The 72089-nt window shown below is 35.9% G+C and overlaps 5 protein-coding genes and 1 long non-coding RNA gene across 8 annotated transcripts; 4 read left to right on the top strand and 2 right to left on the bottom strand.

Annotated features, from left to right (window-relative positions):
• The first annotated feature begins 21 nt into the window (after nucleotides 1-21).
• LOC147488656 (uncharacterized) lies at nucleotides 22-435 on the top strand. Its single transcript, XM_086574448.1, has one exon. It carries the CDS (start codon nucleotides 22-24, stop codon nucleotides 433-435), a length of 414 nt encoding a protein of 137 aa, XP_086430574.1.
• An 18643-nt stretch (nucleotides 436-19078) lies between these two features.
• On the top strand, nucleotides 19079-21978 carry LOC147488655 (Voltage-gated chloride channel family protein). The gene is made up of 2 exons (XM_086570577.1): nucleotides 19079-19485; nucleotides 19579-21978. Exons 1-2 carry the CDS (start codon nucleotides 19151-19153, stop codon nucleotides 21563-21565), a joined length of 2322 nt encoding a protein of 773 aa, XP_086426703.1. The 5' UTR covers nucleotides 19079-19150; the 3' UTR covers nucleotides 21566-21978.
• A 317-nt stretch (nucleotides 21979-22295) lies between these two features.
• Nucleotides 22296-32740, top strand: LOC147488654 (uncharacterized). Its single transcript, XR_015201009.1, has 2 exons — nucleotides 22296-23875; nucleotides 31663-32740. It is a non-coding gene; the product is annotated as an uncharacterized LOC147488654 (long non-coding RNA).
• A 2435-nt stretch (nucleotides 32741-35175) lies between these two features.
• Nucleotides 35176-43929, top strand: LOC147488652 (Protein-tyrosine phosphatase-like, PTPLA). 3 transcript variants are annotated; one of them, XR_015200969.1, is made up of 11 exons: nucleotides 35177-35333; nucleotides 35410-35495; nucleotides 35580-35627; nucleotides 35752-35840; nucleotides 36411-36464; nucleotides 37944-38011; nucleotides 38134-38183; nucleotides 38686-38783; nucleotides 38933-39039; nucleotides 42622-43290; nucleotides 43363-43929. XR_015200969.1 is itself a non-coding variant. In XM_086570476.1 (10 exons), exons 1-9 carry the CDS (start codon nucleotides 35275-35277, stop codon nucleotides 39035-39037), a joined length of 657 nt encoding a protein of 218 aa, XP_086426602.1. In that variant the 5' UTR covers nucleotides 35176-35274; the 3' UTR covers nucleotides 39038-39039; nucleotides 39767-39785. The 3 variants fall into 3 exon arrangements, 2 of the variants coding, with proteins under 2 accessions (XP_086426602.1, XP_086426601.1); XM_086570476.1 differs by lacking the exons at nucleotides 42622-43290; nucleotides 43363-43929 and adding an exon at nucleotides 39767-39785 and having other exon boundaries at nucleotides 35176-35333; XM_086570475.1 differs by lacking the exons at nucleotides 42622-43290; nucleotides 43363-43929 and having other exon boundaries at nucleotides 38933-39163.
• Nucleotides 42562-43862, bottom strand: LOC147488653 (aquaporin TIP1-2-like). The gene is made up of 3 exons (XM_086570474.1): nucleotides 43728-43862; nucleotides 43371-43621; nucleotides 42562-43164 (listed from the first exon to the last, which is right to left on the bottom strand). Exons 1-3 carry the CDS (start codon nucleotides 43858-43860, stop codon nucleotides 42790-42792), a joined length of 759 nt encoding a protein of 252 aa, XP_086426600.1. The 5' UTR covers nucleotides 43861-43862; the 3' UTR covers nucleotides 42562-42789.
• Nucleotides 43930-61322: 17393 nt separating the features above from the next.
• LOC147488651 (uncharacterized) lies at nucleotides 61323-65010 on the bottom strand. The gene is made up of 4 exons (XM_086574447.1): nucleotides 64435-65010; nucleotides 61969-62793; nucleotides 61694-61872; nucleotides 61323-61605 (listed from the first exon to the last, which is right to left on the bottom strand). The coding sequence occupies exons 1-4, from the start codon at nucleotides 65008-65010 to the stop codon at nucleotides 61323-61325; spliced, it is 1863 nt and encodes a 620-aa protein (XP_086430573.1).
• Nucleotides 65011-72089: the final 7079 nt, after the last annotated feature.

Genomic DNA, 72089 nt, shown 5'->3' with positions numbered 1-72089 from the left:
CTCATCCAGGGAAATCCAGAAATGGGGGTGGGGATTATATTTCGCGATCACCATGGTCAAGTTATGGGGGTCATGGTTTCTGGGCTAGGAGTTACCACCAGTTTCGATGCTGAATGTGAAGCTATTGTTATGGCGGTGGAGTCAGCAGTAGCAAAAGGTTGGAGAAGTTTATGGATTGAAGCAGATTCACAACCTGCCATCATAGCATTTAGCAAGGGGAACATTCCGTGGGCTGTTAAGGCAAGATGGCTACGAGCAACTCAGAAGATGGATTCTTGGAAACTCTCTCATATTTATCGTGAAGCTAACTTTGGAGCTGACGCGGCATCAAAGAAGGGCTCATCAATGCAAAGAGGCACATACTGTTGGAGCTGCACCAAGCCAGACTACATCAGATGCTTGGAAGATCCTCATAGAACCTACTACCGGTTTTAATTAGCTATGATCATGTAGCTCCCTAAGTTTTAAGACCTTTATCTCCTGTAACTAATTTATTATATCAATAAAATATCCTTACTTGTGTGCAAAAAAAAGAGTGGCCCAGATGCAATTCCTCACTCTCTCTCCTGATGCACACTAAATTTACTCTTTTTTTAATCACTCTCAAGCAATGCCTAAAATATCGCCGATATATCCGATATATATCATTTTTTTGGTACACCGACATCGATATGTCTGATATATATTCACCGAATATTAAACCCTTTTTTCCTGATATATATTGGAATTTTCGATATAACGATATATATCGACTGATATATACGATATATCTGATATAAATTGTTGATTTTGACCAAATATTGTTAACTTTGACCGATATATTGACGATATTTCCGATATAATCGACGATATTTCTGATATATCGACATACAAAACAAAATTTCAACTGGTCAACAAAAAAAGAGATATTTCCGATATATATCGGTTTTTGGGTACACCGAAATATTCACCGAATTCGATATTTTGGGCCTTGCTCTCAAGGACAATTTTTGAGTGAAAAATAACCCTGAAAACTAATTTCCCATATTGGAAATAAATATTTTTTGATTTTACCATTTTATGTCATTTTTCTACAAATAATGAATGTATATAAACAATGATCTAAATAGGTGAACATACCTCATACAATATATTAATGTATAAACAATGATTGTTCATAGCTAGGGGTGTCAAAATGGCTCTCAAACTCTCAGCTCGCCCGCCCCGACCCAGCCCATGGGCCGAAAAAGCCCTCAAAATAAGGCTCTCACACATTCATGGGCTGGGCCTACCCAGCCCTCAAACCTTTGAGGGGAGGGTAAGGGCCTAGACTTTGAAAATTAAGCCCTCTATTAAGCCCGACCCTCAACATTTATTACATACATTTAATAAATATTTTTACAATATATTTCATTTTAGCATTAATATGCTAAAAATCACTTAAAAGAACGTTTATCTATTAAGTTTGCCAATCTTATAATTTTATTATAATATTTTATGAAATAAATTTAGCTGATCTTAATTGACTAATACAACTTTAACAAGTTTTTTTAGTAATTTGAAGGTTTAATTGTGAAGTGCATTCGATTTTATTATTTTTAACTAATGTTTCTAAATTTATTTTGTAAATCAAATATATAACATAGTATTCGGCCCTCATGTTTGGCTCTCAAGCTCGGCCCTTCAAGCCCTTTCGAGAGGGTTGGGGGCGGGTAAAGGCTTCGAGATTTAAGCATTGGCCCGACCCGACCCTCAAAACATGAGGGCTTTATTGTTTGAGGGCTGGGCCAGTCCGGCCTAGCCCATTTGACACCACTATTCATAGCTCATATTAAGATATAAAAAATAATTGTTCATATTTTAATAGGTGTTTTTATTGATCATACATTATGTTGAGATATTAACAGTGATTGTATATTTGTTCATACTATAATACTAGCTTTCGAACCCGTCCTACGAACGGGTGTCATTATATTAAATTATTCTAAAAAATATTAGCAATTATTTATAGCTATGAGATATGGAAATTATATTAATCACTTATTTAAATTTCTTGCACCACTCTATATCAAAAGAAAGTACCAAATCTTGGTAAAACTCATCGATTTATTTTTGTTGTTATGTTTAATAATAGAAGTTTGATTGAAATTTTGTGAGAATGCTCAATGTGGTGAAGATGATATTGAAGTTACTTAAATAGCAAGACATTCTCAATCATAATAAAATAATTATAATAAACACTATTTAAAATGCAAAACTATATTTGTCGAGATATTATATTCTCCCTATATATAATACAACTATGTTTCGAGGTTAGTTCAATACATTTGTATAAAATTTCAAATTTTACGTTAATTATTCTTTGAGGCTAGTTCAATGTATGTAGTTGAATCTAGTTTTCGATTTCTCATTAATTGTTCTTTGAGGTTAATTCAATGTAGTTGTATCAAGTTTTTGATTTCCCGTTAATTATTATTTGAGGTTAGTTTAGTGCAGTTGCACCAAATTTACGATTTCCCGTTAGTTATTCATTAAAGTTAATTCAGTGCAGTTCCATTTTCAATATTTCGTTAATTACTCTTTGAGATTAGTTAATTGCATTTGCATCAAGGTTCCAATTTTCCGTTAATTACTCTTTGAGGTTAGTTTAATACATCTACATCCAGTTTCTGATTTCCCGTTAATTATTTTTCGAAGTTAGTTCGCATCTAGCTTCCAATCAATTTCCGGTTATTTATGCTTTGAGGGTAGTTCGATGTAGTTACATCCGGTTTCCGATTTCTAGTTAACTATTCTTTAAGGTTATTTCAATGCATTTGCATCCAGTTTCTAATTTTTCGTTAAATATTCATCAAGGATATTGCATCAAATTTCTGATTTCCCGGCGTGTTAGTTAATATATGATTTTAGTTTAATGCGGTTACATCTAGTTTTCGATTTTCCGTTAATTATTCTTTGAGGTTAGTTCAATGCAGTTGCATCCAATTTCTGATTTTTCATTAATTGTTTTTTTAGGTTAGTTTAATGCATTTGCAGCAAGTTTTTGATTTCCCGTTAATTATTTTTTGAGGTTTGTTCAATGCAGTTGCATCAAATTTATGATTTCCCGTTAATTATTCATTGAGGTTAGTTCAGTGCATTTGCATCCATTTTTTTATGTTTATATATTCGTTAATTAGTCTTTAGATTAGTTCATTACATTTGCATCCAGTTTTTAATTTTTCATTAATAACTCTTTAAGGTTAGTTCAATACATCTACATCTAGTTTATGATTTATGATTATTTATGCTTTGAGGTTTTAATTAGTTCGATGTAATTTCATCCGATTTTTTATTTCCCGTTAACTATTCTTTGAGGTTATTTTAATGCATTTGTATGTAGTTTATGATTTCCCGTCAATTATTCTATGAGGTTAGTTCAATGCAGTTGCATTTGGTTTTTGATTTCCTGTTAATTATATTTTGAGGTTAGGTCAATGTATTTGCATCCAGTTTCTGATTCATCGTTAATTATTATTTGAGGTTTGTTTGATGCATTTTTGCATATCGTTTCCGATTTACCGTTAAATATTTTTCAAGGATTTGCATCCAATCTCTGACGTTAGTTTAATACAGTTGCATCCAGTTTCCAATTTCTAGTTAATTACTTTTTGAGTTTAGTTTATTGCATTTGCATAAAATTTTTGATTTCCTGTTAATTACTCTTTGAGCTCAGTTCAATGTATTTGAATCCAGTTTTCGATTTCCTTTTAATTATCCAATGTGGTGTGTAATACCAACTTTCTACTTATCCATCTGTAGTGCCCTTGCAAACAAGACATAAAAATAAATTATGCTTGATTTACTATATTGGATCATCAAAGATTATCCAGTTTCCGATTTTCCGTTAATTATTCTTTAAATTATATACCTGACTCACTATGTGGGATCTTCAAAGATTATCTACGAACGGGTCCTGTCATATTAATTATTCTGAAAAATATATGCAACTATATATGCATAACTATTATATACAGATATTATATTGCTCACTCATCCAAATTTCTTATAACATGAAAACCTCACGTACTCTCTATTAAAAAAAAAAAACTCACTATTGATAAAACCCTTCAACTTCTTTTGTTGTTTAATAATAGAAGTTTGATTGAAGTTTTGTGAAATTGTCTAATAAGATGAAGTTCATATTGAAACTACTTGAATAGCAAGATGTTCCCAATTATACAAAAAAAGATAAGATAAACACCGTTTTAAATGCAAAACTATACTTATCGAGATATTCCCACAACATATAACACGACTATATTTTGAGATTAGTTCAATGCATTTGCATCCAGTTTCTGATTTTCTGTTATTTATTTTTTGAGGTTAGTTCAATGCAGTTGCATCTAGTTTCCGATTTCTTATTAATTCTTCTTTGCTGTAGTTTAATGCATTTACATCCAATTTCCAATTATGCTAATTATTCTTCGAGCTCAGTTCAATCCATTTGCATCCAGTTTCCGATTTCCCGTTAATCATTTTTTGAGATAAGTTTAATACATTTGCATCCGGCCAGTTTCCGATTTCTCGTTTATTATTCGATGAGGTTGTATTTGTATCTAGTTTCTGATTTCCCGTTAATTATTGTTTGAGGTTAGTTCAATGAATTTGCATCCAATTTCCTATTTTTCGTTAATTATTTCTTGAGGTTAGTTCAATGCATTTGTATCAAATTTATTTTTTGAAATTAGTTCAGTGTAGTTGCATCCGGTTTTCGATTTCCCGTTAATTATTTATAAAGATTAGTTTTACGCATTTGCATCATGTTTCCAATTTATAGTTATTTTTTTTAAGTTAGTTCAATACAGTTGCATCCAGTTTCATATTTTCCGGTAATTTAATCTCTGAGAGTTAGTTCAATGCATTTGCATCCATTTTCCGATTTCCCGACAATTATTTGTTGGTGTTAGTTTGATGTATTTGCATTCAAGTTTTGATTTCCCATTAATTATTCTTTGAAGTTAGTTTAATGCAGTTGTATCAATATTATGATTGTCCATTAACTAATTTTTAAGATTAGTTTAATGTTTGCATGTGCATCCAATTTCCGATTTTCCTTTAAATATTATTTGAGGTTAGTTCGATGTATTTGCATCTAGTTTTCTGTTTCTCGTTAATTGTTCTTTGACGTTAGTTTCATGCAGTATTATATATATTTGAAAATATTTGTTATTATTGGGGGTTTTTTTTTCAATTGCTATTATATATTTTGTGATGTTATTTTTTGTATAATTTAATTTTCCACATGTAATTTGTTTTGGTTTGATATATAATTTATTTAATCCCAACGTCTATTTTAACTAAATCAATAGTTATATAATTTATTTAAGCCAACGTCAGTTTTAACTGAATCTCGTTATTCCGCTAAAATTGGAAATTATAAAATTCATAAATTTAATTAGAATATGTCGTAATTATTGTGGCCTGTGGTTTTTGAAATCCTTAACTATGACTAATTTTTACATCTCAAATTGATTCAACTTTATTTGTTATGCCCATATATATAGTGCATACAATACAATTTTATTTGTTTTTGGTGTACACTATTACTTATTTTATGATTAGTTTACTCTTTTTTTTTTCCCTTTTCCAAGTCACATGTGTGGTTAATAAATGCATAAAGTAAATGTTCAAGCAACTGAATTCATTTTTTCCTTTGTTCTTTCATAGTTTTATTATCATTTTATAGAAAGAAACTTTGTTATGTTAAACTTCGTCTGAGATTAGTGTGGAAACTATTCTTTGTGGCGTAAGGGTTTTAGGAAAATCGTTTTTGGTTGAAAATATTGTTTTTTACAATTTAGTTTTTTTTCCCCTGTAATTAGCTATATTGTTTAGGAAAAGTTGGACACTCTGTGAAACTCTAGATGAGATTGTTTATTTATTTATATCTTACTTTTTCATAATTAGTAATAGAGTTTAGAAAAAATTGGAGTCTCTGGAGTGCTCCAAAAAATAGATTGGTGAGAGTATAACTATAATCAAAGACCATGAATACTGAGTAGTTGAGAATGCTCCCAGTGAAACACGTCAGCCCCCTTTCTTTCTCTGAGGTGAACACGTCAGCTTCGGCAGAAAAAAAGGCAAATCTACGCCCTTTTCAAATTGTTCGGACGTCTGCGATGGAAAAATAAACCAAAAAATAGAAAGTCCAAAAATAAAAACCTCTGTGCGCCCTCCTAACATCTCTATTCCTCTTATCTCCATGTCAACAGAAACCCATTCTCTTCCAACTTCAATTTGATGAAAAAAGAAAACAAATCCCTTCTCTAACAAAACAAGAGAAACCCAGTACTGAAAAAAAATTTGGAACAATTCCATCGAGATTTAAGGTATGTCCATCTTCTTCTTCTTAATCCTTAACAATATCTCTCTTTGTGATTTTATCAAAATACTCATATGGAAAAAAAAACCCTGCATCAGTTCAATCTTCTTCTACTGCCCGTGTGCCAATAATTCGAAATGTTCATGGTAAAAGGCAAATGTATCGTGTGGGACTTTCGTATCTATGTTCCTATTCTTGATTTCAGTTCTGATTGGGATCACATGATGTTAGTATACTCAAGGGTGGCGATGAAGAAAATATATAATCACCATCGGATTCACTGTACACGAAAATTATGAAAGATCATGTTCTACCATCAGAACTGGTAGTCTTTATGGAGTTCAAGGTACTATTTATGATTATCTTGCTACTCATGTTGAAGATTTTAAGTTGCGACATGAATACCACGACAAAGCTGTTGATTCAGCAAGAATGGCAGTTTCTTTGTTGCCAAATTCCATCCATTTTTTCTCGCACTTGGGATCCTACCGGTTTTGTTGAGAATAAGAGGATCAATGATGAATGATGAATGTAAGCGAGGACTCGCAATTGAACAACACACACTTGATTCAGTTGACAATGTTTTCCACAACAGTAGTGTAAAGCATATTTTGTCCTATGTAGATGAGAGTGGAAAAATAATTTCTTCTCCTACAAAAATAATTGCTTATGCCAGAAAAAAAAACTTATTTCATTGAAAGGAATTATTAGTTCCATTGTTGGGGAAGGGGTGATAACGAAGAGGGGGAGAAGTTGCAGAAGATTTCAGATGAGCCATCAGAGGGTAATATCAATAAAGCAACTAAGGCGGAAACAGAAATGCCGAAGAAGAATACTGGAGAAGCTTCTTTTTGCTTGCAGCAAAAGGAGGAAAGGTTAACAGATTACTGGAACTCAAATATGAGTGAAGATAAAAAGCAAAATTTCCTTACTTTGAATGTTAAGGAGCTTTTGGCTTATTTCAATACACTAAAGGAAAAGTTGGCACACCAGGTTCTTTCACAAGCTATCTCTTTTGCTGAGGATCATCATAACTGGATATTTTGGATATGCTGCGAATGTGACGAGGCATTTTCTGATTCTGGATTGCATTTTCAACATGTTGTGGAAAATCATGTGCAAGGACTATCGTTGCAACAGAGTTCAGTGTTACCTTACGAAAATGACCAAGATTGGATTTCAATGATTAAGAGTGGAACGTGGAAACCGATAAATATGTCTAAAGCTGAGATTATACTTCAAAATCGCTGGGAAGAAGTCTCTAACTTGAAATTAAGCAAAAATGAGTCCAGGCATTGGGCACGTTCACCGATTTGGCCACTATCAGATGATTCTGACCGAGTAGAGTCCCTGGAACACATTCAAGTGCTTCTAAAAAAATATACATTTTGCCAAAGAACATTTGAGCTTGGTGATAAAATTCACGATGAAACAGTTACAAGATAATCATCCTGGTTTGAGGCTTTATGAAGTTGGCTTGAATGAAACACATTTTTGCATCTGCATGTTGGGGCATCTGAACTTGAGAGAATATGTACATTTTTTGGGGAGCTACATGAATTGTCCAAGACACATAATAGTGGCATTCTTGAAATAGTCACACCTAGACCTATTAAATAAATCAAAGAGAGGATGATCCTTGATGGTGACTCACTATGTCTCCTTCTGGATGAACAGTCACTTCAAGGCGAAAGGAGTTCTGTAACATATTTTCTTGATAGTGATTGGAGAGATAGGGGACGACCTAGTAGCGATGCTTTGTTATCATGGATTTTTTCAGGTCCATCCGTTGAGGAAGAACTGGAATCATGGGTTCAGATCGAAGAAGATAACAGATGTTGTGGAAAGAAACTTCTTCAGACGCTTCTTCAAACATATCAAAGTTTAGAAAAAATATGTGCAGCAAAACATGAGAAGTTGAGCTACAGGCCGGGAAGCTTTGAAGGCTATTGGGAGGTGTTAATTTCTTTTATTGTTGCTATATAGTTGTTGTTCTCTCTTCTTTGATATACCGGATTGTAATCCCAATGCCAAGAAAAGCCCTCTTTATCTAAGCCCTTAACCAAACATGATGCCGTCCTTATATATTTCAGTGTATAGCTAATAGTTAACACTTTGGCTGTTTGAACTTATTGTGGGGTTTATCTTAACGTTAATGAATACACTAATATATTTTGCTTCCTCCTTCTGTAGACCAATGAGGACTCCAATTGATCAGAAACATATATGTCCCAGAAAATCAAAGGGTCAGAGGGCATATATGACTACAAATGACCCATCTCTTTTGGGCCCTGGACAAAATCACTATGCCAAGTCAAACAACACTTCCAGGAGAGGAGTATGAGAAGAAAGCCGAGCTAAAGTCCTAAATTCAACCTCTCATTTGCAGGGACCAAAGCCACAGAGTTCTCAACCATCTGCTACATACATTGGCATTAAACAATTTTGTAGTTGGGCTGTATTCGTCATCTTCTGATCATGTTCATGTGCGATCTAATTCCAGGTGATCAGGTATTGTTGGTGCTATTGGTATACAACTCATTGAAATATGTTTAGAATTGACAATCTCATAATTTAAGCACTAATTCATCGTTAAGTGCACTATTTAGCACGAGGTTCAAGTTTGGTTGGTAAATAGAGACAATAGTCTTTCTACCATACGCCAATATTTATATTTTTTTTCATGACCACAGTGCAATCCAATTTTAGGTTGTCATTAAACGATCAATTGGGGGTTATCTTCATACTAAAGTCTTTATAATATAGAAAAGGGATGCTAAATGACATATTGAATAGTGCCATTCAGACATTTTTTGTAATTTCCTAATATTCTTTTCTCCATGTTTTTTCCCCAATTTTGACACGATAAGCAAAAGGCTGGCAATCTACATACTGGTGGCGGAATCTGGAGTCTTGCAGAAAGAAGAATAACGACTGCATAAAATATTGAATTTGCTTTCCCTGTTTTGTTTATTTTGGAGAACATGAGAAAATTCTTAGTGGAATGAGTAAAACAACCCACTATCGAGTTTCAACCTGTAAGAGTCCCTCAAACAATACACCATTCGATGAACCTGCTATGGTTTTCAAACATGAAAGAGAAAACACAAGTGATTAATTTCCAGGTATGAACAGTTAATGTCTCACTAAGTTTTCAATTGAAATTAGTCCTTTTGCTTTTCATCTTCATAGGAGAGGTCTGTGCTTACAAATAAGGATAACCAAGTTGAGAATATTGATTGTGTGTAGAGAACTGAAAATCAGGAGATGCACCTAAAAGTTTGAGAGCTTGAAGGACATTACACTTCTAAGGATCAGAATTAAGGATCATATTGCAGTTTATATTGTGATGGAATCGTGCAAAGGAGGGGAGTTGTTTGATCAGGTATGGTTATGTTCATGTATGTGTTTATACTTTACCTGAAATTATGAAATTATTAGGTTATATTTTATCATATCTTGGATAATTTAGTATGTTTTTATTTTTTTGATTGCTATTATCATTTCATTATTTCAGTGAGTGTGTGTCACACTTAATTTGACCGTTTTTGCACTATTAAAATATTAGCAACTAGAGACTCTATAGTAATAAATTCGGAGCAAGCTGTGTTAGGATTTTCCCATTGATAATTATAAGTTTTGCTTACGACTACTTAACTGAGGTTGGGTTTTGTTTTCTTTAAGTGGAAGTAGCCTTTTGTAGTTTTTATATTAAAGAATGCTCGCCTCACTGGGCAGCAAAGTAGGGGATTACTTTCAGACTAATAAGCTAGGATAGCCACTTGGCTTTCTTCTGCTCCCAAGATCGCGAGTATTGATAGATATTGGGTCTATCAAATGGCATTTTCTAATAGAACACTCAATCAATCCACTTTCATATTGATTTTCATTAACGAGCTGGGAAGAAAGCTACAAGAGAATCTTACTTACTTATATTGTACACTTGAAGGAGAACCTTATTAAAGAAAACTCACCTCACTCGGTAGCAAAGTAGGGGCTTACTTTTAGACTAATAAGCTAGGATAGCCACTTGGTTCTCTTCTGCTGGATTGAAACCTATTTTTAAAGGTGGACCGAGCTGCACTACCCTTACTCAACTACCAGTAGTTACATTAGATTGACAAGAAGGAAGAAGAGCTACCATCTAGCTGCTAGGATAGGGAAGGGTAACTACTCAGACTAGAAAACACTAAAGAAGCAATCAACTGAGTTCTGAACCAGCTCCCTAATTTGCACACCAACTTCTAAAAGAAGAGCTAATACCATTTAGCTACTAGGATAAGGAAGGGAAACTACTCAGACTAGAAAACACTAGGGAAAGCAATCAACTGAGTTCTGAACCAGCTCCCTAATTTGCACACCAACTTCTAAAAGTATCATTCATTTTGATCTTAGCTTGAGTTACGTTAGACTGACAAGAAAGAAGAAGAGTTACCATCTAGCTGCTAGGATAGGGAAGGGTAATTACTCAAAATAGTGAATAAGTTGTAGCTTTGAGGGCATGCTATCGATTCATTAATTAAACTATGATGGCTAATTATCAGTCATTAATTTAATTTGATTATGGCTATTAGATGGTTCAAAACAGTTTGAATTTTTTTCCCAAGTAAAAGATCATACTCGCTAGCATGGTGTTGGATGAGCTTTTCTTTGACTTATTTTTATTACATTACATGATTAACCGATACATTTTCCTTTGACTTTACTATGATAATATTTTAATTTAATAGATAATATTTTCTTTGGCTTTTCTTTGTTGAGGGTTTATTTATGTATCCCGAGGGGTTGATAGATAATAAAAGATGTGAGTTCTTCCACCTCAGCCCCCTTTTTTCTCTGAGGTGGACACCTCATCTTTTACAATGATTCGGCAGGAAAAAAAAAAAAAACAAACAAACAAACAAACTCACACCCAGTTTTGGGAACTGTTCGCGTAACAACCTTAATAACCAATGAAAGAAAAGAAAAAGATAAATAAACCTTTCGTCAAAACTGAAAACCCCACCCCAACCTATACCAAAAAAAAAAGAAAAACCTAGAATGAAGCTCTAACTTTTGCCTCAACCAAAAAAAAAATGGCTTCGTTGATATTTCGAGCAGCTTTTATAACCAAAACAAACAAAACTCAACAAGCCCAAAGTTGTTTTGCCCATTCTTCAAATGTCATCTCTTTCAGTTTCTCTTCTCATTCGATATCCAAGCTTTGTTTCTCACCAAAGGTAACTTCATCACATCGCCCTACACAAAATTCAATCCAGATTATCCTTTTTCTCATTTTCTCTTTATTTTTTTTGTTCCAATTGTTCACAAAGAATATTGATATGAAGCTTTCATTAATTATCTGAAAAAATCCAAATAATATATAAGGGTTTTTAATGGAAGATCCATTTTATCGTCAGTCAGATTATTAGTAAAAACTTCAACCAAGGGTTGGTTCAAATCTCAAAATTTCATCGAATTGAAGGTTCGTCGTGTTTAATCTGTTACCATTGTCATCACAAAACAACAACAACACAATCATGAAAAGGGCAGGAGAACGGAAATCTAGGAAAAAGAAGATGCCCAGAGGTTTAATCAAACTTCTTGAAAAGTACAACTTTGATCTTTTTGTTGTTTCTTTTTATGATTTAGTTAGAATTACTATTTGGGTATTTATTTTAGTTATGTATTTGATCTGGGATTTGTTTTATTTCCTTTACATGTTTGAGTTACTAGCTAAATTCTTTGATGATATGCAATCGTGTATCGGTTGTTAAAGCTCAAGGGCACGTTACAGAACTTCACTAACACTTGCCCTGGTGTTGAATCCACTTTAACATGTTAATCCACATCTTCCCCTCCTCTCAAATCCAAGTATTCGATCCCACAATATTGTTGAATCATTTGCACTCCCTGTTTAATTATACATCTCAAAAGGAAGAAGATTTTATCCCCAGAGGATCACCGTCAACCTCCTGAAGGACAAAAGCCACAACATAATAGGTATTTGAGTCTGAGACTTGCTATTATCTGAAGCATTGATATTTTCAGGATATACCTAGAACACAAAGTGATCCAAGGTTTCGCCTCCTTAGAAAACTTTGTCTCTCATTATATTCAATGATGAGATTTACACCTTAGTTATAATACATGGTTTTATTGCATTTTTGATAATTGTTTCTCCTTCAATTTAGTGAGATTTGAATGCATGTGCTCGACTTAAATAAAATACTTCGTTCTTTCATTTATTATGGATTTATTAATGCTATCATTATATAGATATTTCTACTGAAGCTGGTGAAGCTTCATAACAATATTGGCTTCATCCTTGGAAAGATGAAAAGAGAAATTATAGTCGGCAACAATAATAAGAGAAAAGATCTATCACAAGAGTTGCACCAGAAAGGCTTCACACCATTCCCTATAAATATTAAGAATGTTAAAGTGGTACTTACCAGGGTAACTGAAGATGGAAAGGAAATTGAAGACAACTTAGGGGTAGGCTGGACGCTAGGAACAGATGAGGTTATTAAAGTGATCATGAATATCTATTGTGATTGGCACTTGGCACATTGACAGTGGAGAAGGTTCAAGAGCTAATTGTCAGTAAGGATAGACTGGGTAAATATTTTGAGCAATTGAAAAGAAGGATCTCCAAAGTACCTGTGGTTGAAATTTCTAGATTCACTTGAGACAGACTTGATGTATGAACAGTTCAAATTCCATTTTTTTTTCTCCCCCCCCCCACCCCCCAAAAAAAACACCCAAGCTTAAAGTTTATTGTCTGATTGTTTTGTAATTCTCCAGATCAAGCTAAGGCCAATGCAGAAGGAGAGTTGTAAGTGAGTAGTTGAAAGGCGAGGTGAAAAACGAAGGTGGCATGAAGGGCTTCAAAACTACCAACGCGGAATCCAATAAAGTACATTTCAATGAAGACCAACCATTTCTGTTACTGAAAATGGAGCAAATTATGTTAATTAGCTCTACAACTGAAACAGGTTTAATACTCAGCCAAGTAACAACTTATTCTATGATGGTTATAAATATTAACGTGTTTAACATTGGACTTGGTGTGTTGTTAACCTAGGGAATGTTGTCGTCTTGATACTTTTCCGGATTAGTCGACAGGTATTGTCATCTTAACATTGTCAGCTTTCTCAATGTTCTACTGCTAATTGTGAGCTATGTATTAAACTTATATCTAGCTTTGTGTTATTCTTTCCACGGCCATGGAAACCAAGAGACCATCCCAAAAGAGACAATGGTAGAAAAGCGGATGAAGACAAAGAATTTGTAGCCGCCCCAAAAGGAGAATAGGAGGTAAGAAACCTGCTACAACTGCTAAAACAGCTAAGCCTGCAACAACTAGAAGGAATAGAGGTCAAACCCGTTTAAAGCCAAAGTTAATACCTGATGTACTGAAACCACAAAGGGCCAGCTGTCGAGAGGGAAAGTATGTATTGAGTGAAAGTGAATCTGAGGACACTACGGATGATTCTTAGTATGATGTCATAGAGGTAGATTGTCACAGCCCGAATTTCTAAATAATACAAAGTGAATATTTGAAATATAAATATCTCAAACATCACTATGTTCAATTGTTTAAAAACCCAGACTATGACGAGGGATATTACACATACAAAACCTTAACAGCCATATCATAAAAGAAACAACTTAAACTGCACAATCCCCATAATTATCCGCCATTACTTTATTAAGATATCATCCCGTCCAAACAAACATCACACAGACTCTCTGAATAAAAGTCCTTACTACCATGTTCTCATGTCATGCTGAAAGTAAACTACATTATTACATCATTTCAGTAAGAATCAGACCTAATAAAAGAACTAACTGACCGCTCCAGGCAAGAATTCAAATCACATGCCGTGGTTCCACTGCCTTCCACCTATGTTCCCAAGAACATACCCACGTTGCCAAAACAAAGCAAACATGGGTCAGCAAAATGGAATTTGCTCGTATAAGTAGACTAACCACATATAAACATTTCCAAACTTTACTTATCCAACTAACACTTTAACTCTATCATAACCTAATTATTCTCAGCTTGGAAGACAGGTAGTTCCGTCATCTCAACCGGCATAGTTTCTTCCCAAGCAAAACTTCCATTATATTAACTCATTCTAATAACTCGTTTTAATATCTAAATAATTGAATTACAACTTACCGATATCCATCTTTGTATAAGGGGTAGGACCGGCGTCCCCTGACAAAATATTATTAAGTCCTACCCTCCTGCAAAAGAAAGTTAGAACTTGTATATAACATATGTAGATATCCTATATGTATTCAAAAGTAAGCCCAAACACACTCGCATAATCAAATCAATTTCTCTTATCAATTACTCAATTACTTTTCTTATACACCCACCCTTTAGTACCTACTCCACAATTTGCACTCCACACATTTGCCAAATCACAAATTCCTGTGTGCCTCTCTCCCACCGAATACCACCATATCATAGCCACCTCTGGGCTTTCATACACATATTTCACAGCCTTTTTGGCATAAAACTCAGGTCATTCATGACACATTCAATGAATACCTTAGGTCATTCCCGTCACATTCAAGGAATACCCATCATATTACTAACGGGCCATTCATGGCACATTCAATGAATGCCCTGGGTCATTCCCGCCACATTCAAGGAATACCCAACCCTACATTCCCGTACACTCAAGGAATACAAATAACCCGCAAAGCGAATACCTTAGTTCCTTTTTAGGGCAGTCTAAACAATCTGGTCATTCATGGCACATTCAATGAATACCCGGGTCATTCACGGCACATTCAATGAATACCCCTATATAACGCTAACGGGCCATTTATGGCACATTCAATAAATGCACACCTAATATATGACATCAGCAGTCATAAAACTCAATTCCAAAACTTGAGGCGTGGAGAGTTCTAAAAGGGTGCGGTAAATTTGTTTACACATTATTGAACTTTATTGCATATATTATTTTAGAGAACGAAGGAGTATCTTGATTCATGTATTTTTTGTTTACACGTTATTAATTTCATGGATGTATAAGTGTCATAACGTTGTGTATCATAAAAGACTGAACTATCACATAGTAGTAAATACATGTGCACAAGTATATTTAGAAAGGTCTTAGCCTAAAGTCAAGTATACTAATAGTCCTAGACCTATCCTAATAGACCGAATCATAATCCGAGGTAAAAGTCAAATTTGGGTCAACTTGTCAAAGTCAACCCTGGTCAACAGTCAAAGTCAACTCGCTAATGGTCCACATGATCAACCAGCCAGTCAACAATGATCAACTAGACCTAAACTCCTCTAACCCCAAAAGCCCAAAGCCTAAGGCCCATAGTCTAAACTTAAGTCTAAAAATAAAAATCTAAAATTTAAAATCCATAAGCCCACCCACGATTTGGCCCAAGCCCAAATCGAACTTTACTGTTCATCTCCTTCCTCACAACACCTTCACCAGCGCCTCCACCTCCAGCCACCACCAATCAGCCACTCGCCACCACTAGTTAACCCAGCAGTTTGGCTCCTTTTGCAAACCCTTACCTATCTATACTAACAAATCGCGATTCCCTTATACAGGGTAAATCGAGATCATCGATGCCATTAATGGCTCCTCTGGAGCTTCAACAGCCCCAACCACAACAAAATCAACTCTCCAACTAACCAAAATTAACCTACAACAAAACCCCTACTACTTTAATTCATACCATAAACCCAATTTATTGATTCCCCAACTTCCTCCCTCAAACTGGATCTATATTTTTTACCACCATTAACGCCCTATTCCCAAGCTTCCACTTCACTCTCCAGCGCACAATCAAACACCAACAATCAAATACTAACTAACAGTATAACATCACAACCAAAATTTCTAACAAAACTATCAGTCAAACACCACAAAGAATAAGACGTCTTGGGTTCTGAGGTTGACGCTAGTAACAACCAGCGTCAAGGCTTCGACAGTTTAAATTCTCCAATTCATCAGAGTTTTACATACTGTAGTAATGCTAAATTTTGTATATAATAGCCGGCACCATTTCAGAGTTTACAAAATCTCAAATATGTAAAACAGTATTACTGGTATGTTTAGCAAAAACAATAATTAAACAAAATAAACATCGTCAGACTACTCACAGTTTATAAACCGAACAGCGAGAAAAATCCTGAAAGACCGAAGTCGACTTTTGCGCGAAAGGACGATCTTCCTCGTTCAAAACTTTTTCTTCTTTCAGTAAAACTCCATTTTTTTTTCTAAAACTCTCGCTGTCTTTCCCTCAAAAACTCTACGTGAGAATACTCTTTTTTTTTCAAGTTTTTTTAAAACCTCTCCGAAAAACAAGGGTTGAAACTTATCTACTTACTTACGGGACTTTTATCCCTAAGCTGATAGTTATCATCTATCCATTTTATCTATTTCATTATTATTATTATTATTATTAATACTACTATTATTATAGGAAAAGCAATTAAAATACGGGGTGTTATATAGATGCTAATGAAGATTAAAGATGACACATTTTATTGTCACACTATGGAAAGGGTTGTTCTCTTCTGATTGTTAGATGGGTTTGTTCTCATTAGTGTCATTGTACTGCTAAAATCATTATTTTCTGTTTAGTTAATCAAATTGTATAACAAATCGCTTTTTCCCTAAATCTTCAACCCTGGGCTTTTATTTTTTCAGATTCTTATTCTTTGTGGTTTTTGTTTTTTCTAAGAATGGATCTTAAAGGTTTCTGAAAGATTGAACCTATGCGATTCTGAACTTGCTACATGTTTCAATTTCTTAAATGCAGCATGGGTTTAACTACAATGGGTCCTTAACTCCTTATCATTACAAGGCATTCATCATGAGTTTGAACACAGAATTTTAGTCTCTATAGGACCACTATCTCCCTTTATTTTTGTTACTGATTGCGTCTATTCATGTTAAGGTTTTGTTATTAGTGAATCGACAAAGCTTCAGCAGTTACTGATTTCTCGATTGGTAGGAGTAACCTTAGTAAATGTAGTTATGAAGGAAGCGTGTAATTTATTATGTAAACTAACCGTGTATTTATTTCTATTAAATCGTGTATTTATTTCATGTGAACTGTGTACACAATTGATATTTGGCTATCATACTCTAATCTTGGTCTAGAAGGAAACTCTAGCTTAATCTTATGATTAAGGGTGCCCAGGAAAATATTTCACCTTAGTTTATTTGTTTATGTCAAGATATTGTAATTTGTGTTGTCTGCAAGATTCTCTCATATTACCATGAATGTGTATAAGTAGATGTGGCTGTACATCCAATTGTAATTCTTCATTAGACATGGTAGTGGATCGGAGTGGGTTCTACGTTGATTAGGAGTTATAACTATAGATTATTTAGGGTCTGTTTAATTGTACAAAGGTACCCGGCCTGCTTGGTCTACTAAATGAATGTTTTAGTATAAAATCTTCGAGAATTAGAAATGTTCACCAACGTCAAGAATTTTTGAGGATCCCAATAGAAGTTTATACACGTACTATCCAATGTAAAAGTTTTTATCAAAATGTTACATGATTATAGCAGTTCATTGAGCTGCTGGAGTGTATCATTTAAAAACGTTGTTCAAGCATTTACTCTGACGTATATGTGTTTTGGGAGTTGGGACAGTCTTATTTACTAAGTAGTTTAAAAAGCTTCTATGTTTCTCCTTGAGATGGAAAGTTACGCAATATTTTTAAGTTTTACCACTGCGAAATATTTCATAATCATTAAAGAAGTGTAGTATTTCTAGGCAATCATGCATAGATTGAACCTAGTAGATGGTTTATATGTGTTTCGCCGATTGGAAACGGTGGATGCATAAATCAATTAAGTCCTATGCCATTTATAATGTTGTATATGACTCAAGTATGTTCAATCGATTATCCTACTCATATCAAGACTCAAGCAATGGCTTGATGTTTTGCTCGCAATGTACGTGATGGGTTCCAGTGACACCCAAGCAATGGCCTGATGCTTTGCTTGCAATGTTGATGGCTTCTCAGTGAGACCTCAAGCAATGGCTTGAGCTTTTCTATTATAGGTTAAATTTCAATATTTACTCATTGATGTTTTGGATATAAAATTTCTATCTATCTCAATATTCGCTTATTGACTCATAGTTAGATATGATATAGGTTATGTGCAACTCAACAACAAGATGATCATTGTCCGCAATGAATATAATTTGGTTATCGCTTAAACATATGGTATGTTTTGAGTGTTCTATTATTTAATTGTTGCGTTATATTTTGATAGTTTATATAAGTGAGGATGATAAAAAATGTTATTTAGGACAATAATAACCCAAAAATAGAATCAAAACCTTTCAAAAAAAAAATTAGAATAACATAAACCCTTCAAACAAAGTATATATATATTATAAGCAATGAATCATTAGTTATCAATATACATATATTATTTATTCAAGTGGACTTTAGGCTTTTGAACTATTAGCTATCTATGTAACAAGTCCGGCTATAGGTCGGGCCAAATGGCTAGTATATATCTAAAGATTTGGATTTTTTTTTTTTTTTTTCGTAATTAGTATTAGAATTTAGAAAAAGTTTGAGACTCTGTGAAGCCTTGAAAAATAGAGTCAATAGAATAACTATAATATATATCTATTTATTATATCGTGCTAGGGGTATATTTGACTTTTCGTCTAGCCGAGCCGTTCAAATACGTACTACTAACCATTACTCACTAGTGTATAAATAAGAGTACGTAAAAGAATCTAGTTTTATTGATAAATAGTAAAAAAAAAGTAATAATTGAGAAATGAAACCAAACAAGCATGGCTGTGACAGACGAAGAAGAAAATGTAACGGAGCCGCTACTACTCCTACGAAGATCAGCAGCAAACAGAACATCACAAGTCGCAATTGTCGGGGCAAAAATATGTCCAATCGAGAGTTTAGATTACGAAATAGCAGAGAATGATTTGATCAAACAACAAGATTGGAGAAGTGAATCCCAGATTTATATATTTCAATACATAGCTTTGAAATGGACATTGTGTCTTTTACTTGGCCTTTTTGTTGGCTTAGTTGGTTTCTTTAATAATCTTGCTGTTGAGAATATTGCTGGTATGAAATTTGTTGTCACTTCTAATATGATGCTTGCCAGAAGGTATAATATTTCTTCATTACTACCAACTGATACTGTAACTTTTTCTCCTCGATTACTAATAATTTTACAATTGTATTGTATATGTTTTTGTAGGTTTGGAACTGCTTTTGGGGTATTTACTACTTCAAATTTGCTTCTCACTTTATTTTCCTCAATTATTACGGCATTCGTATCGCCTACGGCTGCCGGCTCTGGTATACCTGAAGTTAAGGCTTACTTGAATGGTGTGGATGTCCCTGGGATATTTTCTTTCAGGACTCTTGTCATTAAGATTATTGGTAACATTGCTGCTGTGTCATCGTCTCTAGTTGTGGGCAAAGCTGGACCTATGGTGCATACGGGCGCATGCATTGCGGCATTACTAGCTCAGGGTGGTTCTAGAAAATATGGGTTGACTTGGAGATGGTTACGCTTTTTCAAGAATGACAGAGATAGGCGTGATCTAGTAACATGTGGGTCTGCTTCTGGGATTACTGCTGCATTTCGTTCACCAGTTGGGGGTGTTCTTTTTGCTCTGGAAGAAATGGCATCGTGGTGGAGAAGTGCCCTTCTTTGGAGAACATTCTTCACAACTGCCGTGGTGGCTATTGTACTCCGTGCTTTAATTGATGTTTGTAATAGTGGTAAATGTGGGTTGTTTGGGAAGGGTGGCCTGATAATGTTTAATGTGACTTCGGAATATACTACATATCACCTTTCTGATGTACCTGTGGTGCTCGTTCTTGGAGTTATTGGGGGAGTATTGGGTAGTTTTTACAATTTTATATTGGAGAAGGTTCTCCGCATCTACAATCTTATTAACGAGAAAGGTCGTGCTCACAAAATAATTCTTGCTTGTTCAATCTCCATTTTTACATCCTGTCTTCTATTTGGGCTCCCATGGTTCGCACCTTGCCGGCCTTGTCCAGCTGATGCATCTGAAGCTTGTCCAACTATTGGAAGGTCTGGTAACTACAAGAAGTATCAATGTCCTCCTGGACACTACAATGATCTTGCCAGCCTTTTTTTCAATACTAATGATGACGCTATTAAGAACCTTTTCAGTTTCAACACTGATGGCGAGTTCCACCATTTATCAGTCTTAATATTCTTCGTTACTAGCTATTTTCTTGGTATATTGAGCTATGGGATCGTAGCTCCTGTGGGCCTATTTGTCCCTGTTATCGTGGCAGGAGCAAGTTATGGACGTTATGTTGGACTTCTGCTGGGATCCTATACGAATCTCAACCATGGTCTCTTTGCTGTGCTGGGGTCTGCTTCTCTTCTTGGCGGATCTATGCGAATGACAGTGTCCTTATGTGTAATTCTCTTGGAACTTACTAACAATTTACTCTTGCTTCCCCTAATGATGCTTGTTCTACTCGTATCCAAGACTGTTGCTGACACTTTCAATGGCAATATATATGACATTATTATGAAAATGAAGGGGTTTCCCTACCTTAAATCTCATGTAGAGCCATACATGAGGCAGTTGGCAGTTTGTGATGTTGTCAAAGGCCCGCTCGAGTTTTTTAATGGCATCGAGAAGGTCCGAAATATAGTACATATCCTTCAAACTACAGGGCACAATGGGTTCCCTGTGATAGATGAACACCCTGTTTTGGATGCTCCAGTATTGTATGGCCTAGTCCTTCGGGATCACCTCACTGTATTGCTAAGACAGAAAGCTTTCTTACCTACTCCTGTGATTACTGGCGTTTATGCTTCGAAACAGTTCACTGCCAATGACTTCTCGAAGCGGAGTTCAGGCAAAGGTGATAGGATAGAAGACATAGAAGTCTCGGAGGAAGAGATGGAAATGTTTATAGACTTACATCCATTTACAAACACTTCTCCATATACCGTTGTGGAAACGATGTCTTTGGCAAAGGCTCTCACGCTCTTCCGGGAAAGTGGTTTAAGGCACCTCTTGGTGATTCCCAAGATCTCTTGCAGGTCACCGGTAGTGGGTATATTGACGAGGCATGACTTCATGCCTGAGCATATACTAGGGCTGCATCCACTTCTTGAGAAGAGCAGGTGGAAGAGACTGAGGTTCCGGCTCCCAGGTTTTCTTAGATTTTCAAAGCATCCCTTATGACAACTGGGTGTTCTAGTTTGAGATATACAACAAGGAAAGACAAAGCTAATAGAGCTGGTGAAGCAGAAGTACTTGCAGCTGAACTTGGGATCATCAAAGGAATGCAGACAGGTTGGACAAATATTACCATTGAAGATGATGCAGCTGAAGTCACAAAAGCGTTATTCGAGGAGGAACCACAAGAAGCAGATTGGATCTATTTGTGTAGCCTTAAGGAGAAAATTTCGTATTTTAACGGTCATTTATATAGAAATACTCCAAGGAGATGTAATATAATAGCTTAAAACTTAGCCAAGTGGGCATGAATTTATTGTGCTGTGGTCATGATAATCCTACCTCTTTTGTTTCTTCTTTTGCTCAAGACTATATTTAATTGGTCATTATCAAAAAGAAACTTATATGTTAAGTGTTAATTGAGTTTCGTGATTAGGTAGAAGACAGTTATTCATTCAGTATTTTTTTATTTTGTTTTTGTTTTATATATAAAGAATCTACATGGCAGAGAATATCAAGGTCACAAAAAGAAGTTAAGTATTTTATCTCTCGTTCTTTTTGTTTGCAAAAACTCCATTTCGAGCTAACATCTAATTCCATCTTTTTTTGTGTTGTGTCATGAAGGTGCATTCGGTAGCTTGGAATTGCACGCGCACGAAAGTATGAAACCACTTCCGGTTCTGTTGATCAAAGTGCTCAAATTTCGCACTTTGTGCCCCATGGACATGTAAGCCAGTTAATTTGAGCTTTAATTTGTACAGTTTTGTATCGGAAGTGTCCTTGGAAGCTTTAAAAATTGATTTGACTAGAAATTTGTAAAATTTGATACTCGTCCTTCAAATTTAATCGAAATGTTGTAATGAGTTGTTTCAGAATTTTATGAGAATGCAAATAGATCGAGAATGGGGCGGAATAGAATGTGTTAAAAGCTTATGTCATGGAACTTAAGAATTTTTTATGGGCTAGGGAGGGTGGAGTAGAGATGGTGGTGCTGATCTAAGAAACAAAGACAACGCTTATGAACAACAGACTAGTGATACAATTAGTTTGTGGACGGATTTTCGACTTCGAATTCGTTCCACCAGTTGAGTGTCCGATTGCCATATGAGACCCTATTAGGAGAAAGAGGCCCTACTGGGAGCTTCCATTGGCCCATTGGTAAAGCCTTTGATGGTTTGAGCCTCATAGTCCTGGATCAATTTCCAGCTTCACCTGGGAAGGGGAGCGTTAAGGGTTTAGGTGTTGAGATTAGTTAGTTAGATCAATCATAAGAAAAAATTGTGGGGTGAAGAATTTGAATGGATGCTTTCGTATGAATATGGCTCGTAAATCATTTACCTGAACTAGCAATATTGGAAGGAGTGAGGTGATTCAAGTAGATGGAGTAATCTAGGGTACTTAATGTCTTCCCGGATGAGAAAGAATAATGAGGAAATGTACAAATGACTATGAGCATATTGACTTTTATATATAGATACACAATCAGTTAAGCAGTCTGAGTGGGTCTTACTCTGTTTACGAGCATGAAATTGGGGAGTGTCGGATCATTGCCTTATCTTTCTTGACATTGATCGGTAAAACATGTACCGATTAACCTTACTTGATGCGATTCCCAAATCAGCGCTGAGCCACTGTCCTTCATTTCTTGGCAATGCGGGTATGCAACTGAAGTGTAGACACACCCAATTCGAACTTATGAACTTCAAGAAAAAAACATTATAAGTCATCTTGTGACTTGTTGGCATGCTCATTTCTTCATCCATTCTCCTCATAGCTTACCCTCCCCGTGATGGTCTGATTACTCATACTCTTTTTTCTCCAAACAAAAAGAAAAGAAATAAAAAGAAAAAGAAAAACTTGTCCTCTTTGGTTATTTTGTTCGAATAATTTGTCACTATCTTCAAATGCTTCAAATGCTTGATATGATTCTTTGTTCCAATTACCTCTCTTTTACTTTTGATCCTTACTAAACTTCAATGTAGTTTTTTGAAAATTTACAGTAATCCCACCTCAGCACAATGAAAATGGACCTAGGTCCTTCGATATTTGCCTTCCCAGATAGCACCCATTTTTCTTCCTCTACCTGGTAGTCTATAATACAGCTCATATACTCCTTTTTTCTGGGCTAATTTTATTTGTGTCTGTGTCCTTTCATAGTAACCTAACCCATTTTATCTCTTATACTAATTTGAGGGGTTCTCGTTCAGATTAAGGTTAAAGACATTTGTGCTGAAGGTACATACTGATAGTGTGGAATATGGACAAGCTGCTTGGGACCAAATGCGTCTGGTGACAAGAGCCTCTGAGATGCTCGCAGTAAGACATATTATGCAGTTCATTGTTCTTTCTCCGTAAAAGTTCTGATATATCTCATGTGTACTTTTATTGGTATTGCACTTCATTGGTGAACATGTGTTTATTTTCTGTAGAAAGTCAATAGGTTTCCCATTTTTGTTTTTAGAAGTAATATGTTTGCGTACTATTGCACTAATATTTGTGCAAATACTGACCTTTAGCCTTACGCATGCAAATACTAACCTTATCATTCATCCATTAACCTCTAAAGCAAAGTGTTTAATGAATCACATACCTAAAGTTATTATTTGGAAACAATAGAAGGAAGGAATAAAACGATTATGGAGCTCCAAGGGATAGTTCTTCACATAAAGTGATGCATCCTAGAGTTAATCATTCCCAAATTAGTTACTATTAATATTAGTATTTTTAGGGATTTTTAGGTTTTGAGTCTAATTAGAGTTTTAAAGTGTTTTAGATTATTTGTATTTTTTGGGGTTATTTTAATTACGAATTTAATGTTTCTTTTTTTATTTTAATTGTTTTTAAAATAGGTTTCTATTATCACAGTTGTAGAAAGTTATAAATTGAGTTGTAGGCCTTTGGCCATAGTTAGAGTTGAAGAATAATTAAGTTTAAGTGTTAGAGAAGGTTTTCTTAGTTGAATTCTTCTTGCGTGAGACTTCATGTTCTTCACGAGGAACAAGGTTGTTCAAACCCAAAAATCAACATAGATTTTGGTCATATGTGACCATCAATTTGGTATCAAGAGCTAGGATTCAAGACTTCTACATCTTGAAAATCCTGGACTCCTGGTTGTTAAAAAACTTTTCGTCGCTTCGCAATTCTGCTGCCACTTCATTGTCGACGCTTCAAGCAACTTTGGCAACTCCATCTTTGAGTTACTGTCTCCACCAGCAATCACTTTTTCCTCTGGTAAAAAATTTTATTTTATTTTTCTCCCTCTCTGAGTTGTGTTTGAGTTTGAGTTTGAGTTTGAGTTTGTGTTTTTTTTTTAGTTTTTTTAGACTTCGTGTTCATTGTTTCAATCCTTTTCCCTTCATGTGAACATAGCAAATTCTAATTCTCTTTTGTCCCGAGATCCAGTCCAATAGCCCATCAGTAAGCCCAGTACAAAAAAAGTCTTAATAACATCCCAGTCAATTACTTTTAGCCCTTGTAATTATTTGTCTGTTAGTCTCAGTTTGTTTGTCCGACCCATCCAGTCCATATAAAAAAAAAATGGTTTTAAATGGCTAGTAGTCGCACAACAAACATGAAGGGTTCGAGCTTAGTTTGGGTGGTTTAACTACTGAAGCTTTTGAATTGCAATCAAGTGTGAGTAATATGAATGTTGAAGTTTCCGGTTTGAGTGAAAAGTTCAATAATTGGAATCGGAGCTTCTGAATTGCAATCAAGTGTGAGTAATTTGAATGTCGAAATTTCTGGTTTGAGTGAAAAGTTTAATAATTGGAATTGGATATTGCTAAAATTCGAAAGTTATTGGAAAAGAGAGATGAACCTCACCGGCTGAATTCATCACCAGCACAACGTGTACTAGTTAGAGATGATGTGACACCAACACATTGGAAACAAAATTTCAAAGTGGAGGTTATTCCTGGATTTCATGGCACAACAAATCCCAATGATTATTTGGATTGCTAGGGCATTTTCTAATGTAAATTGAAGTGGCGGAAGCAACACTTAATCAAAATCTACACTTTGTAAAACCCTAAAAATCTCACCTTTATTGATAATCACTCAATAATTCATAACACACATAAACACAACTAAAACAACTCCCTGAAACCCTAACCATAAACCCTTATTTATACTAACCCTAACAACAAAGCAAACCAATAGAAAACAGACACGTGGCAAATAATAACTAATGGACTCCTAATTGCACACACAAAACACGACCATGGGCTTGGACTCGAACTAGGGTCGCACGCCCTTGACACTGACAGCAACAACTTCAACGTCTACATCATTCTCTCTAGGTTGAAGAAGCTTGCCCACAAGCTTGTTTGACATGAAAACCCACCAATATGCAAAAGCTCTCCAAACTTCAAACCTGTATACGTCACCCTCCCGTGGTTCTGAGGAATTCTACCTCGAATCTTGCCCAAATATCGGCTCAAACGAATAACATGGCACCACAATGCTGCTAGTACACCTTTCTTGAAACACAATGGATACTAGAAGTCACGAAGTATGCGTTGAAGTGTTTTGTGGCTGCGAGCAAAAACCTTCTCAAAATTGGTTAGAAAAGGATCAATATAACTACCACTTTGTGCTTGCTGAATTGGAGGAACAAGACCTTCATAGATCTGGTCAGCAGGACGTCTTTGTTGCAAAGGAAGGTGATGAACTTGCTGATTTCGTTTGTTATCACGCTCAAGACATGACACAATGGCTTCATAAATTCCTTCCTTCTCTTTGTTGTCATCGACAACAACCGGTGTTTTACGTTGAGTTATAGGAGCTCCACCAACGATGGGGTTTGGGCTGCAAAAGCTCCACCATAGCCTCCCTAAGTCGACTAGTCGCTTCTTCTAATCGATCAAACCTGTTTTGCATCAAGGCGTCTCTCCACTCTTCTAATCGAGCAACCCGAACTCTAGGGGTTAATATGAATCCATGATTTCTCCATGAATTATTCATCTCTGACGTTGTAGACATATCTTGATCTACAATAATAAAATTGGATTCACGGTGAATAGTGTTTTTGCACAAATCTCCCAAAAATCAACACGCTCCGATACCAAATAATGTAGATTGTAGTGGCGGAAGCAACACTTAATCAAAATCTACACTTTGTAAAACCCTAAAAGTCTCACCTTTATAATCACTCAATAATTCATAACACACATAAACACAACTAAAACAACTCCCTGAAACCTTAACCATAAACTCTTATTTATATTAACCTTGACAACAAAGCAAACCAATAGAAAACAGGCACGTGGTAAATAATAACTAATGGATTCCTAATTTCACACACAAAACATGACCATGGGATTGGACTTGAAGTAGGGGCGCACGCCCTTGACACTGACAGTAACAACTTCAACGTCTACATCATTTTCGATGATGTGTTTAGTGCAAAAGATATACCAGATAATAAGGAGATTCCCAATATGGCAACAAGATTTAGAGACAGAGCTCGAGCGTGGTGGCAATTGGCAAACACATAAACAATTAATTATTGAAGGGTTTGTTTTCCAATATCGAGACTGGGTTGAAACGTGATATACATAAAGTTGACCTTTAATATAATTTCAAGAGCGTGCAACACCAAACTCTTTTGAGTTCCCACTAAGGTAATAAGTATGTTGATGATTATTATGATGAGTTTAATTCTGCATATGCTCGTAGTGGTTTTCATAAGGATGAATGTGTTTGGGTTTCTCGTTTTATTAATGGTTTGAAATCTCACATGATGAAGGGTAGTATGGTGTTTAATCCACAAACATTAGTTGATGCTCAATACAAAGCTAAATATTTGGAGTAATGGGTTATCTGAGGTTATTATTGATTCTGCAGAAGGAAAACAAAATATTACATTTGAGGTTACATGTCACAGTTGTGGTGTGTATGGTCATCGTGGTTTTGAATGCAAGAAGCCTTATAAAGAAGCATTGGTAGGTGAGAGTGAAATTGACGTAGTAAATGAAGCTGTAACACAAGAAGTTAAGACAGAGGGCACTCTAACTTTTCCTGATTATGGTGCTCCTATGTTTTTAGTAGAAAAATCCAATACGACTCCTGCATTGGTTGATTCTCAGAGAACTAACATCTTCTGATCCAATTGTCACACTGGTGATCAGAAAGGTTTTTTATTTTTTTTGATAAGTGATCTTTATTAAGAGGGTTGTGTATAGCACAAAAGTTACAAAAGAAAACAAAAGCGTAAAACAGTGAGTGAGGACCTCATTTGTTTACAAATAAAATAAAACAGAACAAACTAACTACCCTCCAAAGAACCCCAACATCACTCTCCTGTTAAGACATGTGACCAGTCTAAAACAAGGTCTTTGAACCTATAGTTCCTTCTTTGATATGTGGTGGACATCCAATACCACAGTAGCCCTTTAACCTCTAGCACAGTACTCCGAACTGCTACCACTTTACCCCTGAATATATGATTGTTTCTTGTTTTCCACATCACCCAAATAGTAGCATATGGTAATAAACGCCATATCTTGTCACCAAAGCATCCGTATCTTTTCCTAGGCCATAGTGATAGAAAATCTTGTAAAGACTCGGCTTGGGCTTGGGCAAGAAGTGGGAAAGCTATTACCCTTGGTTGTGTCAACTCTGCCCACACCTCTAAAGCAAAAGAGCAGTGTAGGAAAAGATGACCAATATCCTCATCAAAAGTGTCACACATTGTACATACATAGTTCCCTTGTCTAAGTATATCAGCAGTGAGAATGCAACTCGAAACGGCCTCCCAAAAGAAAATTTTCACCTTCAAAGAGATGGGAACCTGCCACACCAAATTAGTGGGAAAAGAGGGGAGTTGCCGGGTTGGTATTCTTGGTCTCTACCTTCAGCAGTTAGTGTACCATAGAAAGTGCTTACCGATAGGGCAGGGATCGGGTCGGATATATCCGAATCCGAATAGTTTCATAATATCCGAACCCGAACCCGATTATATCCGAAATTTAATATCTGAACCCGACCCGTGCCCGACCGAACCCGATCGGATAACACTAAAAATTAAAAAAAAACCCAAAAAATATATCCGACCCCGACCCGAATAAGTAAACGGATATAAAAATCGACCCGAACCCGAACTATTCGAGTTCGGGTCGGGTCGGATTTGGGTTAAACCCGACCTGATTCCCTGCTCTACTTACCGAGAAGATAACCATCCTTCGTTGAGCACCACAAACACCTATCTTTCTGGTCAATTATCACCACCGTATCCAAAAGCATGGCCAAGTCGGCATATTGCTGCACCTCCCAATCATTGCTACATCTCCTTAGAAACAAGTTCCATGCCATTTGATTGTTTACAAATTGTGCATGCTCACGGATCAAGCTCCTTTTGTTATTAGATGCTTGGTAAATATGAGGAAAAAGTTCAGCCAAGGACTTATCACTGACCCAATTATCCAACTAGAAGAGGCATTTGTTACCACTACCCACTTTGAAATGAATTCCCTTTTTGAAAGTGGGTAAGACACTAAAGATACCTCTCCACAGCTGTGTTGCATGGGTACGGGACGGAGTGTCTGGTTTGGACACGGGTACGACGATTTGGACATGGCGAGATCTGAGAATTAGGGTCTGTTTTGCTTGTGTCACACAGGTACGCGATACAGAGGAAAGTAGGGCGTACCCATGCAACAGAGCTCCACAGGCTACATCCATAGGATTGGTTTACACAATTAGGCCGCCAGCAATGTTAAGCATATCCATACTTCGCGATAATCACTTCACGCCACAGGGAACCCTCTTCTGTTAAGTACCTCCATAACCAACGGCCTTTAAGAGCTTGATTCATTGTTACCAAACTTCGGATCCCCAGACCACCTTCCTCCTTAGACACACAAACCTTTTTCCAGCGGACAAGATGGTACTTCCTGTGATTTTCTATAGAGCCCCATATGAAATCTCGAATCCGTCGCTCAATCATTTCAGCCACGCTTTTTGGAATTGTGAATAAGGACATAAAGTATATAGGCAGACTAGAAAGAACAATACTGGCTGGGATCAGCCTTGCACCTTTAGATAGCATTCTACTACGCCATCCTCCTAGACTTCTTTGTACATTCTCAATATCAGGTTCCCACACCCTCCTATTCTTGTAATTAGCTTATTAACCCCTAGTGGTTGCCCCAAGTACCGATAGGGTAAAATCCCAATAGAGCATCCCATTACTTGTGCCAACGAATTCATGTTATCCACCTTACCCACTTCGAATATTGAAGTCTTTGACATGTTGGTTTTCAGCCCAGAAACTGCTTAAAAAATGAGGAGAGCTTTGACTACAAGCAACTGCGGCACTGAAGCTTCAATCAAGAACAAAGTATCATCAGCGAACTGAAGCACTGCTATCTCTGGACCATTATTTGAACCCTTTTATGTAGCCCAAATCCATTGCTTTCGTCACCATCTTGGTGAGAGCTTCCATTACCATATTGAACAAGAATGGCGAGATTGGGTCACCTTGGTGATCAGCAAAGTTGTTTAGTGATTGATCTAGGTAGCTATGAAAATGTGGTTTCATCCGATGTAGTCAAAATGCTTGGGTTGCAGACTGTCACACATGACCAGCCCTATGACTTTACTTGGATGCATGGTTCTACAAAGACTACAGTTTCCTTTACAGTTAGAGGATATTCTGGCAAGGTTTGGTGTGATGTCGTTGATATGAATGTGGGTGATCTTCTCTTGAGTCGTCCTTAGTAGTTTGATCGACATGTAATGTTTGATGGGCGTCGTAATTCATACACATTCTTTTGGCACAAAAAAAAAAAAAAAAAAAATAAAGCTAGTCATGCTTGAATTATAGGCCTCATTTTGAAAGTTGGAGACTTTAAGAAGTCACAAGTTCGAGGTCAGACTTTTTCGAAACGGGGGAGAGTTGATGCATCCTAGAGTTAATAATTCCCAAATTAGTTTAGGGATTTTCAGGACTTGAGTCTAATTAGTGTTTTAGGTTGTTTCTATATTTTTGGGTTCTTTTAATTATGAATTTAATGTTTCTATTTTGATTTGAATTGTTTTTAGAATAGGTTTCTATTATCAAAGTTGTAGAATGTTATAATTTGAGTTGTAGGCCTTTGGCCATAGTTAGAGTGGAAGAAATAAAGTTTGAGTGTTAGAGAAAGATTTTCTGAGTTGAATACTTGTGTGAGAGTTTGTGTTCTTCGCGAGGAACAAGGTTGTCGAACCCTAAAATCGACATATAGGTTCCAAAACTACATATCTTGGTGACCATCATAAAGATTCCAAAACTTCATCCTCTAGGCAAATGAAATTTCAGAATTTTGTGTGTTGTTAGGATACGATTGCGATATAGTATTCTTGTAAATGTGAATTTGTTGGATCGCCCAGCGTGGAGTTGGTTTCTCTATACTCTCGTTGTTACGGTTGCTTGTACTTTGATCATGTCATTGTAATTTTATTTTTACTGGAAAAAAAAAATATAGTAGTCGTAGTGTTACCGTAGTGTTAACACTACTCTACCAATTTTTGTGATCATAAGGATTGGAGAATTTCCTCTTTGCATAAAATAAAAATTTGAAAATAAAAGAAGATAATCCTGTTGCTTTGAAGTTTCATACTGTTACGATGTGTATTGGACAAAACATTTAAGTGGCCTTTGAGAAGCCCAAAAACATGAACATTCCCTACACACATTTAATTTTATATTTATCTATATAAGGAAGTGCCAAAATAGCACAGTATGACTGTACTGTGTAGTTATCATCCATGGGGTACAAAGACTTCGAATTCAAAAGTACTAGTCCATGATTTTAGTCTATCACATTCCTTTGTTAACTGAAACGTTGGTATCAGATAACTGAACGTGTCAATGGTCATAATTAGGAATTAGGACCCTACCCTTTAGAGATGCTTTTGGATATGTAGAATCCTTGGGATGGCATTGGACAGGAGAATTTTATGAAAAAATGACGCTAACAATAAATCCTTGGCTGAATCAGTTGTTAGTGGGTCTCCAATCTTTTCACTATGTTGGGTGCATTCCTGGTATTTTCGTATTTGACTTGTGCATTCCTAAATAAAAAAGTTTTAGATTGTTAACATTTTTGATGCTGTTGTTATAGGAAAATGTACAATCTGGCGGGACTGATCATCAATTCCATGTCTTGCTGCAATGAACAGTGTGGAGTGGAATCCTAAACACAACTTACTGGCTTATTCTGGAGATGACAAGAATAAGTATCAAGCTGATGATGGTTGGTATATTTATATAAACCAATAGATTGAAGTGTGTTAACAGCTAGAAGTCCATTATTGTCAAGTCTGAAACAAGCGTATTGGAAAAACTGTAAAGTTTACAAGGGTCAAGTTCACGAAGTTGGTAAGTATGTGATATTGCAGAATGGCTTCAGAGCTTTGCCTTCTCCCACAAATTAGTGAAATTGCTGAGAAAAGATAACAGGCTTTTTTGCACTATTTTTGAGTCAAATAGCCTCCGAAGCTAACATCTTTGGAACTTTTAACTGCTTCATGTAGGTGTATTTCGAGTTTTTTGCTTTGAGATCCCCTGACATGTTACTGATTATCAAACAAAGCTATGTATTACAAGGACATGGCCCTATTGCAGTCCGGAGAAGTGGATTTTGGGAAATTTGCCGCTCGTGTTTTGAATGGGAATACTCGAGATTAGGGGAACATCACTCGTATGTTGTGTAATACAACTGAATTGTGAATTGTTTATGTGAATAATAGGGTATGATTGAGCAGCTGGATTGGAAGAGCATTCTAAATTGTAATATTGCGTTGCTTTAGTTACTTGAGGTATTTAGTTTTCCAAACTATGCAGTTTACAATTCATTGAGGACTTGTTATATTGGTGATAGAGTTATGCTGATATGCATTGAGTGGGCAACAGATGGATATAGAAGTTGCACGCCTCTAGTGGTTGTCAACAAACGGCACAGCAGAGGACCCCGAATGGGTAGTTTGCCAACTTTATTTGATTTCTCAGATACTCAACAAAAATATATAGCCCTCTCTTTAGAGAGGTTGGGATAACTGCGTTATGTATTCAAACTTCAGAGTTTACTGTAAATTTTTCTGTTTTGTATTTTGCTCTCGGTTACGTATATGTACCGTTGAATTTTTAGTTCCAAGTAGAGCATTGTATTATCCAATTGTCAGACACGTACACTTTTCATCTCTTTTCTGCAAAGTAAACCCAAGCGAAAGTTGCTTGATCATGAAAACTAAAGTGGGTAAAACAAAAGGTGTTTGTTACTGCCGACCCCATATTGTGTTGGGCTGACCCAAAAAAAAAACAATTATTACAAATATTTCATTGCTCCCAAAAGTTATTTTGTGTTGGGCACCTTCCAAACCAAAGTGAATTTGACTTGTTACAATTTTTTTAGCCTTTCTCTTTTATTATCTTCTATTATCTTTTCTTCCACCATCAAAAACTATAAATCCTAAAGAAAACTAACACTAACACTAAACATTAATGGAAGAGCCCAACCCCATTTTAAAACATGAAGATGAAGAAGAAATTGTAATGCATCATGACCCATTTAAGAAAAAAATGTAGAACAAATTTCAAGTGACCCCATTCAAGAAGAAAATGTAGAATAAGTTCTAAGTGATCTCATTCAAGAAGAAAATGTAGAACAAGTTCCAAGTGACTCAATTCAAGAAGAAAATGTAGAACAAGTTCAAAGTGAAGAACTCTATATTTTTCCAAGTTCAAATCCCAAACAATTTGGCCACACCGGTCAAGAGGCAAAAAAACATAACTAAGTTTTTTCCAAGTTCAAGTCCCAAACGACATGGCCACACCGTTTGAACTAAGTCCAAACGGTGTGACCACACCAGTCAAGAGGCAAAAAAACAGAACTAAGTTTTTGCAAAGTTCAAATCCCAAATGACATGGCCACACTGTTTGGGACTTAGGCCAAACGGTGTGGCCACGTCGTTTGGAACTTAGTCCAAACGGTGTGGCCACACCGGTCAAGAGGCAAAAAAACAGAACTAAGTTTTTGCAAAGTTCAAATCCCAAACGACATGGTCCCAAACGATCTAGTCTGAACTTTGCAAAATCCGAAATTCTGTTTTTTTGCCTCTTGACCAGTATGGCCATGTCGTTAGGGACTGAAATTTGCCGAACCTCGATTTCTTTTTTTCTTAACTTCCATATTCAACTTCCAACAATTCTAACACTTCCAAATTCAAAACCAAACACATAAAATGGAATCGCAACATCAAATTCAAGTATTTTGAAATAAAATAGAATCGCAAACACATAAAATGGAATCGCATAACATCAAAACCAAATTCACATAACATCAAATAATATTTTAAAATAACATATAACAAAATCAAGTATTTGGGTACAAATATCACAACGTCACTCTTTACAACAAAAGCAATCTAAATAGCCCTATACTACTAGAACTCCAGAGTTGAGATCAATGCTCAAGCTGCTTCTTCACCTATGCTCCTTCACGATATCGTCTGCCAATGAACTTGCACCGGGTCAAATTGTATTCCTCTATGAACTCGTTCCGTGCATCGTCTGGAATCGCAGTCCCACCCAATTGCAGGCCTTGATTGAGCAAGCGAGAAATTTCATCGACCATGGGGTGCTGTCAAAATTAAAACGAAAAACTACATTAGTATATACACATAATCTAGGACTTAATAATACACATTCAATTAACGTCAATGGGAAACTACAAGAAAAACTTCCACCTAATATATCATCAATTAATGATTAACCCGATACAAATATTAACTCGATTCAATTAACGCCCAACAATGTCACACAAAGATATTAATAGAAACACAATCTATAACGTCAAATTAGTCTAGCAAATTACAAGCAACAATGTCGCACAAAGATCACAACACTTCATACAAACTTAATACAATTTACGTACACTTTATACAAATTTAATACAATTTACGTACACTTCATAGAAACTTAACATTTTAAAATTGGTGTTGAAACGTGTTTACGTGTATTTGGTTGGTCAATGCATGAGCAAACTCACTTTGAAACTACGGCATAAAAAACTACGACATTGTTTTTTGACTTGTATAAACCAACCAAATACAATGTACAATGTATAAACAAACACTTTGAACACTCAAACTATAATGTATGAACAAACTACAATGCATAAAAAAACTCACTTTGAAAGCAAAACACTCACTTTAAAATTGGTGTTGATAGAAGAATTTGAGGTGGTTTCAGATACTCACCGAACTCACTAATGGTGGTTTTAGTAAAACACTGTTTAGTTGATCGACGAAGATTGAGCAGTAATTGGGTTTGATCGAGATCGAGATAAAGAATCGAGAGTTTGATGGAAACAAATAATTGAAACAGAAATCGCGAGTTTGATTTTGTGAGTTTTTGGTTGAGAGAAATCACGAAATCGAGGGTTTGAAGGATAAAGGGTGGTAGCCGGTTTTTCGGTTTCTTGGTATTTGGTTTGGGGGGTGTATGATTCAAAGTTGCGCCCAACACAATGGGTAGACTCCGGCCCAACTCAGGGTCTGCCCAAAACAATATGGGTCTGTCCATAACAGGACTCAAACAAAATAGAGAAAGGTTGGTCGTTGGTGCAAACATGACATCACTATCCCAAAATTAGTATTAACCAACGAACCAATATAAAGTGAAAAAAACAAAAGCAGCCTTTCCAATACTTGAACAGTTGAGCACACTGTGAAAAATGTCCGGACCATCCAACTTCTATCTCTTTGCTTACAATTCTTTTCAAGCCATCGGATGGTATGTCTCATTTCTCCTCCCTTTCATTGCATTAATCAACAAATCTTCACATCACACATTATTGTTTTTTTCACAGGGCTATTTCTCTTTTCAACGTTCTAAGTAGTCTTGTCAATACCAAATCTTTTAATGGAGCTTACACTAGTGCTGGATATCTCATTTGTACTTTCTTCAACTTCTTTCATCCATTTTTATATCTTTGTGTTTGAACATAGTTTATATTTCATATTGTTTTTTTTTGTAAAGGTCTTCTGCAAACACTGTCGGTCTTGGAGGTTTTACATGGTGCAGTTGGTAAGATGGAACCCGGGTTTTCCTGTTTTTGTAAACAGACCCGTTTTACGATCAAAAGTCTGTATAATTTTGCTGGAAAATGAGGTTTAATTGAATGTTTATTGATTTTGGTTTTATGGTTAAGGTCTTGTTCCAAGTGGAGTGTTGTTTCCTTTAATGCAATGGGGAGGAAGGACTCATTGGTTATTGGCGATTGTTAGTCAAATTAGTGAGGTACTCATTTCCCCGTTCTCGATTTTATTATGTTCTTCATCACTAAATGAATGTGAACATTTTGCGCTATTTGCAATTATTCATTTGTTGTTTAGAATTCAATGTGTAGTTGGCTTTTTAATTGAACTTTTCAGAAATGCTAGGCAGAAACCCCTTTAACGAATTGCACGGCTATCTCCCCCTATCTCTGAAAGACAAGGTTTTGTTGTCGAGAATCCAATAACGGAATGCAAAGGGGATAATAGTATTCATATGAAACCTTGTGTTTTTTAGAAACATTACGATGCAATTCTATGAACAAACGATTTCCATTTGGTGAATATGTGGCATGTTACTTGCAAGAAAAGAATATTTTAAAAGTCAGTCTACATTGTGAAATGGTGGACTCCAGCACAGGTGTGTTATATATGTACAATCATGCTGTGGTGCAAATTATTCAAAGAGAAAACACCTTGTCTTTTAGAAAGGAGTTATGGTGCGACTCTTTAAAAGGGCAACTCCCTAGCATTTTCCTTATGCTTAAAAGTTTCCAACTTATTGTCTATGAATTTGCATTCTATCTTACTGTAGGTTCAGGAGCTCCCTGCGGTTTTCGTGACATTCTTTGCTTGGAGTCTAAGTGAGGTGCATTTTTTTAAGTCCTCTAGATATTATTGAATTTTACTTTCCCATGAATTCTGGAGATTGTGTATTAGGGGACATAAATTTCAATTATCATTAATGGATATATAAGAAATGGTTTTACATAGATGCTTTCATTTACTAGAATCTTTCTAAAGTTGGGCACTTGGGCATCTGAAAATGTTCTCTCCTCTCTTTCATGAATAGTAGTATTAGCTTCTACAGTCTGAAATTTGTTTTTCTTATAAGTAAAGAGTGTTGTTACTGTGATTAAGGAGACTGCACTGTAGTCTGATACAGGTGATTTGTGCATAGTTTCTACCCTTTCACACAAAGGAGATGCAAAAGGATCTCATTCTTGCAGCGCTTCAAGTTCTCCCACACGAGTCCGCACTGCCACTCTGCTGTTAATGCAGCACACATAACAATACTAGCCATCCTAACCTGTTCTCAGATACCAAAACAAGGGTGATTGTGAGCTGGTTTAATAGACCTACACCTCTTACAACAGATTTGAAAATCAGATTGCCGTTATGGACATGGGTGGGTGGTTTAAAAGGCAACAGGTGTTTCAAACTTTTTGCAAGTGTAAGAGGCTTTATGATGCCCCATTTTCTAGACGAACAAGGATCTAACACTTACACATAACCATCTTGACAAGCATCTAAGCATCTTCCATGTGGCAGTTTCATAACTGCCCCTAACTGCCGGCTGCTCCCAACAGATGGTGCACGGCTTGTTTCTAAACCCGTGATCTGCGTCCCTGGACATAGTAAGTGCTACGAAATTATAGAAATTGAACATCCATCTATTGCTCAAGCACATGTTCGCCTGCTTCAACATGGTTCAAATGATGAGGGACTTGCACTAAGTGAGCAAGAGGCGGCATGACATAGCCTCATGGCTCAACCCCTCCTTATTCAATTTCTTTGTACTCTCTTATCCTTTCTAATGGTATTCCTTTTTGCAAAAAAGAAAAAAGAAAAAAGCGGTTACGTTTTATTTCCTTTGTTTTGTGAGTATAATGAAGATCCTGTTGGTTTACCAAATAATACATGGGTAGGTAAATTTTTGTAGTACATTTCTGTCACTCACGATATAAATACTAAAGTAGAAATGCAAGGTAAGCGCAAAATATATTAATATACGAAAAGTAAAGAAGCTACCTTCCAGAGGGACATGTGAAACAAAAATTGGTTGGAACTGATAGTATTATTGCAAATTAATTTGAATACTCTATTGTTCCAAGGGTATTACGAAAATTTTCTCCTATTATCAAACTGCTTTTGACAGCAGTGACACCACTTATGAACCTAGAAAGTATAGAATTGTTATTGACAGAAATCAATTGGCAAAAGGAACCTCAACTGGAAGAGTGTAAATCACACCCTGAACTCGAGCATTCTCAGGATAGTACTACGCAGTTTCGACTTTTATTGTTGCTTGATCATGTCTGTGCTAACCTTCATACTGCTAAAACAGGTTATCAGATACTCGCATTATGCTTTAAACTGTGCAGGAGTATGTCCCCGTTGGGTTACCTACCTTAGGTAAAATCCAGTGTCACTAAATCCTTTTATTGTTTGATATGCTTTACACTATCGTTAGTATTAGTTTCGTTGTAGCTGAAGTATGATCGTTATTCTAAATTTTCATTCATTTTTACTTCCAGGTATACTGCGTTCATCGTTTTGTACCCTATTGGCGTGGCCATGGGAGAAAGTAAGCTCCATATGTACCCGTTATATCTGTTAAAAATTATCAGAATGGATCTTTTCTTTATTGTTTTCAAGGCACTTAACAATCATTAATATCGTGATAAAGAAGAGAAGACAAAGTATAGTGTAGTAAACCCATAAATAGTGGAAGCTATATGAAAATTGAAATGAGTGCAGTAATGAAAGTAGTCCCTGCATAGCACAGAATTATGAGAAAATACTAATAACTCCAAAGGGGTTCTTTCCGACACTGCTTAGTGCTTTCACCAAAGGAAAAGGATTAGATTGATGCCAAGAATCACGTGACTTAATGATTTGTGAAATTATTTGACTTGGTTTTTAAAAAAAATGTTGTTCTTCTCCAATCATAAAACCTTTCTTATTAAGGTTGGCAGAAGCGACGATACTCCATACCCTTTTTTAGTGCGCAAATGAAGATATTGAATATTTGTTGTCTTAATTAGGTTTTTGTTGTGACGTTTCATTTTTGAATCAATTTTATGCAGTGTGGGTCATGTACAAAGCACTTCCACTTATAAAGGAGAAAAGCCCGTACTCAGATTTCTTCGGTGGACTCCCATTCAATTATTATGATTTTGTCAAGGTATGTAGGAAATGGATGTTCTTGGGAGGATAGGTAACACCATCAGTTAGAGTGAACTTCTGGCTTCCCAAGAATGCCTCCTGTTTACTCTGGTTTTTCGATATCCAAGTTCAGTCCATTTGTAATTTTCTTCGAATTGTCTGAAACAGGGTCTGCTTGTACTGTACCCATTTCTGTGGTACAAGCTATATCTACATTTGTTTAAGCAACGGCGTTCAAAGCTGGGGAGACGCCACACAAAGAGGAGGGACTAAAGGTTTGTTTGTAGATATTTTAGCAGTATGTTGATTATCCATCAAAGTGTTAACTACTGTCATCTTTTATATAGTAGATGTTTGACAATAATCAATACAAGCATTTAATTACTTTGCTCCTATCTATGAACTTTATGTCGACTTTTCCAATTTACTTGCTCCGTGCCTTCGTTGTAATTACCTTGAGTTTACTAGTTCTCAGTTGTTGTTTCTAATTGAGCCTTAAGAATTGAGGTTTTCAGATGGTAGGAATGTAGTGGAGACATTTTTTTGCAAGCCCAGGAAACGTACAGATACCACTGATTCATAAAGATGATCATCACGCTTCCCTACCAATTCATAAGATTTTGATTTACCTTTTTCTGGAATGATTCACCTTACCTATAGAGATCTTATTCCTCAGTAGAGTTCCCTAAATAAATGTTGGAGCGTTCCTACTTTCTACTAGTTTTTAAAGACATACGCCATTAGGAGTTTGGGACCATACCTATGCGGCTATGCATAACTTACAAAGAAAACTTCTATCCCCTGTTGCTATTGTATTGACTTTTTTCTGGTAGTGGATCACATGTTTCATGTTCAGTATTAAATATCATCTTTCTTTCTTTCTTTGCATAGCCCTCAATCATTATTCACAAGTCATAACTACAGCAATAAAAGTTTAATCTAATTAAGAAAATAAGAGTAATATTTCACAGAATCAGCTCTGGATTTTGACAAAATTTTCAGAGAAACAGATTTTCAAATGACGGTGAGAATTTTATATCCATACCAAGGATTATTGCAATGTCTGGACTTGATGTCATTTGATGAATCAAAGTACCTGCTACATTGGCATACCCTAGTCTCTAAGTCAACATGGATATGCGTCAGTGTCTGACACGGATATGGGGTGTCCGACACAGGACCTATACGAAGTGGGACACGATGACACAGGTAATTAAGAAAGAAAATTCCTGCTATTCTTTAGTTACACAACTAATTCTTGGGCTCAAGACCTTATAAAGTGGTTCCTTGCAAATAAATAAATATGAAAGTGGCATATCATGGAATTGTAATTATGTTAATAGATTATTTTCTTAGAATATGGCATACACGACGTGTCCTTTTGTCCGACCCAAATTTATTAAAGAATATGAAGTGTCCATGTTACTTAGCCTAGTCTTGAACTCTTGATACATGTTCCTTTTTTATCTTCTTAAGTTAATAATTTATTTTTAACAGTTCCCCGTGCAGTATATTACAATATCTTTCTTGGTTTCTCCTCCTAAATTTATGGTCATCTATTGTTTTACATTCAGATGCAGCTTAGTTTTGGAATTGATAGTGCAATTACAAATTAGTATTAGATTGCAGAGCACACTTTTGGTTTGCTAGAAATGCAAGTAACACGACACCTTTATAGACTTTCATATATGCACTTTTGGTTTGTAATATCTCTTTAGGGAGTAAAGATGAACTAGAACATTGTTAAAAATAAGTTGGTATTATTAACACGATTACACGAGACAAAAAAAGAAAATATAACTCAAGATTAGGACCTATTCAACCGGATAAACAGAAACAAGTAAAGTAGGTAAAATTTATACTTGTTGCCTTATCTTTTCAAGTGGTACATAGCCTCTCTGTTAAAACTTTACTGGTCTGTTGTAAGAATATATGGAAGACATTTGACATGGCGATAAACTAATACATGACGTTATGAAACATTGATAGGTGAGTCCTATTGATCGAACAAAAAATACTCACACTATGTTTGACAACTTCAAAGTCGCTCAAGCAAATCTTGCTAATTAAACAACTTAAACCCTACCCATAAATATTAAGAACCTGAAAGTGGAAGGAGCTGATAGAATGTCAAAGATATTGAATTTACTAGTTGTTGCCTTGTCGGTAAATGAAAGTTCAACTCAAGCGTAGCGTCGATCAGTCATGATCAGGTGAACTGGAAGACAGTCCAGATATAGAGAGAATCGGAAATGCCATTTCCGATTATCCCTTAGAGAGGGAGATTGATGAGAATGTTGTCCAGAGAATTAGGCTGGATGGGTTAAGTTGAGATGTGCATGCAGTTGATTCAAAGTGAATGCTGAACCTAATTGGCCATCATAAAAATATGAAAGTTTTATAAGCTGGTTGTACAACCGGGGTTACCTTTAAGGATCAGGGTTTAGAGTTAAACTGAAACAAGTTATTCTCTTTATTCGATCTTAGATAAGTAAGATGTTCAAAGAGATAGTGTAGCAGAGATAGAAATGATGAGATGAATGAATGCTAAGACTAGGAAGGAAAAAACTAGGACTTACTGTATTTGTTAGGTGATCAGTTGGGAGGAATAGATTGAGATAATTTGACAATATGCAACATTGATTAACAACAACCGCAGTTTAAAGGAATATATGGAGGACCCTATAATAGGAAATAAGAAGATCAAGGACCATAAATGTAGGTGGTGAGAGCATTTTGGAGGACACTTGATTTATTGGAGAGGCTAACGACTTTGGATAGTGGATTACTGTAATTTGTCAGCCCTAAACGTATGCGAGAAAACATTAAAGCCATCTTTGGCTGGAATTAGTGGAAACTTTATCCACTTAGGAACATTAACCACTGTTTGGATTGTCAGCCCGTGCTCATCAACATCTAAACACTGTAATCTACTGCATCTCTCTGTTTTGAAGTGTGGGCTTTTGAGTTACTTTGATTCTGCTATTAAATCACAACCAACTCTGACTGATGGGGATGGTTATATGAACTCCACTTTATAGTGACTCCAAAGTTACTCCACTCCTAAAAGTGGACTTACAAGATGAATTGAGGACTAATTTTTTGTAGAGATATACATCACATAATGAAAAACACCCCCACAAAAAATCAGCTCAATTGAATATATTTAACCTTGTCAAAAGTTGTATCGAAATTAAAAAAATATGGGCTGTTGGATAATCCCATAACATTATAAATGATTTTTGACGAGGTTGTACATCTTCAAATGAGCTGATTTTTTGCTAGGATGATCTCTATTGGGTGGAGAACATCTCCACCAAAAATCAACTTCTAATTCATTGTATTTAGTGGTGGAGTTTTTTTGGAGTCACTTGAAGTGGAGTTCATATAACCATCCCCCTCACTGATATCTACTTGAGAAAACTCTAGATGTTGTTTTAGGTCATGGTAGCATATTTCAGTAGAAATTGCCTCTTTGGGACAAAATAGAGTTTTGGCTGCTGAGTAAATTAAGTGCCACTTAAAACCTCAAAACTGACCTATGATGTTTTAGAAACAAGCTCTTCCAGTTGTAGCGTGATTTTAAAACCAAAGGCTAGATGGACCCATGGAGGTATAGTCTTGTACTTTTCCTCGACCAAGTGAGAGTCCCAAGCTTGTTACGTCTAAGTGTAGTGGTATCGGTAAGTTAGACTCTTTCCCTGTCTGCGTAGACTATTGCAGATAAATTTGAGATGGGGATCTCAGTCCATCATGAAAAGCATTGATACTTCAGCTTGGTGCAAACAACACAGGGATTTTGCTCACTGATCTATGGAATCATTTTTTAATTTCTTTTCCATTTTTCTGAGTTGCAGAATATAACAAAACCCAAGCTGCTAGCACTCCTAAAAGGTGATGAACACTACCGTCCACAACAATGGAAAATTACAGAAGAAATTTCAGATAATCACACAAGCCTAACATTCCTTCCCAGCTTTTTATTAAAGCCACTGAAGAATAGATCTTCTCATGAGGAAAGACTTCTAGTAGTCTGTAGTAGGAAGTTGCTCATGGGTGGTCACGCCAATGAAGATGGTGTCGTAGATAACGGCAGCAAGTGCAGCACCAATGAAAGGTCCAAGCCAGTAGACCCAGTGGTTGCTCCATGTCCAACTGACGACAGCTGGGCCAAAGGAGACTGCAGGGTTCATGGAAGCACCATCGAAGGCTCCACCTGCTAAGATGTTAGCACCAACAATAAGTCCAATGGCCAGGGGTGCTATAGTTCCTAGGTTCCCCTTCTTTGGATCAACTGCTGTGGCATAAACTGTGTAAACTAGGCCAAAAGTCATCACAATTTCAAAGACTACAGCATTCCATACACCCACACCTGATGATAGTGCAAATGCTGAAGTTTCCTGCAAAAATTAAGTTACAGGACAACAGAAGTTTTGTTAAACCAGATTTGAAATCAAGATTATAGCTAAGCGTGTCGACAATCCAAGTTAACCTGATTATGAATTGTGATCGATCTCATATAAAAGGTATAAACTTCCTACAGAATTGTTTTAAATTTTAATATGCATTTTCTTTTATAAATTTCTGGGCATTAGCAGTTGCGTACCAGTCCTCCGGTGGAAAACTTGAGAAGCAAACATGCCACGACAGAACCAAGTAACTGTGCAATCCAATACACAATCGCCCTCATCAATGTAATGTTACCACCGATGAAAGCACCAAATGTCACAGCAGGGTTAACATGTCCCCCAGAAATGTTTGCTCCAACAGAAACTGCTACAATGAGAGCAAAGGCATGAGCTAACGACGCTGCCACAAGGCCAGATGGTGTCGTGGCGCCTCCATCTGTGAGCTTGCCTGCCAAAAACCAAAAACTTAAACTAAGGAATGTGTTCCAACTCAAAACTATAGATAAACTGGAACCACTACGAACATGACAGTGGACAAATGTGGGTATACATACCAAATGCCATGCCAGCACCTTCGCCTGCAAAGACGAAGATAAGCATTGAGATAAACTCTGCCAATCCTGCTCTTAGTGCATCAGGCTGGCTCGTCTCACCCGCTGAACCGATGGCAATTCTACTGATCGGCATTTTTTGTATTTTAATTGTTCAATATATGTAGTTAAAAGCGTACAAACTTTCTTCCTATTTTCTTCTTTCTGTGTTGTGTTTAGTACTAGTTATGTGCATATATATATACAACCACACTAACGTCTAGGATCCAAATTTGGCAGGTTAACCAGTAAAAGCTTATTTTTAGTGCAAATAGTGGCTAATCATGAACTTGACAACTACTGGGCGGGCCTCCGATTTGTTATGAACTTGACACGTGTATTGTCAGATGTGGATATCTCAAGCCAAATACTCGGATCAACGACTCAGTGACAATGTGGGACGCGATTAATGTGTCGTGATGTTTTTGACACCATTAACTTATAACCTCGTGCGAGATACATGGCAGGACTCGGAGTTGTTTTATTTTTATTTTTCTTTTTTATGTTTTTCTTGACCGACCATTTGGTACGAAAAGTTCAAATACTAAAAAAAATGATAACATAAAAAACAAAGAAAATACAATATATTTGGTGCGGTTAAGGACCATTATCTAGCACTAGCATGCTTAGTAGGTGGTGTTATCTCTAATGAAAATAACTCTTGGATTACAGGATCGCAACTGCCTCTGCTTGTTTTCTGTGAATCTTTTAAGAGCAAGTCCAATTGGGGGGGGGGGAAGGCAAATATAGTACCCCAACCACAAAAATGTCATTCCAATGGAGTTGCTAAAAAGGTCTTAAATTTGGAATGAGTAAAAAATTTAGTCAAAGTTAATACCTTCGCTAGCAGTTGCTATAATAAGTTAGGGAGACGGAGGGCATAGTTTATGCCGTCCGTGTATTAAATTTTGACGGATGGCAGAAATTGTGCTGTCTGTCCAAAAAAATTTCAACTTGAGTTACAAAATAATGGACGGACGGCAGAAACTATGCGTCCGTATCATTTAACACTTCAAAACAGAAAACATGATTGGATTGGTTTTTTTTATTTTGGGGTGCCAAATTTGGCTGGGCAAGCTAAAAAGCCTATATGACACCTTTTAGCAACCCAATTTAGCAGCTCTCCATTGGACTTGTTCTAAAAAGTAAGAATAATAACAGACAATGATTGACTCCCTAACTTTCTTTCAGTAAACATAATCTATGAACAATAACAAACACTATCTTGGATCCTCATCTGAACATATTAATTACAGTTTGCTGAAGTTCTTTTTCTGTTTAAGTGAAGTAGTCAATTTTCACATTACAACCCCCTTCCTATATGAAAAGAAGAGTCATTAGCACTTCCTATCTATAATGTTAAATAAATGAGCACTTATTTGTTACCAACTAAGATCACAGAGAAATTGGACCAGTTGAATAGGAATTTTTGGTGGAATGAGACCTCAGAATCTAAATATAACCATACACTAAGTTGGGAGAAGTTATGTAGGTCGAAGGGTACTAAGGGGGTTGGGATTCAGGAAGGCTAAATAAATGAATCAAGCTAAGATCTCTAAGCATTGTTGGAGGTTATTATATGAGGAAGAAACTATTTGGTCCATGTCTTTCAAAAGAGTATTTATAAGTGGACTAGATTGGAGGTGGTGAAGAAAAAAAGAAGCAATCCATGCTCTTATTTTTGGAGAGGGATAAAAAGAACTTTGGATGTTATAAGAGGAGGTTTTATGTGGAAGTTAGGGAATGGTTCTGATATTGATATTTATACTCAACCTGGTTAGATGTCATTCATGAACAAACCTAGCTATCTTAAAGAGTTAGTACCCCTTGTTTGCAATACTAATCCTTCTTATATTGTTGTCAGTCAGCTTATAAACCAAGAAAGCCACAGTTGGAACAAAAATAGGTTAGGAGAGTTGTTTCCTACACTTGTTGATATATGATTAGTACCCCCTCTTTCTTGCCAGAATTCCTTGTGCTTGTGCTAAGATTATTATTTTCAAATTAGAATTATTAATTATTAGGAATTTGGAATATTTGATATTTGATATTTAGAGTTTAATGAGATTTAGAAGTGTAGGTTAGATTTAGAAGTTTAGGTTTCTTAGTTATCAAGTATGGCTTTTCTATATAAGGAGGCCATTGTAGTTTAGTTCAAGTAGCCAATTTTCAATTATCAAATTATCAAATCTCTAAATCCCTATTATACTTTTCAAATTTCTACGATTCTTATATTCAATCTTTTTCCTCCTTTAAATCTATTCTCTTTTTGAGGATCTCCCGCATCCTTTATTTTAAATCTCTGTTATTCCGTATCAATTGGTATCAAGTGTCCCACTTTTTAGATTCTCATCTAGATAGCGATCCGCCACCACCACTTCCACAAACCACCCAATTTTTTTCTCTCTCTCAATGGCTGAATTTGTTACAAAGGAAGCAACAAATTCGAATTAAACCTTGATTCAAAGTTTGAAGCTTTTGATACAAAACTTGAAGCTTTGAACACGAGACTCATGGATATGTTCAAAGAAGTATTCCCTAACTCTAGTGCTTTTGCAAAACCTAACCCTAGCGCCATCACAAACCCTGACACCACCACTTTCACAAATACTAAAGCCACTTCCGCAACCTCCACCACAACTTATACAACCCATAGCATCTCCACAAGCCATGAGATCGTCAACCCTAAATCGATGACAATAGATTTTCTCCCAAACTCAATATTAACCCTTATATCATCTACACCACCACCTAAAATTTCCAACTTGGAAACCCCAATTATACGTCCAATCCAACCTCCACCAACACCCACATATAATCCTCAAGAAGTCGAAAGAAGCGTTGGAAAGATTGTAAAAATCCAACTTGGAAACCCCAATTTTTGTTCCATATGTTAATTCTCCATTACATGTTACCAAAAATACTCCACATATTATGTATAAAGATCCCAACTTTCGAAGTCTGCAGTTTGGACAAAAATGTGAGCTTTTTCAAAAGATATAATTTTTTCTTGAAAGGGAGTGCACACTAACTTTTATCTTTCTACCTTAAGAAGATCTGTTTGCATTATTCTCTTCCCCAATGGTTACATGCTATTCGAAGAAACACAAGAAATATTATAAAGAAATATTGTAAGATCGAAGTGTCGTCGAAAGAAGTTCGGTGAAAGTTCGTTTGAAGCTTCTTTTGGACATGCGTTTACTTCAAGCAAAAGACTACAAAAATTTCATCCAAGAAGTCGAAAGAAGCGTTGGAAAGATTGTAAAAATATTGTTTTTGACAAAACAAGGTGTATGCACAAAAATGTGTACCTAGGTCTAAGCAATTGATTTTAGAGTCGCCACTAACTTTATTAAGAATTTTTTTAGTAAAACCTATGTAAAGGACTAGTCCCTCGAACTAGATGGTTATTTGGTTCGAGAGTCAAGGCACGATGTGGGAAGGTGTTAGGCACCCACACTCGCCTGGTAAAAACCAGCCTTACTTCTATTGAGGTGTAAAGTTTATTTTAAGATAGGCGAATGAAGAAAGCTTGAAATTTAACTACCAAGTTGGATGATCTTCGCTAATTATTTAAAGACTAATAACTATATTCTATGATAAAACCAAAAAAAAAAAAAAAAAAAAAAAAAAAAAAATCCTAATATGCAATGCTAAATGAAATAAAATAGAAAAAAAAAATGTCACTTTGTTTGGAATGTTGCCTCATATTTGATTGTTGATTGTTGATTGTTGATTGATTGATGATTTTGATTGATTGTTGATGAATGATAATGATGAACTTGATCTTGAATTGACAACCTTGATTTTTGGATTGAAACATGTGATATGGGAGAAAAAACAACTTTTGGTGAAATGGAGCTTCTACTCAGGATTGAACTAGGAGAAAAGATGGCTAAAATGAAAAACTAGAAAGAAAAATGATGAACACTCAGGAAGAGAAGACTACTAGGCTATTAGTTCTGAATAACTAGCTGAAGATTATAATATCTGAATAACTAGCTGAATATGTTTTTTGTGGGTGAATGAGACCCCTATTTATAGTGTTTAGGCATGGATTTCAATATGGTAATGAGTTTGATTTAATGGTTGAGTTTTGATTAAGAAAAATCGAATGGTTTGATATCTTTCTTGATGCACCTCCTCAAATAAAGCAAATTTGGCCCTTGATTCAAGAGGTGGGGATAAAGGGTGCGATCTTGACTGTTGATTTTTAGGTTTTGGTAGATGGATTAGGTCAAAAAATTAAACTCTGGACATCCTCAATATACTCACAATCTAGGGTTTCCAAACATGGCTCCAAAATGACATATTCTCAGGAATATTCTTGATTTTAAGGATCAAATCAAATCAAATAATTAAGTAAGTTTCTCTATAGTTTTGGAGGCTTGAAAATTGGCTAGAAACTCTAATGAATAAGTTCAACACGAGCTGGATCCGCGGCCCACGGGCACGGGTCCAAAATCCACAAAAAAGACCATTTTGACCATTTTCTTGACACTACAAATTCCCTTTGACCGGACCAAAATTAGGCAAACTCTTCTTCATAAAAAATTATCCTTAATCCATTAGGAAGGACTATTAACTCTTAAAAATATCCTTGGGTCGAAATCTTACTCCAAAAATGTATTGCAGTGAACAGCGCACACAACAGTCTGAAACGGGGTAGGGCAATAATAGGGTTTCTGAAATCCAAATAGAACCTAGACAAACTTGTACTCATTTCGAAGGATTTTTCAAGGGAAATTCAAATATGAAATAATCTCATCCAAAGAAAGAGTGAAAATTTTGAAATTTGGGCTCCAAAGGGTCACAAGGGCATTTTGGTCATTTTCAGCTCGAAATTCAGAAAACAATGAAAATTCAGCCATAGTTAGAACATGATGAGGAGAGTCTAAATACGCTAATATAGGATTGACAAGAAACAAGTTTGAAGTAGAAATGAAGACTCGAGAATGAAAATCACGTTATATGATCAAATTTAATTTAAGGCAAAATCGTGAATGAATTATGCGTGGGGTGCAAAAATTGGGTGTCTACAGTTGCCCCTATTTGGCGAAGGTTGCTCGCAACTGAACGAAAAAGCCAAGGAGACACAACATTTTTGCCAAACTCTATCTAAGAAATCTCACGCAATTTTTGAAAATTTCATTTGAAAATAATTTTTGAAGATGGGGTTTTTCCCGAAATATTTGAAATCTTAGTTTCATCAAGTTGTTTGTGAAAGCATAGTTGAAAATGGTTGTCACTCAAGAGAGGATGGTATCATACCTTACAAATGCGTGTTTTACGCCTTACATTTTTTTAGTACTCAACTAAAGGTAACACACCTTCTAATGCATGTATTCTACGTCTTACATTACATTAGTGTGTACCGGGATAATGGTGCTCAAGCCAGGCACATAGGCCAAAAATAGTGATGGATAAGGAGAGTGCTGCTACACTGACACAATTATCCGACACAGTGATGTGGCAGATGATACATGTCTTGTATCATCGTGCTACACGTCATGTATTATCGTGATACATGTCATGTATCATTTTGTAAAAGGGTGATACATGTCATATATCATGTTGATACATGACATGTATCATTCGCCACATCAGTGTGTCGGATGAATGTGTCAATTTCCTGTGTCAGTGTAGAATTATTGATATTGAACTAAGGATGCCAGAGTGGAAGTATGTCTGGATGATACATACTATATAGAATCCTGTTGAGCACCGTTATCACTTGGTTCTCACAATTGTTACTGTAAGTTTCAGTCTGCCGAAGTAAGGATGATACAAACAATGTATCATACATTTGTCAGGATGATACATATAATATACTATCATGTGGAGCATTGTTATCACTTGATTCTCACCATTGTTACTGGAAGTTTTGGTCTGGCAAAGTAAGGATGATACATCCAATGTAGCATACTGTTGTATGGATGGTACATGATATATAGCATCTTGTTGAACACCGTTATCACTTGGTTCTCACCATTGTTATTTGAAGTTTTGGTCGGCCAAAGTAAGGATGATACATACAATGTAGTGTACTATTGTCAGGATGATACATAATATATAGCAACCTTTTTAGCACTGTTATCACTTGGTTCTTGAAGTTGTTGTATTGGTGGTAGTATTCAAAATATTAGAAATGAGGTTCACCATAGATTGTTTGGAGTTAAATGATTGGAAGAAGGTAGTTCTTTTTTAAGACTTGTTTAGTTTCTAGTTGAATGAAGAACATGAAGAACATATAAAAGAAAGACTTGTTGAATGAAAGATGCAAACACAAACATTGAGGTAATGGAAAGATTGATTGAAAGAAATAATAATAAAGAAGATTGATTGATTGAATAACAAAGCAAAATAACAAGATTGAAATGAAGAACAATAAAGTAAAATGACTTGAATGAAAAAAAATTTAGAAAAATAAATCCTACATGACACTAGATTAAGTATAGGTGCATTCTCTCTCCTTAATTTTTGGTTTATATACCCCTATTTTATGCCAATGGCTAATTTGCCCTTCTCCATTATATTTGAGATACCTCACCCTTTACTTTATGCTTTTGCTTTTTTCCCTTTGCTTTTTGATTTCTTCTTGATCAAGATAGGTTTTGGAGAATGCCATATTTAGTGCGAAGAACCTCCAACTCTGGTCTTCTGAGTTGAGGGCTTTGACTTTTGACTTTTGACTTTGACATTTGACTTTGGCTTTTTTAGCACTTTTTCATAGCAGCTTCTGGTCTTCATAATAAGCGTGATTAAGGCTCCTTTTAGTGCTAAGATGCAGCTTTTATGATAAGTGGTCTAAATTTCTCTGTAACTTTAAAAAGGCAATAAAAGCTATGAGTTGTCTTTTCATTAAATGTAAGAAAGGCCGTAATACAGTAATGTAAGGGTAATAAAACGCATATTTGGGAGCTGATCACCACCCCTAAATAACATCTTGCTTGTTCTCAAGTGAGGATGAGAGAAAAAATTAAAATCATAAATGAGTAATTTATTATAAGTTATACGAATCTCGTTTCACAGAGTGCGATTGCATTGACTATATGCAACAAGGCCTTAAACCACTAGGAATTCCCTAGTGGATGATCTTTAAGGTTCGTGAGAGTTTTCTAGTGAAGGTACTCATAAACTTCTTCTATTTAGTACAAAGGGCCTTGTTTCCTTATTTATTCTCAGAAGTCCATACATCTCATTAGTTGGGAATAAGGACAAGCTCCTTTGAACTTAGAATAACATATGTACAGTAATTTAATCACCTAAAGATAAATGTGCAAAACATGAGCAATGAAATGCAAAAGTAGAGTCGTTTTCGAGACTTTTAGAGAGCGTCTTTAAGGTGGGTTCTCATAGGGGTGTGTTGCAATCACAACTCTCTGATAGATTCACTCAAGGTTCGTTATAATAAGTGCAGCGGGCACTTATATTCCTCATATACTCAAATGACATTCAAAGAAACCTGAGTCAATTGATCACGCTTGCCACTTACTATCACACCATCCTATTCCTAATTGAGCTAGAGGTCTTTTATTACGAGTTACGGGGCTAGGGTGATGGTTTAGAAGGAAAAAGGAAGGGAAAAACAAAATCTGATAAGTTGAGAAACTGAGTCTTCAAGATACTTGTAACTAGAGAAGATCTTCGTTTTGTTCTTTGCTTCCTAATTGTGATACATTTTTTTTAGCCCCTTGGCTTTGTGACTCCATATGATTTTGAATTTAGGAGTTCTAACTTTTCTTTTGTTTGTGATATCATCTCCTTTTGATTTTGAACTTTTGGGAGATTCAATTTTTTACTCCTTTGATTTCTTTTTTGGAGTTTTGGTTTTTGATGGGTCTTTATTTTCTTCTCTTTTCTTTTTATTTTCGAAGCAACTTACTGATCTGTTTTTGTACAAGGTCTTCTCTTATCTTTTTCTGATATCCATCCAATTCTCAACTCGTCAGCTAGGTAAGCTTTTTTTATTGTGTGTTGTAATGGGTTAGGAATTTTTAGCAAAGAATAAAAAGGCTTTTTAGCAAATGGTGAAGGCTCAAGGGGGGGTAACTAGAGGAAAAACTATCTTTTTGGGGTTTTAATGTTTATTTGGCTGTATCAATCCCAAAAGGGCCTAAATTCTCTCTTAGGATATATCATGGTGATCAAGCAAGTGGATGTGTGGTTTTTCTATCTGGACATCATTTGTGTCATCACTCAATAATCGCTCAAATGAGGCTTTTGGCTAGATTCTCATAGGATATAGAACTTAATTGTTCTAACCTTGGTCTCAAAAACTCACTGCTATATACAAACAAATGTTGATGCATGCCATTCATGAAAAGTTGTAGAAACTATTGTACGTATATTAGTCTAAGTTCGAAAAATGAATCCTTACTCTATTGCTATAATAATAATTCTAAACTTTTTATTAATCATATAAAAGGAAACAAGACTTTTTAATACTAAACAGAAAAATATTTTTGGTCTTTTTCGAAATTTTTTTATAGAAAGAAAGAAATATACTATTATATCTACTATATAGAAAATGCATAGTTTTTGCAAAATGTTACTATACCACCCCAAAATAGAACTATGTTTTGTCCTCAAAGTATAAAGATAAGGAAAGAGATTATCATAGAAACATGAGCAAAAACGGCGATACATTTGTATTCTGTTCTTCATGATGAAAGTACGCCACCCCCAAATAAGTTTGGGGCGTGGGTTGTTTGATATAGAACAGGAAATACATGGTTTATTATACTAAGGATAATTATTCTACTATGAAATATTTTTTGGGTTTTTGTATTTTTGAAAACATATATGAAATGCATGAAAGAAAAATGGGAAATTTTGGCATGATGTATTTGTATTACCTTCTACTCATATACCAAATTCCACAAGAAAACAAATAAAACAAATAAAACAAGCATATATAATATTAACCATATAATTAAACGTCATAATAAAGAAAAATAAACAACACGAAAGATTATAAACTATCTATACGGACTCTAGGGAGCTGCCTAGTCAGACTCATCATGACGTCGAGAAGATCCTTCTTCTTGATGACGTCGGGTCCTAGCGTGTCTATCACTATGTGGGAGCACGCCTCTAATGCTCTGCAGTGTTCTAGTGACACTGTGCTAAAAACGTCACTGCTCATGCTGGAAGGACCGCTCCTCCTCTCTGAGGGTCTGCAATTCCGCTATGATGACTCCCTGTGTTTGCTTGAGCTGGTGGAGGTATGAATGCAGAATCCTCTGGCTTCCATAGAGGAAGTGAATTCCGTCCATGGGCTGAGTGAACTGTCGAGTGACATCTTCGGCGAAGTAATCCACTTTCTTAGTAGGGCGTGCTTGCTCGGCGGCTCTGGTGGCAGGTGGAAGCTAGAATTTCTGGACTCAGTGGGCATAGATAGGACCTGTGGTATCGTCCTTGACCTCCACTAGGGCATCTGTGGCCTCGAACCCCCAGTGCTGCATGATCTTGGTGACCAGCACTGGTTAAGGGGTGGTTGACTTCTTGGGTTTACAGAGTTGCTCCCAAACGAAGGTGACGATGCAGAAGTTGTTCTTTTGCTCTTGAAGAATCCATAGAATATGGAGCATCACCTTACATATATCAGAAGGCTTGGCTGAGGCTAGCAGGTTGTAGGCTGTCCACTGAGATATTGCCAATTGATTCCTTTGCAATGAACTCTGAAATGCGCAGTGAGACTTGGGGTGTTTCACCCCCTCAAGAAGTGTCTCTACCATCATCACATCGATGGTCTTACTGTATGGGGACTATTCCGTCTGAACATAAGCTTTCAGAAGAATCCCCAGTTGGAACCTAATCAAGCTTGTACTCATTTCAAAGGAGTTTTCAAAAGGGAATTCAAATATGAAATAATCATCCAAAGAAAGGGTGAAAAATTTGAAATTTGGGCTCCAAAGGGTCACAAGGGCATTTTGGTCATTTTCAGCTCAAAATTTAGAAAACAATAAAACTTCAGCCATAGTTAGAACATGATGAGGAGAGTCTAAATACGCTAATATAGGATTGACAAGAAGCAAGTTTGAAGTAGAAATGAAGACTCGAGAATGAAAATCACGTTATATGATCAAATTTAATTTAAGGCAAAATTGTGAATGAATTATGCCTGGGGTGCAAAAATTGGGTGTCTACAATTGCCCTTCTTTGGTGGAAGTTGCTCCCAACTGAACGACAAAGACAAGGAGACACAACATTTTTGCCAAACTCTATCTAAGAAATCTCATGCAATTTTTGAAAATTTCATTTGAAAATAATTTTTGAAGATGTGTTTTTTCCCGAAATATTTGAAATCTTAGTTTCATCAAGTTGTTTGTGAAAGCATAGTTGAAAATGGTTGTCACTCAAGAGAGGATGGTATCGTACCTTACAAATGTGTGGTTTACGCCTTACATTTTTTCAGTACTCAACCAAAGGTAACACACCTTCTAATGCGTGTATTCTACGTCTTACATTACATCAGTGTGTACCGGGATAATGATGCTCAGGCCAGGTACTTAGGCAAAAAGTAGTGATGGATAAGGATGAAAAACTTTTTGAAATCAAGGGACAAATTTGTTGAAATATGATATTTTCAAATTCATTTTGGGAAACTGGTGAAATCAAGTGGATAGATCAATTCATTCGATATTTTGACTTAGATTAAAGATTCTCATATAATGGTGATAACCAAACAATGATGAAAGACTCACTAGGGAGAGCAAGAAGATTTGCTGGGGATAGGAGATTTTAAAGAAGATGGAAGAAGACATAGAAGAACACGACTGGGGAAGATGAATTACATGCTGGAGATGAAAGGTGGATGCTAGGGATGATGATACTCAAGTTCAATCAATCAATCAATTACGTTCAAGTATACTTAGATTGGAAAAGACTGCCACTATGAGTTCAGGCTGATTCATCCGTGAGGTGAAGTAGTAGTATAATGAGAGTTTATTTTGAGGTTCGCCATAGATTTTTAGAGATGGATAAATGGGAGTTTATGAAAGGGTGAAGGTAGTAGTTTTTAAAGTTCAGAACTTGTTTGTATGAAAGGATGAATGACTTGTATTAAAAGCAATGAAAAGAAAACTTGTATTGATGAGAAAGCATTGAGTCGAGATTGAAAACACAAAGACTTTAAATAACAAACTTGAATTGAAAAGTTGACAAGAACAAAGAGAAAATAAAGCAAATAAAAACTTGAAATGTAAATGACTTGAAAATAAAAATTACACTACTCCTACATGACCATATATTAAGTCTAAGTGCCCTCTCTCCTCTCACTTTTTGGCTTATATATTACACATTTTTCCAAGTTATAGATTTGCCCTTCACTTTTAGATGTAAGATACCTCATGAGTTTGCTTTATGCTTTTCTAGATGCAAGCCACCTCATGAGTTGCTTTTTCATTTATGCTTTATGATTTTTACTTTTGCTATTAGGTTTCTTCATGAGCAAGCTTGGTTAGGCAAGACTACTTTTGAGCTGAGGCCATAAGCTTCAGTTTTCTGGGTAGATGACATAATCTTCAGTCTTTTGGGTTTGAGTCTTTGACCGTTGAGTTTGACTTTGACCTTGACTTTTTAGCATTTTCTCTAGTAAGCTAGAGTCTTTATAACAAGCGTTAATAGAGCTCCTTTTGGCACTAAAATGCATATTTTACAATAAGTCCTTTGAAAAGGCCTGTAACCTGCAAATGATAGTAAAAGCTATGAGTTGTTTGTTCATTGAGCATAAGAAGGACATATTTGAAGCACTGCAAGGGTAATAAAACGCACATTTGGGGTTTGATCAACAACCCCCAAACTTTTGGTGAAATGGAGCTTCTACTCAGGATTGAACTAGGAGAAAAGATGGCTAAAATGAAGAACTAGAAAGAAAAATAATGAACACTCAGGAAAAGAAGACTACTAGGCTATTAGCTATGAATAACTAGCTGAAGATTATTAGCTTTGAATAACTAGCTGTACGCACAAAAATGTGTACCTAGGTCTATGCAATTGATTTTAGAGTCGCCACTAACTTTATTAAGGAAAAATTGAGTAAAACCTATGTGAAGGACTAGCCCTCGAAACTAGATGATTATTGGGTTCGAGAGTCAAGGTACGATGTGGGAAGGTGTTAGGCACCCACGCTCGCCTGGTAAAACCAGCCTTACTTCTATTGAGGTGTAATGTTTTGAGATAGGCGAATAAAGAAAGCTTGAAATTTCATTTCCATGTTGGATGATCTTTGCCAAATTATTTAAAGCTAATAACTATATACTATAATAAGACTAAAAGATAATTCTAATATGCAATGCTAAATGAAGAGAAAAGAGAGATATCACCTTGTTTGGAATATGGCCTCATACTTGATTGTAGATTGATTGATCGATTGTTGATGAATGATGATGATGAACTTGATCTTGAATTGATAAATTTGATGATTGAAATAGGTGATTTGGGAGAATAAACAACTTTTGGTGAAATGGAGCTTCTACTCAGGATTGAACTAAGAGAAAAAGAGACTCAAGATGAAGAACATGAAGAACTTCATTAGAAAAACCTCAAAGTCGAAATTTTACCTCCAAATTAAGATTAAACTAAAGAAATTATACCCTAAAATGATAAACTAGAAAAGAAAAAAAGAACACTCAAGAAAAGAAGACTACTAAACTATTAGCTCTGAATAACTAGTTCAAGATTATTAACTCCGAAATACTAGCTCCAGATGTTTTTTTGTGGATGAATGAGACCCATATTTATAGCTTTTTGGGATGGATTCCAATATGGTAATGAGTTTGATCCAATGGCTGAGTGTTGATGAAGAAAAATCCAATGGTTTGATATCTTTTTGGATGCACCTCATAAATCTGGCCCTTGATTCAAGAGGTGGGATAAGGGGTGCGATCTTGGTCCTTGATTTTTGGATCTTTTAGATAGATTAGGGTAAAAAAACAAACCCTAGACGTTCTTAATGAGCCCACAATCCAGAGTTTCCAAACTTGGCTCCAAAATGACATATTCTCTAGAATATTCTTGATTTTAGGGATCAAATCAAATCAAACAAATAAAGAAGGTTCTCTAGGTTTTTGGAGGCTTGAGAATGGTCTAGAAACCCTAATGAAAAGGTTTTATACGAGCTGGATCCACAGCCCACGAGCACGGGTCCAAAATCCACAAAAAGGCCCATTTTGACCATATTTTCAATGCTGCAAATTCTCTTTGACCAGGTCAAAATTAGGCAAACTCTTCTTCACAAAAATTGTTCATTAATCCATTAGGAAGGTCCATGAACTCTTAAAAGTACCCTTGGGTCGAAATATTACTCCAATAAATTGTTGCACTCAATAGTGTGCACAACGGGCTGAAACGGGATAGGGCAAGATTATGGTTTCCGAAATCCAAAAGGAACCTAGGCAAGATTGTACTCATTTCGAAGGATTTTTCAAGGGGAATTCAAATATGAAATAATCTCATCCAAATAAAGAGTGAAAAAAATGAGATTTGGGATCCAAAGGGTCACAGGGGCATTTTGGTCATTTTCAGCTCAAAACTCAGAAAGCAACGAAACTCCAGCCATAGCTAGAACATGATGAGGAAAGTCTAAAGATTCTAAAATAAGATTAAAATAAAGAAGTTTGATGTAGAAAAGAAGACTCTAGAAAGCAAATCACCTTATATGATCAAATTTAATTCAAGGCAAAATCGTGAATGAATTATGCCTGGGGTGCAAAAATGGGGTGTCTACACTAGCTGAAGATGTTTTTTGTGGGTGAATGAGACCCCTATTTATAGTGTTTAGGCATGGATTTCAATATGGTAATGAGTTTGATCTAATGGCTGAGTATCAATTAAGAAAAAACCAATAGTTTGATATCTTTCTGGATACACCTCCTCAAATAAAGCAAATTTGGCCCTTGATTCAAGAGGTGGGATAAGGGGTGTGATGTATGCACTTTTATAGATTTATGGTATGAAATCCAAATGAACTATAAACATACACATTTTCAAGATTCCTTTTCCTTACTCACATGTCTTTTGTGTAAGCTTAGAGTAAGAGTTTCGTCCAACCTAAATACGAGGCTAAGGTCACAACTGAAATAGATTTAAAAGGAACTAGTGAGAAGGATTTTTATTTAGAGCTTTCAATTTGATGCTTCCTATGATAATTTAATGTGCAAGATACAGAAAAAGAAATGCAACTTTAATAGTTAAAACAAGAAAATTAGAGAAAGAGAAAAAGGTAGAGGTTTTCATTCTACTCATGCAAGGTCTAATGATAATAAATGTTTAAGAATGAGGTGATGCATAGTAGATATATGATGTCGTGAACAGGAAATTATGGTGGAAAAATAGTAGATAAAACTCATCAAAATCATGTGATAAAGAGGAGAGTAGTCGTGTTCGCCAAACTCTAATTCGTACACTACTAGGATGCAAATCTAGATTGCAATTATGCTTCACTAATAAGAGTCAAAATAGTAAATATGATGTTAAAATAGTAAATTTAGAGAATAAATAAAGGTATTAGAAGGGGTTTAATCCGCCATGCGATTCGATTAATTATTAGTTAGTATCGAATCGCTTGTATTGATCCCTAGTGAAGACCAAGTCCTCTCGGATCGAGGTTTCACTAGCATGAGAGAATAGCTCCACCATAAATCTCTTTGGTGGTGGCTCTATACTCTAGTTCTCCATTATGAGCTCTATCTCTAGTTACTCATAATGAAGAACTTGAAGTTATTATTTGCAAAACAATAAATACTAATGATTAATCATTCTCACATGGCTTCATAAACCTTCTCTAATGGAGGTTTAGCCTAGTGTAATAGGAATTATATTAACTAAAGATTGACCAGAAGACATAATTTAAAGAACAATATTTGAAATTAAACTAAAGCTTTTGATTAATTGGGAATTAATGGTGGTTACAATTGTTAAACATAATTATAAACTAAGGAAAACATAAACCTAAATTAAACTAAGGGTTTGTTAGAAGAGTTAAAAAAGGATCAGTAGTGTTTAACCTTAACCCTCTTTATATAGGAGAGGGTTAAGGTTACATTTTCGTGCATGTGCCAAAAAGGGGGACTTTGGGCCTCTAAAGTGAGCCCAAAGTCCATTAGGTTAAGTCTAAAAGGGTCACAGCTGCTGGAAATTACTTCCGTGCCCTTTTTGTCCACTTTTATAGCTTTGATTGGGGCAAGACTGGGTCCATTGGAAAGCTGATTCCGAGCCGATCTTTTTGACATAAAGTAGGCCTAATTCTAAGGTCCGAGTCCAAAGATAAGGCTTATTGAAGTTCTATTAACTTTTCTATCATTTTTCTACCCAAATTGACTTTGACTTCTCAGCATTGACTGGGCTTGAAAAAGGTTTTTCTCCATGATTCTTGGGCTTTAAATATAGAACTTCCTTGGTAATTATCTTGACTCGTTTTTCATGCAAAAGTGGTGCTTTTAGTCACCTAATCAACTTCAAGTCCTGAAATACACAAAAACATGTAAACATTACTAACTCTTATTTATTATAAATATAATTGGCCTAAATAGAGTACTATTAAGGGGTTTAAACTACACTTTTGGGTGCTTATCACACCACCCCCAAACAACATTTTGCTTGTCCTCAAACAAAGATGAGAAATAAAAACAGATAAGTAGCCAAAAATGTGGTTTAACTAATCTTGTTTTGCATAGACCGATTACATTAACTATATGAAATAAGGCCTTAAACCACTAGGAATTCTCTAGTGGACGAGTTATAGTCTCGTAAGAGTTTTCCAGAGAAGGTACTTACAAACTTCATTTATACTATAACGACTAAGTAAGAAAAATAAAATTTCCTAATTAATCTCAGATATATATACATCTCAATAACAATATAATAAGAACAATGCTTTTGAAATCTAAGCTAATACACGCATAATAATCAAATCATCTAACAATATACATGCATGCTATATATAAACTATGTTATGAAATGTAATGGCATGTCCGTTTCAGAAACTTTTGGAATAGCGTCCTTAAGTAGGTCCTCACAATTTGTCAAGACAAAAATACTCTAATTTTTCCACTCAAGTTAGCTCACTCCAGTGTGTAGTGGGCACATGTTTCCTCACAATCTCAATGGCGTCCAAAGGAGCCGAGGTCGATTAATCACATCTACCACTTACTATCACACCAAATTAATCCTAATTGAGCTAAATGTCTTTATTATGTGATACAAGGCTAAGGTGATGGTTTAAGAAGAAACAGAATGGATATTCAAATAAACAAGTCTAAGATAATAGGGTCTTCAATTGAAAAGTAAAAGTCATCTCCATTACCTAAGTCATCCCCAAGGCTGCCACTTAGTGAATGTGAGCTGCTATGTGTTTGTCCCTCGTCCATGTACAAAGAGCTGTAATACAATACAGCAAGTATGCATGTACATAGTGCAAAGATCAAGATCTGTTAATTTTTAATTTAAATTTCTACTTAACTAAGCAAGAGAAAGCATTCGATAAAAGGCCTATTATGCACACATGAAAAATATAGTCAGAAAAGAAAAAGATTCAAGTACAGACATACCATGTTCAAACAAAAAATTACACTTAATCAAAGAACTACCAAAATTTTAATACCACAAAACACACACTACTAAGTCAACACAAAATATAAATGGACTATGTTCTAGATCTCTTTCTTTTTCTGCTACTCTCAACAACTTCAAACATGTCGTCTGGGTCGTTGAATATCAGCTCATCCACCATAGAAATGTCGAGGTTGTTAGGCCCTATATCTGAATCATTCATCACTCTTTAATCTCAGAGACACGGTCCACCTTCATCAAAATACACTTTTCTTGGAACCTCCAACACTACATGCCATTCAAGATTCTTGGGATCTTGGGAGTAGAAAACCTGAGTAGCCTTCTCTGGAAGAATAAATGGTTCATCACATATATGGTCCGAACTAAGTTGATTTGATAAGTTGACCAACCTCAACTTTGCTTCCTCATCCACTTTCACACCAAGTTGTGTGCACTTAGCCCAATCACACTTGAACAAAATAGTCTTGTAGCCATCACGATAATTTAGCTGAACAATGTTTGTTAGAACGCCATAGTAATCTGCATCTCCATCAATTGGATTTTTATCCTTAGAACTATAACGGAAAGTTGTAGGGCAACTTGTGGTAACACCGCTATTTTGGTTCCTTTTATTTTTCTGATAGTCTTTGGTGATGAAGAGAAACCCATTGACACAACACTTATGGTACTTTGTAGCAAAGCGTGTAGGTCCCCTAACTAAATCCTTGAAGTGATCATCAGTGGATTCGAGGAACTCCTGCTATTTTGTCAACCATGTGATGAAATCATCAGAATACAATGCCACCCTAGTGTGCCCAGTCCTCCTCCTTGCACTTGCTCTATTGTCCTCAATGAAGCTAGTGTACTTCCTAAATGATTTTTGGATTAATAAAGTCAGTTAGGAATATGTATATAATTTAGATTGTGTTAAGTTTCTAACAACTTTAATACGATATGATATACTTACATGTGCCATCTGTCATAACTAGGATGACTTCTTAGTACTCATTGTCGTGCTTGTTCATACTCCACACCTTCCAATAAATACTTTGCACTTGGGCCAAGTGGCCCACCCTCATTGGCAGTGGGGTTGTCGTCTACACTATCCAAAACATCTGGTAAAACATCAGGTTTATTTTCAGCCATCCTATCAAGTTTATCTAAAAAACCACCTCCTCTTTTATATCCAGCACAATACATTAGTGTCTCCTCTTTCAAGTAACGCTTTGCAATACACCCTTCCGGGCGCGCTTTGTTGGTAACATAATCCTTGAAATATTTCATGTACCTTAAAAAAGTATTTCAGAAGCAATAGAATCTTAAAAATGAGAAAAAAATAAATAAATAAAGGAAGTAACAAAAATCAGGCTATGTACCTTTCAAAACAATACATCCACCTAAAGAAAACAGGCCCACAAAGGCGAGCCTCATGAGCTAAGTGAATAGGAAGATGCATCATAGTTACAAACAATGATGGTAGGTAGATTCTCTCCAGCGCGCACAATGCCTTGACCATACCCCTTTCCAGTACATCAAGTGTTTCAATCTCTACTTTCTTCGAACACAAAGCACTAAAGAAAGTACAAATGGTAGTAATAATTGTCCAAGCTTCTTTTCTATTGCCATCTCTATAAGCATGCTATATTAATACCGGCAGCAAATGTTGCATTAGAATATGATAGTCATGTGACTTCATTTGTCTCAAATCCATTGAATCTCCTTTGACAATATTATACCAGTTACCGCTAAACCCAATAGGTACACTAAGATTGTGCAAGGTTTGGATGAACAACTTCTTCTCTTCTTTTCGAAGCCAAAAGATACCTTGAGGCATAACCTGTTTCCCGCCAAGCTGAGTCACCCAATATTTCTTCTTTCTCTTCATGCGCTTTAAATCTTTGTGTGCATTGACATCATTTTTAGTTTTCCCTTTCATATTCAACATCAAAGCAAGAAGAATTTCACATACATTTTTTTCAATATGCATTACATTAAGGTTATGACGGACGAGAATGTGTTTCCAATACTTGAGCTTAAAGAAGATAGATCGCTTTCTTTTATTCCTTTCTTTATTCTTGCCGAGTTTCCCAAATTGATGATTTTTCAAACTCTTAGTCATTATCTTAACTTCAGCTCCAATCAACCTTATTGGTTGCTCACCTTGTTCCTTTGTCTTATCATAGGTGCTTTCTCTTGTATCATTTCTAGCCTCGGATCTCAATGGAAGCCACCGTCTACTTCTCATATACACATGCTTACTTCCATGGTGAAGTCTTATAGAAGCAGTTTTCGGACCACAAGGATGGCAAGCGAATTTTCCCTTAGTTCTACAACCGGAGATGTTCCCATAAGCTGGAAAATCATGGATTGTCCACAATAAAATGGCATGCATATGGAACTCTTCACCTTTGAATGCATCTTTAACTATCACCCCATCACGCCACAATTCTTGGAGTTCTTTTGATAGGGTTATATACTAAAAGAATTACTTTTGTATTAACTCAAATTCTTTATATTTTGAATGAGAATCATATGGGCAAATGTTATGCATATTATATATGTTATTAGTTATATGCATGTGTCTAATACTTTATGTTGTAGATGATATGGTATGAACACACAAAAGATCATATCATCAGTACCTTATAAAGTATAAGTAATCGTTCACAACCTAGATAGATTTGGACAAACCATTGGTACGATTGTAGTATAATCTGGTATTAATCTATCTTGACTATAGGATTACACTAGTACACTTTGTGTCTATTGAACAGGACCAAGTGAGGTTGTTTCTCCTTATACTGACTATATAAGAGAACAAACACCTCTGTTATTATGGATTCTTGTCCTCCTAATCCGGGTATAATAACGGGCACTTACATGCATTGTACATTGCTTTAAATCATCAATGAGTGAGATTCATTTGTGAATCAACAAACTCGATGGATTGGGTAATGACATTGTATGTAAAGTGTGCTGTTGATTATAGAAGGAATCCGTGTCCCGCAAGAAGTCTGGTTGATGATGTCCCCTTGAAGAGCTCAAAAAGATTGTCATGTAAACCCTGCAGGTGGATTTATTCCGACATGACAATGAGGTTGAGTGGTACTACTCAAGGACATAAGAAGTTGATTAATGTAGTTGTCAGTAACTTGACTTAATCAACGGACATTCGATATCTTAAACACAGGGAGATCAACGAGCATATAATATGGAGCCCATAAACGCTGACACGTAATTTGGGATTAGGGCGGTAGTGCAACAATGGCCTTTAGTGGAATAAGCCATTTGTTGACGGACTTGGGCCATGTGTTCGGGGCGAACATGGGAAGCCCAAGCCCGTCAGGAGGCCTAACCCTAATTTCTCCTTATGGTCCCTATTGTAGCATATAAATAGAATACTCTTTCTCTCTAGCCGAAATTCACTATTCATTGTTCTGAAAAAGAGGCAAGAAAAGTAGATCTGAATTCGTTTTTGATCTTGAGAGAAAGAAGGGGATTGGTAGATCGTTGTCCACACAACGACCAATCTATTCTAAAGGAATACAACAGAAGATCAAGGGGTTGATTGTTAATTCGGATTCACAAAGCTTGGATTCTCAGAGTTATCAAAACCGGATCTAAAAGGTATGTTTTCTAATCACAAATCGTGAGAACCCATTGATTCCGCTGCGCGTGGTTCTCGCTGTTTGTAGAAATAGTCATTCTGAAATAACGGTTCCTACATCTTTAACCAGCGACTGCAAATAAACGTCAATATCATTACCCGGTTGCTTTGGACCCTCAATGAGAGTTGAAAGCATGGTGAATTGAGACTTCATGCATAGCCCAAGTGGGAGGTTATAGTTCACAAGCATTACAGGCCATGAACTATGTTGCGCTCCAAAGTTGCCATAAGGAGTAAAACCATCAGTGGCTAGTCCCAAGCGAACTTCCGTGGCTCTACAGAGAAGTTTGAATATTTTAAATTGACTTGCTTCCACACTGTCGAGTTAACAAGATGCCTCATCGTGCCAGGCTTTGATTCTCCAGTAGAATGCCACCGCATCTCTTTTGCCACCCAAGGCACACTATACAATCGCTTCAACCTTTCCGTAAGTGGAAAGTATCGCAAGACCTTAGCAGGCACCCTGGTTCGCTTCCTCAAATCCTCAATGGTTGGAGTTTTGTATCTAGAAACACCACAAGTAGGACATCTAACCTTAAATTCATTATTTTCCCAATACAAGATGCAGTCGTTTCTACATGCATCAATCTTTTTGCATTTCAGTTTCAAGTCTTTAATCATCTTATCTGCCCTGTAGTTATTCTCTGGTATCTTGTTACCTGTAGGCAACACCATGCGAAGTAGTTGAAGGAATACGGTAAAACTTTTATCATTCCACCCATTTGTGTACTTTAGGTTAAGGAGTTTCATGACAAATCTAAGAACACTGAAGTCACATCCAGGATATAATGCAGTCATTGCTTCACGCAAGTTAGCGTTAAAAGCAACACCGTCTATGACTTCTTCCCCCTCTATACAACCTCCTGGATCATCTCCAAGAAAAGTGTCCAAGTTGTCAAGACTAAACTCTTGAGCAATGGTGTGGAAAGCAGCATTCATGTCAACCACATGCACGTTCTCTTGAAATCCCGACCCTCTTTGATTGTGTTGTTCTTCCACTTCTTTCTCACGGTGCAAGAACCACATTTTATATGTCTTGTCAAACCCATAGCTAAAACAATGTAGGGCAACATTATCGTGACTCATTGCCGCGCCTTGGTTTCGACACTTTCGACAAGAACATGGTATGACATTCTTGTTAACGTGGTGTTTCGAGGCAAAGATTACAAACTCTGTAACACCTCTTATAAAACGCGGATGTCGGAAATCATCTAGATCAATCCATCTCTTATCTATCAAGCACGTTAACTCTATGATGTACTTCTACGAGATAAGAAAGAAAGAATGAAACTTTAAACAAGAAAAATAGCTAAATAGTTATGTAGAGGCATACACTAACTAGGCCAAGGAGTTACAATGCTAACTCTAGACATACATTGACTTCAAGCTAACTCTACGCATACACTAACCTAATATTCATTACCAAAGTTAGATGAAACTAGAGTCGAACACATATATTCATGCATCTTATATAATCAGCAATACATACACAAACATATTGGTGTTGTAATAAGAAAGACATCAATCCTACAATGCTAGCAGGACTATTTGAAAAATCAGTTCGTTTTTCAAAGAGTAAAAAAGGTAGAATAGTTGAACTTAGTTAACTAGATTGCTCTCAAACTACCTTAGAATTTTTTTTTACCGAACCAAGCACAATGTGGCAATTTTATTTTGATACATCATCCTAATTTGACTAACACATTTGATTAAAGCATTACTCAAATAATAATAAGATGAGTTGCTTTAAACCAAATCAAAGTCAGTAGCCTTTGATTTGAAGGTATGATACTAGTATGCTACATATGATACTAGTCTCCATACACCTCTTCTGTTCAAATATTTTTTCGGCATTGAAGGTATATGATACTAGTCTCTACAATTGTAAAGCTATATAAACACGACATTTCTAATTCCACAAAATGCATTACCACTAGTATAAAGCCCGCTTAACTATCGTGTTTCATCAAACAATGTTGAAAATAAAAACACTTTACTCACATTAGGAACTGAAAAATAGAATATGGGAAAAAAGAGAAATGCATTCTTACAGTTGCTTATATATCAAATGGAGCTTTCAGAATTCGTATAAGAGACAAAAAAAAAGAGATAGCCAGTGCATATCTATAGAATACTAAACTTTCACTGACACTAAAATATAGAATACACACTTACAGAAAGCAAAGAAAAACAACCAAGGAACCTGCTTGTCATCCAAAGCAATTTAAACAAGAAGATCAGACATTATGTAAGAAGCCCTTTGTCGAAACACACAAATCAAATTGGACAAACTTACCAGAAATTATGGCGACATAATATGGTCTTTAGACGAATATTCTCAGAACTGAAATTAATTAAACACAAGTTTTAATAAAACAGCTAGAAAAGAAATCATGTTACACTTATTGAACACAAGTTTTAAATAAATAACTAAAGTTTTCATATTTTAAAAGCCGGTGTTCAAACAAGTAGTAGTGGAAGTGGAGGAGGAGATGTGTGGTGGCAGAGAGATGAGGTGGTGGCTTTGTAGTGAAGGAAAGTGAAGATTTTTTAAGGATTAAACATGCAAAAACTAGAAAAGGAAGTGAGAATAAGGCCGAGATTCAAACAAATCAACTAAATATTCAAACATTGAAATTACCTGTTCAGGTTGAGAAGGGTGTCTGCGGTACCAATGAAATTCAAGAGTTTCACGAGGTAATGGTCTGACGTAATCAACAGCTATTGCATAAGCGAATAGTAGTAGAAGAAGGAGAAGCTGAAAACTCGACAGTTTTAGAGTTAGCTTTATTATTTTAATTTTAGGGGTTTAATTTTTCATGAAATTTTAGCATGGGAAGTGAAATCTTTGCCGCCTGATAATTGAATAGATATGCCGACGGTTAAGAAGTACTGCCATATTTTGGTGTCCGTTGGAAACAAACAATGGTTAAAGCCCATTGAACTAGCCGATAGCTAAAAACTCTCATGCAACCGTCGGACAGAATAAAACAATTGGAATACCCCCGAGAAATTAACGGACGGATGGCCAACTAATACCTAACGGATAAAAGGCGTTGGTAACTTCCTATGGTTATAAACCGTCGGGTAATCTTTCTGGAGTCTGTTGGGTAAAGTCGTTTTTTTGGTAGTGTAACTAGAGAAAACCTTGTTCTTACTTTGCTTCTACACTTACTTAGTTTCCATCCTTAGCCTTTTTATTTTGGCTTTTTGACTCATTTTATTCTATTTTTGGAGTTTTTGTTTTGTTTTCTTTGGATGGAAACTTCTTTTATTTATTTTTTCTTTTTTGAAGCAACTAACTAATTTTTGGTTTTCCATAGGTTTTTCTCTTTATTTTCTTTACTCATCCTATTCTCAGAATCATTCAAAGATGGGTAGGTTTATTTTTATTTTTATTGGTTTAAAATATGGGCAAAAGATTTGTGGTTGCAAAAAAGCTAAATGAAAGGCTTAGAGGGGCGACTAGCGGATAATTACTCATGGGTATGAATTTTTAGCTATATTAATTGATCCAAAGAGGGCTTAAATTCTCGCTTAGAATATGGTATGGTGATCAAGCAAGTGGATGTGTAATTTCTCTACTCAGATTATATGTCTTCTTTGTGTTATCACTCAAATACTCACTCATATGAGGCTTTTAGGCTAGAATCTCACAGGATATGTAAAATTAAGTAGTCTAACTTAGGTCTCAGAAAAATACTGCCAAGTACACTCATGCTCATGCAAGATGTTAATGAAAAGATACAATGACTATTACCTACGTATTAACCTAAGTTTCTAAGAACTACGCTTAATTCTATTGATATTTGAGATTTCTAGACTAATATCATCATAGAAAATGAAATAATACCATTATCCTAAGTGCATAGTATAAACTATTTTTATGTTTTTTTTTTTATTTTTATACGACAAATAATACGTAATATCCAACCTAATATGTGCTTAAACATTTACAGCGTGTTTCTATACCACCCCCAAACAGAATCACACTTTGTCCCCAAAGTATGGAATGAAAAGAAATGATAGAGAGTACCATAGAAACGTGCTTGTAAATGGTAGCACCTTAAAAAGAGAGTTAAATGATACAAATATAAAAAAATTAAAATGTAGACGCAACTCCTATATGAGTTCCATCCATTATGGAGATAAAAGGAAATAAAATTCGCTTGGGACATAAGCGGACTCTAATAGGAAATTATAAATATTACCATATATAGTTGTTTTGAATCATACATTTTCCTCCGTCTGCTCCTCACTTGTGAAATGAGGCTCCTTTAAGTCTTGCATATCTATGACTACTTTCCAAGCTTTCATTCTGTTTTCATCTACCCTAGCCAACCTATTTAGTGCAATTTGGTCGGACGAGGTGCATGGGGCTACTAGGTGAGGTTGTAGGTGCTAGCTAGGCCAAACTATAACACGTAAGGAATGGACTATAGCATTGGTCATGTGCATTGTATCAACCTTAACCCAATCAGTGAAACGTGTACAGAATTCAGGAAAAAAGAATCTCATTATGTGGCAAACCATAACAGGCATAAGAAGGTACGCATGCCTCATTTTATAGGCTCATGCTAGACTAGACACTATGGTCTTGGGATTATCAAAATGCATACGTCCCTCAGCTAAAACAAGGAAGACGTTACATGCAGCGCTATTCACAGTTGAAAAATGCCATTTCACTAATATATTGAGCATAATGAAAAACATAGTAGAACCTATGTTAAGGAACATGCTTTTAAGGGCTATGTTATGTTGGCCTTGGTTTTCTAAACGGAAAACGCCCGCCCCATAAGTCTCGTGGAAGTATGCATAGCTATAATAGAAGGCATTATCCGACATGTAATCCCATGTGTCTTGGCCAGGAGGCATAGAAAGTCCTAGCGCCAATGCTAACAACAATCTGCTTAAATCCATTATTTCATTATTTATGGTGACAGAGAACACTTGTTCTCCATCTTGGTTATTAGAAAATTTACAATTATCATAGAAATAAGCAGTAAGTTGATGTGAATAAGTATCACATGGATATACCAAGAGAGGGTGCCAACCTAATTGGTTAATCATGTCGTCGAAATAAAATCCATAAGTGTCACTATCAAGCAAGTCATAAAAAGACTGCTCCGGTATAATTTTTGGAATAGACATAGCAAACAAGTAATGAATTGAAGTCTTGAAGTTAGAAAAGTGGAACCTGGAAATCCGAGCCTGAAAGCTTGCAGTAAGGGCGCGTGCGCGCTTGGAATAACCTTTGGGTGGGCGCGGTGCGTGATTAATAATGTTGATACCCAATTACTACGAGGGCAGTGCGTGCTAAGTTTGGTCTTGTGAGAGGCGCGTGCACGCTCTGAGATACAGCGATGTGTTTCGGGTTTTCAGTTATGAAACTACATGCTTAGAGATTGATTTTATAGTGTTTGGTTGTTAAGTCTAAGGCCGGATTGTTGCTAAAATAAAAGATATAAAAAAAACATATTTTTAGAATAGTTTCCTACACATTAATTCTATTTCAGTTTTTGAAATTTCTATATATGATTAGCCTCTGAAATTCCCTGAAATTTTGACATTTCATGAAATTTAAGGTTCCTAATTACATTATGGATCCAAATTGATTTTAACAAGGCCCATAGGTTGCATATAATGGGTTTCTCTATTAGATTAGCTTATGAAATTTCACGAAACTTTAAAATTCCTCGAAATATCAGGTACCTAATTATATTTTGGTCCCAATTAATTAAATAAGGCCCAAGGGTTCATATATTTTGGCCCAAAACTTATATAAATGTGATTAAGGCATGCAATTTCATACGTTCACATATATTAAAATATACCACCCCTAAACAATTTGAAAGGTGGGGTTCATGACATTGATAAATTAAATTACCTAAAACATGCTGAATATCAACAGAAAAACTATATGGTAAAATAAAAATATGCGATTAATCATGCTTTAAATTGAACAATACATGCATAGATGAATAATTACATAAACAAATAAATACTAACTACTTAACTAGAAATGAAATTAACAATTAATTAAACTAAAGTACTGAAATTAAAATAAGTACGGAATTTAAATAGTTATTACAAAACAAAAATAATTCTAAATCAAATTCATCACAACAAATCAAATATAAATAAGTTATCTGTGGGAAGAAGAATGTCCAGAACCATCAGCAGGACGACAACGACGACACTCACGTCTAGAGTCAGAAGAAGAAGGCGAACCTCCTGGCTGTGACAAACGTCTCAAGACCTTGGCCTGAAAAGTTGTATGCGCCTCTTCCATATTCTCTATCGAATTAAGCATATCGGCGTGGTTATCGGCTATGGTGCGAATGTTATGCTCTAGGCTGTGGTGATCACGTTGACGGGAACCCTGACGCCTTTGTATTGATTCACAGAGTGTAGTTAGGTTTCACTGATGATCATAAAGCGTACGCATCCCGCTATGGAGTAGTGAAAAATATGCAAAATCAGAAGTAGCACGATCCATAGCATTCTCAGCAAAACAAACTGGATATTCATCATCATCCTCATCTAAACCATCAGCTCTCTCTTCAGGCAATGTCCAATTCCTTTGGACACAGTCACTATATACCTTTGCATTTGAGTGAAGCCTAATATGAGTCCTAGGTGACTCAAGCACGCAACCCCAAGATAACATAATCTTAGTAACTAAAACAGGTAGGGGTGCAGTGCTCAGGCCTACAACCATAAGCTCATCACGTATAAAATCAATGAGGCAAAAACCATACCTCCTGTTCTGTAGTACCCAAAGAACGTGTAGAAACGACAAGCTGATGTCACTCGGCTTTGAAGTACGTCACAGCCAGCTGGTTAATCCTCAGTGACTGCTACCTGGCACAGTGAGAACGATCATTGTATCGACCCTCAAACAACGTCTCTAGCATCAGCTGATGCACTCCAGTAAATTGGGATCATTATAAGGTCAGGGTGACCTATTTTGTTGGTATCCCAGTGATGGTAGCCAACAAATCATGAGTCACATCCCAATGAACTCCGTCCAAATCCACAAACATCCTCCCTGAAGAAAGTATCCTCTTATTCTGATAAAACTTCAACACCAAATCCTCATGGTAGTATTCCTCAGTAGAGTACCACATTCTATCCTACCTTCTAGCATGCATCTCCGTACCGTAGAATGGCTAGAATATCTCTGCATTAAATGCGGATTCCAGCATGATTTTTACTGGTCGGGTCATTGGTAGGTTGGATTTTGAATACGGGTAAGGGTTTAAATAGGGGATGATTAGGGGAAGGTGCTGTAAGAATTTGGATAAGGTATGTTTCGATGGTGGCACATGGCACGCTTGGGTTCAATTTTGAGTAGGCGCGATGTGCGCTGGGATCGATTTAGGTTTGTTTGAATTTTGTTTGAGAAGATGAAGTGAATGGGCCGGTGTTAGATCTTAAATGGGATGGTCGGTGGGGTGTAAATATCGTGGGTTGGGTGGAAAAATGAATTTTGGCCCAAGCCCAAATCTTTTCAATAATACCCATCCTGTCCTGCTGTCTCGTAAACTTAAAACTAAGATTCCTGATTCGTTAGCGGTCCGAGTTTTGCGAATGAGCTATGAAAATTATCAGAATGAAGAATACTATCTAATGATCTAGGAAAAACTCAAATCTAATCGTGGGTGATATATGAAATGGTGGAAGAACGCCTCGAAATGCATAAATGACATAAGTTATGAGGGAGAAGGAAAATCTAAAAGACTAGATTGTGTCACACGAATCTATACGACTAAACGCAGCATAAACAAAGATAGGAAGTTGAGATAACAAGGTGGGGTGATTACCCACCCCCAAACAAAATTTTGGAATAGGATGATTTTTTTTTGTTGTGGTGAAAAAGAAGGTCTTTTAAGGTCAGATACCCTTGACTTTCTAATCTATCTAATATTTATGTGTTTTATATTTTCTAATTTTTATGAAAATGATTTTTGAAAAATACAAGAATAAAGCAAGTAAAAATGTAAATCACTCAATAGAGAAACACTACTCAAAAGAAACGAGAAAAAGTGTAAGAAAGGAATGTGTGAATTACATGAATGTGGACTAAGGATCCGACACTTACA

The sequence above is a fragment of the Coptis chinensis genome, chromosome 7 (assembly GCF_015680905.1).
Source record: "Coptis chinensis isolate HL-2020 chromosome 7, ASM1568090v1, whole genome shotgun sequence".
NCBI classification, from domain to species: domain Eukaryota; kingdom Viridiplantae; phylum Streptophyta; class Magnoliopsida; order Ranunculales; family Ranunculaceae; genus Coptis; species Coptis chinensis.
The sequence above is the reverse complement of the archived record's forward strand: the minus strand, read 5'-3'. Positions and strand labels throughout refer to the sequence as shown.

Bases quoted from the DNA above. Each gene is read 5' to 3' on its own strand.
- LOC147488656 (XM_086574448.1), top strand. From the start codon at position 22: ATGGGGGTGGGGATTATATTTCGCGATCACCATGGTCAAGTTATGGGG.
- LOC147488655 (XM_086570577.1), top strand. From the start codon at position 19,151: ATGGCTGTGACAGACGAAGAAGAAAATGTAACGGAGCCGCTACTACTC. The intron at 19,486-19,578 runs GTATAATATTTC...ATGTTTTTGTAG, and splicing joins AATATGATGCTTGCCAGAAG to GTTTGGAACTGCTTTTGGGG.
- LOC147488652 (XM_086570476.1), top strand. From the start codon at position 35,275: ATGTCCGGACCATCCAACTTCTATCTCTTTGCTTACAATTCTTTTCAA. The intron at 38,012-38,133 runs GTAAAATCCAGT...TTTTACTTCCAG, and splicing joins CGTTGGGTTACCTACCTTAG to GTATACTGCGTTCATCGTTT. The intron at 38,184-38,685 runs GTAAGCTCCATA...AATTTTATGCAG, and splicing joins TGGCGTGGCCATGGGAGAAA to TGTGGGTCATGTACAAAGCA.
- LOC147488653 (XM_086570474.1), bottom strand. From the start codon at position 43,860: ATGCCGATCAGTAGAATTGCCATCGGTTCAGCGGGTGAGACGAGCCAG. The intron at 43,622-43,727 runs GTATGTATACCC...GGTTTTTGGCAG, and splicing joins AGGTGCTGGCATGGCATTTG to GCAAGCTCACAGATGGAGGC. The intron at 43,165-43,370 runs GTACGCAACTGC...TAATTTTTGCAG, and splicing joins AGTTTTCCACCGGAGGACTG to GAAACTTCAGCATTTGCACT.
- LOC147488651 (XM_086574447.1), bottom strand. From the start codon at position 65,010: ATGTGGTTCTTGCACCGTGAGAAAGAAGTGGAAGAACAACACAATCAA. The intron at 62,794-64,434 runs GTCTTGCGATAC...TAATTCTTTTAG, and splicing joins GAACCAGGGTGCCTGCTAAG to TATATAACCCTATCAAAAGA. The intron at 61,606-61,693 runs GTACATAGCCTG...TACTTTTTTAAG, and splicing joins TGGATGTATTGTTTTGAAAG to GTACATGAAATATTTCAAGG.